Here is a 69,658-nt window from a genome sequence, read left to right on the forward strand (position 1 = left end):
ACATCTTGCTAATGAACAAGTTATTTTCCAGTTCTGCTTTGCTGAAATGCAATTTAGTTCTGAACAAATAGTCATGATTGTCTTAAACTGGCAGAGTAGGAGGACCAACAGTGTGTACCAGATGATGGATAGAGACAGTTTTCCATCTCTATCTGGTTCCCTTCAGATGTTCTTGGACTACCATTACATCATCTCCAGCACAATATAACCTCTTAAAACATCTAAAGCAGGCCTGAGCAAACTTCAGCCGTCCAGGTGTTTTGGACTTCAACACCCACAGTTCCTAATAGCCTAATTGCTGTTAAGAATTGTGGGAGTTGAAGTCCAAAACACCTGGAAGGCCGAAGTTTGCCCATACTTGATTTAGAAAAACAAGTGGAATCAAGCTAGCTTACATACATTCCTTCACATACTTTCCCAAAATACATCAATTCAGTGCCTTGTATCATTTTGCATGACAGTACTTGGAACTTCATGTGTGTGGCCCCAACTGATGTCACATGCAGCCTGTGCAGCTATGAAAGATGGGATCCACATGTACTTGGCTAAAAATGTCTTAATGTATAATGTAAAAAACTGGAAATTTAATCTTCTGCTGGGTCTTGACCTTCAGTCTTCTGTATTTCATTACCATCGCCTACACCACTCAGTTTGCTGCTAAATCGGAAAACTTACGGACAAAGAATTATTGTCATTTCTTTAACAGAACAGGAAATGTTGGTATATTCATTAAGACTACTTGAAAATCAACATGGCAGGGGTTAGCAGCTAAAAACAATGGAGAGAGGATGTTAGGATGATAAATCATACAGGACATTTTAATATATTAAAATGTTACATTAGAATGCAGGAGATCCATCGCTATAGAGTTTTTCTTCTTTTTCTGAAAGCAGTAGTAGGACAAAATTGTCAAATGATTTTTTTTGCCCTAAATTCACTGAAACTACCTGAAAATCCAGCACCCTTCCCCTCAAAAAAAGACAAATACTAGCCAAAACTGAAAGCTGAAGATGGTGCTGGATGCAGGGGAAGTGGATTGGCCTCTGCAGTTCCCTGTCCCTATTCTAATGCAATCAGTAAAAAATATCCAGTCTTTCTTGACATTTTCTCAAAAAATAACAAATAGAAGCAGTGGGCTGTGGATAGTTCACTGAAAACTCTTTGCCTTGCTCTTGGATATTTTTCGTATTAATCCACAAATCTTGCTTTGTGTTTATGCTTTTCGATTCCCCATCTAGAAAACATGAGCACTAGCTTTTCAAGTGTCAGATTGTTTTAGGTGGTGTGCAATCCTTAATCTGAGTTGTTGCTACCACCATCCTTCTCCAAAATGTTGCATTGGGAGCTGCACTCTTAACATGGAAAGTGGTTAGTGGGAAGAGAGATTTCTATACTCCTTCCACCTTCTCCCCGGTGGCACAATGGGTTAAACTCTTGTGCTGGCAGGACCGGTGACTGAAAGGTTGGTGATTCAAATCCAAGGAACAGAGTGAGCTCCTGTCTGTCAGCTCCAGCTTCGCATCTGGAGGCATGAGATGGTAAAACATCTGGGCGTCCCCTGGGCAACGTCCTTACAGATGGCTAATTCTCTCATACCAGAACCGTCTTGCAGTTTCTCAAGTTGCTCCTGACACACACACAAACATTGAAAACTGTATACACGTGGAATACCAGCATCTTTTTTTTAAATAGAAAATTATTACAAGGAGCCAATTGTTCACAGAAACAACAGCAGCAAATGAATGTGTTTGCTAAATTTCCCATCTACTACACAAATGTTCAATTCAAATTGGAGCCTTCAGGGAGGAACATACAAACATTGAAGGTAACTGATTACATCAACCTCATTACCATTTAGACTTTTCCTCTGAGAATAAAACATGCAATTGAAGAGCACTCGTGATATGTGAGAATTATATGGATGTACTGTATATATTTTTGCCTTTTTCAGGTGCTTTAAAAATGGAGAATGAGAAAAGCACCCCTTTGAAAGCAAAGGGTCTCTCAACATGTGCTCCTGCAGAAGCTGACCCCCTTGACTCCAGGACTGTTTCTGGGTTTCTGTGTTAGCAGGAGGTGGTGGTTTTCCCAGAAACAGTCCCTTTTCTGTCCATTGCAGCTGACTCATATCAGTCCTGCTTCTGCTTTCCATATTTCTAGGCACCCATGAAACAGTCTGTGTCTCTAAAGAACCAAGGCTATGTTGAGTTCTCCTTTCTACAGTTCCCTCTGAACTCTAAACTAACCACCATTCAGACTTCAAACCAAACGTAACACAATTCCCAGGATCTCAGCTCAGGCGATTTAGCTACACCTCCCATGATAGACTACTGCTCATTTCAAATAGTGTCAGAGTGGAAATCACGCAGTCTCCAAATAATGTTGGACTAAAAACCCCAGCATTCTTAGCCAACCTAGCAATAGTCAGGGTTGCCGTCCATCAATTTCTGAATGGCTTGATTATTTGTATCTCTGACTTAAAGTAACAGTACTTCCACACATCTATCTTTTAGGCTGGCAGGTTGACATTTTCTGTTTATCAGTCAGTTGTTGTTTTTTTTTTTGGGGGGGGGGGGGGGTTGCAACTAATAAGCATTCTTTGTCATTTTGGGCTATTATAAGACTTTAGAAACAGCTCCAGGTTCACAAAATAAAATATTCAATCATTTATTATTTATCACAACAGAAATAAAAGTCACACATTGCACATGCTAAATGCACTGCAGTGGATACAATTCACAGACCTATCTTTACTGGATGTTTTGCTGATGGGATCTCCTGCATCCCCCATTTACTTTCTCGTACTCCAGTTCGATCTCTTGTTAATATATTTTATAATGTGCTACAATTTGCATTCTTTCGTTGCACTAAGGAAAGAGCAGAATTGTTTATTTTTTTAATTGACTCCTGATATTGTGTCCTTGATGCCCTATGTAACCAAATGATCGCATCTAGTTGGTCATTCTGCTATTCAAGCTACCCATTCTCTGCCTGGCTCCCCTTTAAGGAAAGAGTACCACAACTGGAATGATTCTATAACTTAAGACAAACCATAAAGAATGTCATGCTTTTGAAGAAGTCCTCCAATTCACAGCTTTTACAGGAGATCAAGGAAAGCTGGAGAGATCTAAGTGACAAACGTAGGAACAGCTGATACATTAGGAACAAACAGCACAGTTTTCTTCTTGACAGGAGCACCAACTATGATTTTTTTCCTTTTCTACAAAAAATAGAGCACATTTTGAACAAAAAGAAATAAATAACCGCTGCAAACCCATCATTCTCCCAAACCACTGAACATAATCCTAAGCAACTTTGAAAGTGCAACGGGTGATTTCTGCAAGAAGTGAGCTGAAGAAATATTTATTCCACCATGGATGAAGAGCTTGGGAAGCCAGAAGAATGGAAGTTTGTCCAGCTCTCTTCCTCATTGAATTTCTTCCCTTTTTCTTTTCCAGCTATGCCTATGAGGAGAAGAAGACTGGGGCTTCCATGGGCAAATGAACTTCATCTTTCTGGTAACAGCACAAAGAAGATGGCCTTCAGGAAGTGGCCAAAGCTACAAATGGCAGCCACAAGCCAATGGGAGCGGAGGTTGGGATCAGTATTCACCACACATTTTGTTATGTCAGTCTAAAGAAGAAAAGAGAGAGAGAGAGTTAGAAATGTGCTGTTCTTGGAATTTCACCTTCCATGTAGTGTTCAGTATCACAACTTGAGATCTAATAGGGTTTGCCAAGGATCCCTGGTAGATGACAAGAAAGATTCTCAACTCTGTGCTTACAACTTTCCCCATCTAATCACCATGGTTGAATACAGTGAAATCTAGATACTGCCTATCTGTTAGCCATAACTCTTAGGGAAAACTACCCTAAATATAGCAAAGCATCCAAAAACAAGCAGGATACCAAAGCTGAGCATTAGCTCATTAGCAAGCAGGGCGTAAAGGTGCCATGTGATGTGGCTGTAAAGAATGAAGAGCTTAGGAGGCAAACATGTAGAGTCCAATCTTAAAGAATCACAAAAGGTTTATTTACAATAATAAGAAACTGCATTGCTTAATAATAGAGAACTGAGTCTGAGCTACTCTAACAATATCTCTTCTAAGGCTTCAAAGAGAGGGAAGAAACACCAGTCACTACATCTCACCTGACACACAAGCAGAGAGAGATCTCAAAGCACACAGCACACTCTCTCTGTACTAAAATGTAAGAAGGCAGAAGTCAGACTCAAAAAGGCTTGCAGTAGAAACGTGTCCATTAAAAAACCCAATCAGAATGAGAGCAGAAAGAGAGAAAAGAAAAAGATACATTCCCAACTATCTTACAGGAGACATGAGGGAAGGGAAACCCTCAGGCTATTCTAATGCTAACTAACTTCTCCTCACTGAGGACTTGGGCAGTGTGGGGTTGAATTCCAACAATAACCGCTAATACCTATATAGAAGAAAGCAAAATGCGGCCTGAATCTCATCTGAGCATTTCTACTTTAGAGCCAAGATCCACAAGGGCACAGGATGGTCACACATTCAACTATTGGAGGTGAGAGGCATAGCCCAACATCCAGAAGCATTTCAGTGTTGGCACACAACTCTTGAGTTCCTTTACAATGAAAACAGGGTTGGCCAATCCAACTCTCTGTATTTTAGGCAGATTATAAGTCCCATATTCCTTCAACACTGACTAGAACAGATAAGAGTTATAATAAAAATCCTCAGCATAGTTCTTGAACACAGATCCATGCATTGAGCATTCATTGAAAGATGCACAAGGGAGAGACAAACATAATTATAAGACCATCATTCTGAAACATTCAAATTTTGGTCCTCCGGGTGTTTGTGCCGAGTTGCACCATTCCTGAATATTGTCAATGCTGCCAAGAGGCATCCCAATCATAGTATAAGTGGAAGCTCTGAGCAAGCTTTTTAAAGCATGAGGACGAGACTCATTAAAAAGGTGGTATAGGTCAAGAGCAAATTAGGTGAATGGAATTGGGTCGTAAACTTGATGGCAAATATAGCCTCAGGGTTGTCATAGGTCAGCTGCAAAGCTGCTAGAGAGAGACACAGAGCCAGTATAATCAGTATCATTGTGGGGCAGGGCTGGATAGAAGTAGAGTTAGTTGACTGGCAAAGCTCCAACATAGGGAACTTTGCCCACAGTTCGCATTATGATTGCTGGTGGTTCATAAAACCACTGTGTTTTTATTTAGGTCAATTCAATTTCCACGGTGTTTAACTCCACATTTAGAGGCTGTAACTTTTGATGGTTGGAGAATATATGGCTTCCGGTTCTTGTTGGATTGCAGCTCTCATCATTCCTGCTTGACATAGCTAACAGATATCAAGGGAATACCTATCTAATCACGTTAAGGAAAAGCATATATTCTCTGCACCTGAAAAGTAGTGTTACTACTTACCCAGCCTCCTCTCCTCTTCATCCAGGTCACCAAGGTCTTGCGTACAAACTCTCCCAAGCAATCCACAATGGTATGGACCATGGCTGGCTGAGCGTGTCTCACACAGTCCACAGCAAGGCCAGCTGCCACAGCATACAGAGACACAATCTTGCCCCATGTTATGCCTGCAAGAAGGAAAACATGGTCTTAGCACATATTTTGTATGAAACTGATAGGACTCAAGTCCTGATATATGCAGCAGTATCATTGGAACATGTGTTTTGTCCCTCTAATAGTTTCACAAATGGCAATTGTACGATCTCTTTCCACATCCCATCCCAAACAAAGCTAGAGAAAACACCCAACTGTGTTGTTGCTTATACACAGTCTGGCTTACATCTACAAACAATACAAACATTTTTGCTCAACCAGTAATTTCTGATATATCTGCCATTTCCTACCCTGCAGTCACTGCCCATATAGTGACTGGGTGCAGAAGACTGATTCACATGGTCAGCCAACCTTAAAGGTGATCCTTGTAAAGGCTAAAGCTGAAGAGATACTTATTTATTATTTATTTATTTAAAGTATTTATATTCCACCCTTTTCACCCCACAGAGGACTCAGGGCAGATTGCAATGTACATATACATGGCAAACATTCAATGCCATTTAGACATACAAGATATATAGACAGACACAAAGGCATTTAATATTTCAGCTTTTCCAGCTTCACGAGGCTTGATTCCAGCCACTGGGGGAGCTACCGCTTCACCATCCACTTGTGACACCGAGTCCTTCGATGGAGTACTTCCTCATTCTTCTGCTGGAAGGTTTTTATGGCGTTCTAAAATAGTTAAATTAGCCTCCTCGCATAAAGCGGTACCAAAATTTCCAACTTGACAGATGTAACTGTCTTTCAGGCTTCATAGGTTGACAGCAAGCTAGATTATTAATGGTCGGGAGCTTACTCCAACCTGGGCTGGCACTCATGACCTCTCGGTCAGTAGTGATTTAATGCAGCTGGCTACTAACTAGCTGCATCACAGTCTGGTCCATGTAAACAATTAACCATTGTGAGAATGGCTTTTACAACATGCAGATAAACCTCCATTTCAGCTAGTAATCCAGAATGGGGACAGTGGAACCTTTGCTGTGGTCCAAATCCAAAGGCTTCCTCATAGATGATATGTGCATTGGGTGAGAAATTAACTATAATATGAATGTTCCCAACGCAGCTTCAAATCAGGCTAAGGCCTGCTATAAAAGCTCCAAGGCAAAATCCTTGCACCATGCCAAACAGATCCAATTGTGGGTCATTCCCACAATTTACTTTCAAAATTGCCAATTTTGAAAGTAAATTGTTCCTGCAATTTACTTTCCAAAAGTCAGTCATGCAATTGTTCATTCCATAAATGGCATGACATCAAACATGGCCCTCACTATCTCTTGTAATGTCATATCACACCTGAAAGCAATAATGTTCATACTGCTCAATTTCGTGAGGGATTTAGAATAGTCTGCCAGAGAATCCCAGGATTCCACAGGATGCAGCCATGAGAGGGAGTGCTATTCCAATGCCATAATTGTGCTATATGAAGGAGACTCAGGACACAGTGCTCATGAAGAAGCAGATTCAAACTGTTGTTGAAGGTTTTCATGGCCAATGTTGCTGGGTTGCTGTAAGTTTTCCGGGCTGCATGGTCATGTGATCTCACAACCTCTGAGGATGCCTGCTATAGATGCAGGCAAAACATCAAGAGACAATGCTTCTAGAACATGGCCATACAGCCCGGAAAACTTACAGCAACCCAGATTCAAATTGCTTTTTTTCTTCAAAATATTTTCTGCCCATTCACCTCAAACAAAAATATCATCATGAGGTGACATAAAGGGTCAAACCCTTGTGCTGCTGAACTGCTGACCTGAAGGTTGGCAGTTCGAACCCATGAGATGGGGTAACCTCCTGTCTGTCAGCTCCAGTTCGTGCCAGACTAGCAGTTTGAAAACATGCAAATGTTAGTTGATAAATAGGTACCGCTTTGGTGGGAAAAGGCAAAGAGATGCTCTAAGCAATCTTGCTGGCCACACAACCAGGTGACAACCAGGAGATGAGTCCCCCTTCGGGGGTAGAGAAGGGCGGGGTACAAATATTTGAAATAAATAAATAAGCTCAAAAATGGGGAAAAAAGCACCTCCACAGAGCCAGAGATGAACACTGCCTCCAGAAGCTGGAAATGAAAGGAGAAGCCTCTACCTTTGTTTGTGTTTGTCTGTGCCATTGTTTATGATTGTAAAGGCATTGAATGTTTGCCTATGTATGGAAATGCTGTAATCCACTCTCAGTTACCTAGGAGAAAAGGATGCAATATAAATAGTGTGTTGTTGTTGTTGTTGTTGTTTCAGATTACAATTGTGTCAATACAAGTCGCTGTTTTTACAAAGACACTCTGAAACGCCAGCACCACATTTAACTTTATGTGTGCATGGCACTTTAAAAGCCACCAAGAAGAAAACAAGCCTTGAGAGGAGTGCAAGATGAGTCTCTACATATCATCCCATAAAGCTGAAGTTAAAAATAAATCCCCATTTCGAAGTTGATACACAATGCATAAAAAGTGAGCTGTCTCTGAGATGGGCTTTTGTTTGAACAGCCGGATGGAAGCCAGCTGTGGAACAGAGGTATGTAAATACTGAACGGCACAGAAGGGAGCGAACAAACGAGGACCGGCCGCTCAGTCAACCACCCCCAGTCCCTGCATCGGCTTCCTAGCAGCTGGAAGGCTTCCAGGGAGCCATGTGGCGCAAAGCGTCTGGTCAGCCTCTGAGCTCACAAAACCACACATCCTTTAGCTAGATAAATAAATCTACCCACTCTTGATTATCAAAGAGCACAGGATTCCATCCAGACCACAAAACAAACCTCTCATTAGCCACACAACATTAAGAGGGGGTGGCGGAAATGGAAACAGGGTAATAACACGAACAAGCCAGCCATTGAGGGTCTAGCTGAAGACTCTCTTAAGCCCTGCATGCCATGTCAAGATTAAGATACAGCACTATCCCCAAAATGTAAATTTCTTGAGAATCCTAAAACTCTTTATGCTAGTCCTGCAAAATCAGACACAAGCCACAAACAAATCCAGAGTTTAAATACTACTCAGTATTGTATTGTTGAAGGATTTCACTGGGTTGCTGTGACTTTTCTGGGCTGTTTGGCCATGTTTCAGAAGCATTCTCACCTAACGTTTCACCTACATCTATGGCAGGCATCCTTAAAGATTGTGAGGTCTGTTGGAAACTAGGCAAGTGAGATTTATATATCTGTGGAATAATGTCCAGGGTGGGACAGCAAATAAAGATAAACACTCAAAAAGCAAAGGAATTCCAGACACGAATCAGTCATGGTCAGCTAACACCTCCCAACAAAGGATTCCCCCAGGCAGCAACCAGCCAGACTTTGAAGCTGCAAGGCAATTAAATTCTAATAACATTCACACCTTCCTCAAACAGACAAGAATTCTTTCTTCCACCCTGGACATTATTCCACAGATATGTAAACCTCACTTGCCTAGTTTCCAGCAGACCTCACAACCTCTGAGGATGCCTGCCATTGATATGGGCAAAAACATCAGGAGATAATGCTTCTGGGACATGGCCATAAAGCCCTGAAAACTCACAGTGACCGACTACTTGGTATTGCTTGATAATGTGTTTTCCTGAAAATGGTCTCAGTCAAAAAAGAAGGAAGTTTAAGGCACTGTTTATTTTGCCCTTGACTCAAAACAGACTATTCACTCTCTTTCTTATCCCAGGACACGTGAAACTGCTATTCTTGAAAAATGTCTATTTCAAAGCATTGTACACTACTTAAACAAAGGCTTTGACAGTTATTCATTTGTAACAGGAAGGAACTGGCAGAACCACCTCTGGGTATTCTTTGCCTAAGAAAACCTGATGAAAAATTCATAAAGCCTCCATAAATTGGCAGGTGGCTTGAAGGCACATACACACAGAGTGTTGTGCTGCCCATTACTTACAAGGGACCAAAAGGACACATCACTCCCCAATTTGCCACTCAACTAGGGTTGGGTTACAGTCTGTATTGCCTCAACCAATGTGGCCATGCTGGGTTTTTGTAGTTCAACATATCTGAAAAGCACCATGTTTTGGAAAGGTTGGACAATAGTAGCTGCTGTTCCACCACAGAGAAGGAACAGAGATCCAACCATTGCCAAATGGGAACTGGAAAGCTCTTTTTGTATTTTCCTCTTGTTCTTTTGCATGGCGTTCTTTAGAGCGGTTCAGCTTATTGAAATCTATCCAGCCTAAACAAACACCTGAGTCAGAGTTTATTAGATTCTAAAGCCAGCAGCTCAAACAGAGTTTTAAAGTAAGTCCAATAGTTGAAATGTGCCGTACAAACACAGGAAGAAAAATGCCGCCACCCCTAACTTTCCAGTCAAAATCATCAGCATGGTTTCTGAATCACAATTCTATTCATTTAACATACACCAAAAGACAGAGAGAAAAAACACTCAGCTCATCAGTTGTAGCACATTGAGAAGATTGTTATTGTGGAGCTGGTACTGGGCAGCCATCCATACTTTGGCCTTTGCTCTCAAGTTTCTAGGTTCTTGCTCAGAGATTGCACCCTTGCTACTAAAACAGTGGCTGGACCTATTGTTGGGCTAAGTGAGACAGCTGATAGCGGCAGTTATTGCCTTCCTTTAAAGCTGGGAGAGCTCATTCCAACCGGTGTTGCTTGTCATGCAAACAGGTAGCAAATAAAATCTGCTGGAAAATTCTCTCTACTAAGCAATCATTTAAATGACAGGAAATTCTTATTTCACCACAACCCTCCTATGTACTCAAGCAAGGAACAATCAAGAAAAATAATTTGCTTCGTGCTCACTCGCATCTATTTTCTCTTTCCTGTACACACACATACAGTGTTCCCTCACTTATCATGGGAGTTCCGTTCCAGGCCCACCCACAATAAGTGAAAATCCATGAAGTAGGGACGCCATATTAATTTTAATATTTATGTTGTTGTTGTTTATTCACTCAGTCATTCTGACTCTTCGTGATCTCATGGACCAGCCCACGCCAGAGCTCCCTGTCAGCCATCACCACCTCCATCTCCTTCAAGGTCAATCCAATCACTTCGAGGATACCATCCATCCATCTTGCCGTTGGTCGGCCCCTCTTCCTTTTTCCTTCCATTTTCCCCAGCATCATTGTCTTCTCTAAGCTTTCCTGTCTCCTCATTATGTGGCCAAAGTACTTCAACTTTGTCTCTACTATCCTTCCCTCCAGTGAGCAGCCAGGCTTTATTTCCTGAAGTATGGACTGGTTGGATCTTCTGGCAGTTCAAGGCACTCTCAGAACTTTCCTCCAACACCACAGTTCAAAAACATCTATCTTCCTTCGCTCAGTCTTCCCTATGGTCCAGCTCTCACATTTGTAGGTGACTAGAGGGAATACCATTGCTTTAACTATGCAGATCGTCGCTGCCAGTGTGATGTCTCTACTCTTCACCATTTTATCAAGATTGGTCATTGCTCTCCTCCCAAGAAGTAAACATCTTCTGATTTCCTAGCTGCAGTCTGCATCTGCAGTAATCTTTGTACCTAGAAATACAAAGTCTGTCACTGCCTCCACGTTTTCTCCCTCTATTTGCCAGTTATCAATCAGTCTGGTTGCCATAATCTTGGTTTTTTAAAATGTTTAACTGCAACCCAGCTTTTGCACTTTCTTCTTTCACCTTGGTTAGAAGGCTCCGCAGGTCCTCCTCGCTTTCGGCCATCAAAGTGGTCTCATCGGCATATCTAAGGTTGTTAATGTTTCTTCCAGCAATTTTAACCCCAGCCTTGCATTTGTCAAGCCCCGCACATCGCATGATGTGTTCTGCATACAAGTTAAATAGGTTCGGTGAGAGTATACAACCCTGCCATATGCCATTCCCAATTTTGAACCAGTCTTTAATATTAATACATTATTTTATATATTTTATATATTATTTTTCTTATCCGCGCTTCCTTATTCACCTCCAGGCCCATCCCAAGGATGCCTGCCTGCCTCCCTGGCCTCCGCAGAGCCTCCGGAGCCACGCAGGAAGCAGCAGGCCAGGGAGGCAGGCCTTTCCCACCGTGCCTTAGGCTGCCACACTTCCGGGGCCCCTGGCCTCCCTGGCTTCCACTAGACATAAATATTTTATATTTTTATTAATATTTTCAAAAACCCGCAAAACAGCGAGTCCGCTAAAGCGAACCGCGAAGTAGTGAGGGAACACTGTATATGGCAAGTACCAAGAAATATAATACATGTACAAGCACATTTTATCTAACATGGCATGCATGGCTTTTGAAGCCAGCTTCAAATGCCATCCCCTTTAGCTAAGTAATTTATAATAAATAATAATAATCAAACTTTATTTATATACCACCCTATCTCCCCAAGAGGACTCAGGGTGGTTTCTAACATAAAGCAAAACATTCAATTGCCAGAAAGGAAAGCCATACAACAAAATTAAACATCATAAAACATAAACATAAAATCCTACTAAAACAATCACAAACATTTTAATTTAAAATTTACTCCATCAGACGGGTTCAAAATACCAATGGCCAGAATTACAGAATGGACATGACCAACTATGAAAGGGCTAGGCAAGGGCTGGTACCACAAAGTATCACAGGGTCAAGGAAATGGATAAAGTGCAGAACAGGGTCCTGGCTGATAGTCAAGGGAAGGGCCAAGGGACTAGTCATTCTCGAAAACCTGCTGTAATAACCAAGTATTCAGTTCCCTATGGAAGGAAGACAGTGTACAGGCTTGCCTAATCTCTCTGGAGAAGGCGTTCCAAAGTCGGGGGCTACCACTGAGAAGGCCCTCTCCCTCGTCCCCACCAGCCGTGCTTGTGATGGTAGAAGTGAGAGAAGGCCTCCCCAGCACATCTCAGAGCCTGTGCCAGTTCATAGGGGGAGATGCGGTCATGAAGATAGGCAGGGCCCGAACCGTTTAGGGTCACAACCTGCACCTTGAATTTGGACCAGAAACTTATCGGCAGCCAGTGGAGCTGCTTTATTGCAATGCATTGTACGCTCCCTATAATTAGCTCCAGTTAGAAGCCTAGCTGCCGACCTTTGTACCAGTTGGGAGTTTCTGGGCCGTTTTCAAAGGCAGCCCCAGGTAGAGTGCATTGCAATAATCCAATCTGGATGTAACCAAGGAATGGACCACTGTGGCCATGTCCAACTTCTCAAGGTTATATGCCTCTTCATACATTTAACACTACAATCCTGTGCTTATACACATAGGAGTAAGTGCATTGAGTACAGTGAGATTTATGTGCAAAGGATTGTAATGCAAGTTGACAATACTATTTTGGGGGGAGAGGTAGCTGTGGTTGAAGGTTGTATTTCTAAATCTGAAGTTGAAAAAGGCTTCATCTACACTGACATATAATTGCATTATGAAACTGCATTATATGGCAGCGTGGCCAGGACATAATTTACAATATGTAAAATGTGTGTCCACCAAATGTTGATCAGCATATCTCTTTAGTCCTTTTCAGCACAGCTGGTTGTGATGAGTGATGGGAATTGTAATTAATTTACCTACTGCCTGATACACTGTGTAATCTTGGAAGCTCAGCAGGATCACTCCTGGTTAGTATTTGAATGGGAAACCCATAATACCAGGAGCTATGGGCTATACTTCAAAAGAAAGATCTGGCAAAACAACCTTTGAGTATTCCATGCCTAAGAAAATCCTATGAAACTCATGAGGATGCCATAAAATGACAAATGCTTGAAGGCACACGTTCGTGCACACAAGCTATACTTAGAGGAAGGAAATGGTAAACCACTTTGGAGAATCCTTGCCTAAGAAATCATATGAAATGACAATGCATATACACATATACCTACAGGTCTAATGCAGAATTTTAACATTCAAGTCAGTTTGAAAAAACACTCCAGGCAGCTACTTTCCGTCTTCTGTCACTGAGTCTGACCTTAATTTTTTCCCCAAAGGGTGGAATGTCTGGCTCAGGAACAGCTGGCCTTTATTTTGCTGGCCTTAACTTTAAGCCTCCAAACGGTTACTTGGATCTTGATAATAGAAACTAACATCTTCTTAGAAGAATTACATTCCCTCTCTGTTCCTGGAGTGAGGACAGGACTTGTGGACCTTTACAGAGGAGGGAATTTCAGCAGATTCAACCTCAATAGGATGCTTGTACACTGCCAAAGTCTTGTCCTCTTTGGCAACTCTCCACCCTACATCCAGTGAATCTTAAAAATCCTACATGGGTCATTTGACTCATAAGTGAGATGGCAAGTACTCATCATTTCTAAAATTGCACTAGAAGTTGGAAAATAAACCTGAGTCACAATGTTAGTTTAGAATGACTGCAGAAGTGTATTTTTAATTTTCTGGAAATTTCCAAGCAGATGGAACATTTCTGCCCAAAACTGGTTAGGTCAATTAATGGGTTGTAAATTGATCCTCAGAAATTAATTTGATGGAATTTATTCCAGGTTCCTTTATAGACACAGAGGTATGCACATAATCTAATGAATGCATATACGCTTCATGTTTAGGCCATCTCGGGCATGGGCAAACTTGGACCCTTCAAGTGTTTTGGATTTCAACTCCCACAATTCCTAACAGCCTCAGGCCCTGGGAATGGACATCATGACACTGTTACAAGACAGGTGCATATCATATAAGAGGCAGAGGCACATGTGTTTGCTCAAAATATGACTATTTTTTTGGAGCAATATGCAAAAAACTAAGATTTGTGCATCTTCTTTCATTGATTTTTTCCTTTCAAGCAGCATGCATAGTGCCACATCGTTGTAATTCCTTCAAATGCAGGCTTATGTCCCACAGAAAGTAGGCCAGCCCACAGAAATTCAGGATTCCAGAAAATCCAAATTCCCTCTTGCTGGAAAGGAAACGGAAGGCATCTTCAAGGACAGGGGAGCAGATGTCATATGAAGCTGAGCATTTTTGTTTAGAAAACATCAGGTGTTTTCCTTTTTTTTTGGTCAAGAATTCCTGAAGTTGTTATTTCCTGAAGGAGCTTCTCAATACCATTCGTTTCAACATTTTAAGGGATTTTACTCAGGAGTAAGCCCCAATGTGTTCAAATGATCTTATTTCCAGAGGTATGTCTCCATCCTTTTTGAGAAGAAACAGTTTCTCTGCTCATCCAACCACCCATCCAAAGGAATTTTCTCTCATTTTGCAGATACACACACACACCCTATGTGCTGTCAATCCCTCTTTTTGATTGGCAAAGAGGAGCCCCCGGTGATGTAACGGGTTAAACCCTTGTGCTGGCAGGACTGCTGACCGAAAGGTCGGCGGTTCGAATCTGAGGAGCAGAGTGAGCTTCTGTCTGTCAGCTCCAGCTTCTCATGCGGGGACATGAGAGAAACCTCCCACAGGATGGTAAAACATCTGGCCAATTCTCTCACATCAGAAGCGTCTTGCAGTTTCTCAAGTCGCTCCTGACATGAAAAAAATGGCAAAAAATAAACAATAAAATAAAAGAAATCCTTTGCTACTTAATAACATAAAGTGCTGACAAAAAATTTAAAACTTTTCTTTAAAATTATGTACTAAACTTCAGTTTCTTTATTAAGTGAAAGGTGGACCTAGAGAGGTTGTAGATATCTTGTTTAATTATTAAGAATTAAAGCTTATGAAGCAGAGGATATTTTTTAAAGATTTAAATATTTCTGCAAGTCTTTATGAGGAAAGGGCTCTGTAATGGCAAATCAATATATCCATAAAATCCCCCCATCTATATTATTTACAGTATTGAAAATATTTAAACAAACCAGATGCTTGGACATTATCCTTAGTTCATGAATACCCAAGAAGCAAACATGGTGCTATTATAGTCTCAAAATGTGCTTTAGGAAGTAGAAAACCTAAAATCCATGAACTAGGAAAATAATTCTGGAGTGGAAACCCATGAAGTAACTGTTCCAAAAACTCTGACATAATAACACTTCTTGATCCACGGACCCCAAAAGAGGAGCATGGGAATGTCTAATCCCATGACCAAATTAGGCAAATTGGGCCACATCAGTCAGATGTGTACTAAATGATCATGCACTATATATACTCCTGGGAGGGTCCAATTACAATAGATGTCCTGGAGAGAAAAACAAAGATCTACTGCAACTGAGCCTTTCCAGAAATACATTTAGTAACTGAGCCCTTTAGTGTTAATAAAACATCAATTGCCTTAATAGGGAGCCCTCCCAGGAAGAGAAAAGCTACATGACATCTATCTTATGCGTACTTAGTGGTGAAGACAAGTACATATTGTACTCATTAAAAGGGTTGATGCAGGGAGGAATTTCTTGGCATCTTAATAGATTTTTTCTTTTTTAATTAAGATATAGGGTTGTTGCTGTTTTAATGCAGTACATTTTGTGTTCTTGTCATTTTGGAAAAATGTACCTGTAATTATAGAAAATGAATAACAACCTGCTGGTCAATGTGGAGTCCCCATACTTAAAAATAGTTTTGTGGTCCCAGCCTTGATCACAAGCTAATTCCAGTTATCAGGGTTTTTGCTTGAAGACCAGAAGAAACTGGGGAGAAACTTGACAGCTAAGAATGCCTTCAGTCTCTTTAGGAACCAAAGAGACAAAGGAAAAATACATGAAAACTAAATAAAAGAGATTGATCTGTAGCTACAGGCAGACAACTTTTGAACTATCAAAAATGTTGGAATAATTCCTAGAAGGCCAACTGTACAGGAATGTAGGAGTTGCCCTCCAAAATATCTGGAGAGCCAAAGGTTCCCAATTCCTCTTGTATGATACAGTCATTAATTAGGAGAAGTGCTTGAAATCAAATGGATTTCCCTAGTGGGAGAAAGAGAAACTGAGAGAGGTTGAAAAATCTCCTCATCTGGCGACATGTAAATCATAAATGGATTTGTGTTAAATCATTATGACACCATGGACTGCCAAACTGCTTACAATCCAGATCATTTGCCAAATGGGCCCCGCCTTGCAAGCTAGCCTAAAACATGCCTCTGCTTACGCCTCTTGCTTTGTCTCATTTAATTTCCCTCGCCCAGACTGCCGACCAGGTAGTTTCCACACCTGAAGAAAAGATCTGCGTTGCCACGGCCAGGAATGCATCTGTCACCACTGTTTCAGAGTGCAGAGAAATGTTCAGCTGTCGCGCTACGTTCCGGTAAAGGTTGGGCCGAATGTACTCCAGCTCATCACCTAAGAAAATGAAACACAAGGGGTGTTTAATAGTTTGCGTCTTACCTTTCAATCTGTATTTCAGGTAGGTATACAACAAAACACAATTTTCTAAAAGAATTGAAATTATTAAAACAGTGAACAAGCAGCATGGTACTATTTTGAAAAAAGTCAAGTGAAAACATACCAATTATAAAAAGAATAAGGAGCCTGAGCAAAGTTTTAAACATTCTTAAGATATGCTTAAACTTCAATGAAGGCTGGACCACTCACCTGGCATCAGAGACAATGCTGAAAAGATAATGGTCCACTATTGCAAATCATCGCCTCTATCAGTTCAATGACAATAAAGCTTTTCAAGATTGAACTAAAAGCTGTGTGAAATGAATCTAATGCAAAATAAAGGGGATGCATGTTTGATGGCCATTTCACACTACCTCTTCAGAGCGATGGCACAACTTCATATTGACAGATACGGCTCCAAGGTGTTGTCAGTGATGTCACTAGGGACTTCATCCCATGAGTGCCAGGAAAGAAGGGGAAAGGGGGGGAAGAGGAGGGGATTGCCTGATCCCATTCCCTCCTGTCTTTCTCTGTCTTCTTGGATGGCCAGCTTTACCATGACTTTCTCCTGATTTTTGTCACTTGGAGTACCATCTTCTAAGCCATAAGACAGTAATTTCCAATCTGTGGTCCATGGACCACCAGTGGTCCCCAAGAATGAAAATATGGTCCACGGTCTCACCGTTATTACATAGTTGCTTCGAAACCACGCAGCAACAAGAGTGACTGGTCTCGCAAAATCCTCTTATAGTGCTGAGAGATGTTGGGAGGGGAGAGGCTGACTACCCACAAAAGATGACTACTACCACATCAGCTCTAGGTTATTAAATATAGTTTTCTGTGGGCGAGCAGATGGTGACTACTGAATGACATATGTTCAATATCAGAAGCTAGAGATGATGTGATCTATCTAATGCAGTTTTCTAAATCAGCACCCCAAATAACCAAACCAAATCTAAGTTGACCAAAAACTGATTCGTAACCCTTTCAGTACAAATGTTGGAGAGTGGTCCCTAGTCAAAAAAAAGTTTTGGAACCACTGCCATAAGACGGTTTCTAGGCTTAATTTCCATGCACTGCAGAAACGGAGCCTCATGGAGTCCCATCATGTGATCCTTTACATCATGTGATCGCCTCTGTGGGATTCCTATGTGGCTTCATTTCCACAGTGCATGGAAACGGAGCCCAAAGTCCACCTGATGAGGTCTTAAGGTTACTGCAGTAATTCACGGTGACATCCCTTTTGGCTTCCTGCCTTAGCAAACCATACAATGATGTTGTACCAGCAAATATAACAAAATCAGCAATTACAAAAAAAAGCGGCAACAAAAGTACCAGTGTGTGCTTGTAGCATATGCAGGTGAAACCAAATAATTCAGAGCATCATTGTAATTGGTTAATGACAGCTCTGAATGGAGCACATGTACATCAGAAAGTTCAAACAGTTAATCACGATAGGAGCTTTAGCTCTCTTGTAGGAATATTGGTATAGTACATATAAAATGTTTTATAGTTATATCTAACTGGCCGGGTATTTTTTTAATTGAAAAACTCAATACATTTCTATTGAAACATGCCACAAAATTCTATAAGCAGTTATTTTGATGTGACCCTTTTTGATGATGTCACCCAGAGAGGTTCACACCTTCCGAGTGACGCCACTGGCTGTTGTGTTTAATTGCTCTTATTAAGTCCCACACTGGCAACCATGTCTAGATTGAAGAGTAGGATAAAGGCTGTTCAAAATAATCAATCATCACATCCTTTTCTCATACATGGCCCCAGGACTGCCAAAATGTTCTCAGAACAATGCTTTTCCGAGACCTTAGAGAACATTAAGAGCAATAGGATGGGTGGGTGCTTCCCATCCCTGAAAAGGTGTGGAAAACTTGGCTGTCTCAGTATTCACTTTTGTGGGATACACCCTTCTTCAACTCCCCTTTCAGCTGATATCAAAAAAGAAAACATACTTTGTGCCTAAAGCCATTTATTTTGTATTAATATGGACAGGAGAAGTTAAGATCTTGAACAGTCCTTGTTTTGCTGGTTCTTCAGATCTGCTTTGCTAATTTATGAGCAGTTGCATCCTTCTCCTGCTGTTCTGGTCTCAGGCATCTTCAAAATTGCTCTTGATCCTCTGACCTTCCTACATAAATGTACGTCAGAGGAAGGAAACTGTATTGCTGGCTCATTTTTACTACCACAGTGGACCACACCACTGAATTTTTGCCCCAAGAGTCTACCTCTGACTTGCACTTCTTTACATTTCAACTCATTTTTGGCCCATTTTTTAGGCTGGGTGAGATGTTAGCATATAAAAAGTATACTGCCACCCAGTAGTGACTATTTATTATTTCTGGAATGACTTGCATCCCTTTTTAAAAAAAAGAGTTTTGAGGAGTTTGGAGATTGTGGTGAGCTTGGAGGCCACAACATGAGGTTGTAGTTGTATGCAGCCTGTGAGTCACACTTTTTTCAACCGTTATATACAGCACTGCCTTTTAACTGTGGGTCCCAATCCCAATTGGTGTCTACTTAACTCAACATTGGGGTCACAAAAAAATGGCAAGAGCAAAAGTTTTCTGAATGCCACCCATTTGCACAAATGTGTTAGCAGCAACCTGCAATGTTTGCATTGGACTTTATAGAAAATACTTCAGATGTACTTCATTAAAAATTGGCCTCTTTTTAAAAAGCCTTGCAAATGCAGATTTATTATCAAGACATGTCTGATTTTATTCCTATTTTATCTACCTATATACTCAGGTGGAATGGGGTCACAAGTGGGAAAAGTTTTAAGAAGCCCTGGAATAGAGCAAGGGTAGAAATCATGCTGCTTTCCAGATGTTGTCAAGCTATAATTCTCAACACCAGTCATCCTATTCTCTAGGATTGGTGGCGCATCATTCCCACGCATGGTATAGAATAGTGGTTCCCAACCACTTGACCAAGGACTACTTTGGCCAGGGACCACTTTCCAACATTACTAGCAAAAGGGTTACAAATCAGTTTTTTGTCATCTTTAGATTTGGTTTGGTTATTTGGGGTGGTGATTCAGAACATTACATTGGATAGATCAGATCAGCTCTAGTTTCTGATACAGAATATATGCCATCCAGTAGTCACCATCTGCTCACCCACAAAAAGCTTCAGCACTATAACAGGGTTTCGCAATACCAGTTGCTCTCGTTGCAAGGGTGTAGCAAAGGTGAGGCCGTGGACCATATTTTAGTTCTTCCGGACCACTGATGGTTTACGGACCACAGGTTGGGAACCACTGGCATACAGGAAAGCTATCACACATCAAGAGCCATGCCCAGCTTTCTATTTACATTTGGGAGTGTGGGATCAGTGTGAGCATTGGCCAAAATTTTAAGCCTTCTTTGCTATGAGGAAATACTCAAAGGGAAGCCTCGAGAGACATGAAGCTCACAGAAATCTCCAGTAGCTTTACAAGGGTCATGGGAAGGACTGTAGTTAAGCTGCAGAACACATGCCTGAATACAAACACTGTCAGCCCCAATCTCTAGCATGTCCAGGCAGCGCATTAGGAGACTACGTGAAACCAAAGAGAGGCACTGTCAGTCTGTGAAATCCAGCCATCGACCAGAACTGTGGGAGGGCAAGTTCCTAAGTCCCCCAACCAGTATATTTATCATTTTAGAGATTTTTGGGTGTGAGACCATGTGCTCCATATGTATTTCCGTGTACTGAACTGTGCATCTTTTCTATTGATTGATTTGCTTTACTTACTTCTTAGATACAGTTTTTGGGGGAGTTATTTTATTGTTATATGTATATTTTTCTTAACATTATGAAAAATATACACATCCTAGCGTTCCTGGTGGATACACACACACGAACACTGTGACAATAAGATATGGGAACCTACATTTATTAATCCTATCTAGTCTCATTAAGCTAATTAATCTCATCCACCTTCAAGCAGTCTGAATTTTGTCAATGTTATTTAATTGGTTCAAATACCAGTCTGGTGTTTTGTTTTCTGTTCTGTTTTGTTTTGTTTTTTAGGATCCTGCAAAGAAAACATTTGACCCTCCAAAAGGCTGAATTGTTCCATGTGATGGAACAATTTTTAAAAAAGCAGAAAGGAAATATGGTGTATATATGCAGAGGCCTGATAAGAAAGAATATTACCCATTTACAAGGGCGGCAGGCTCTCTAACTACAGAGCATGTGGCATTTCTTATGAGAAAATGCAGGGAAGAGACGAAGCCAAGGATAATTGCTTCCAAGGCGAAAAACACATTCGGAGTAAAGACAAAATAGTGTATAGCATAAGCTGTATATTATTTAGAGAGTCAGTGTGATTGGAATGTAGTACTGGGACCCCATCTACATTGCCACATAATACAGTTTAACTACATTCAGCTGCATTATTTGGCAGTGTAGACCGATATAATACTGTTCAATGCAGTTATAACTGCTGGAAATAGCAACCTTCTACAAGCCGTCTATACTAGTTATTTGTTGTGCATATAATTCAGATTGCTTACTATATTGTATGTGTGTGTATGGGTATGCAGTTTTCCCATAACACTACATTGTTTGAGGTTGTGGGAGGGACTATAGACCATGTGATCAGATCTGGGACTATTCAGACTGAGACTCCATTTTTAGAAGTCAGTGTGTGCATTTAGCATAGTGATTGATTGCATTAGACAGAGAAGAGACTGCAACCGATTGCCTTAGAGAGCTTAATGTTTAAACTTTCAACTGGTAAGCAATGTACCTATATGCTGATACATGAAGTTTGTAAGCAAATCAACTATGTTACTTTCAATGAAGACTACTTTATTTCTGTTTCTTGAGAGCACGATTTACAACCAAATATATTTTATGAGAGAGTAGATTTTTTGGGGGGCAATGGAAACAACAGTACTCAAGATCTGCTATATATTTTGTTCATTGGCATAAATCTTTGTTCCTAACAGTCCAAAGAGATAACCAGGTATACCAGTCTAACAACTGAGAAACCTAATTTGTCTTGCATGAATACTAATGGATATATATCATTAAAGAGAAGATTCACTCAAACGAGTTTTTAGCTCTTCTTAGGAAGATCATGCTTTACAAAAAGGTTATGTTTATTCCAAATGGTCTTCATGCTAATTAATCTCCAAAAGGTCATACCTTCCAAAAGGTTATGTGTCCAAAAGGTTATGGAGATTCTAGTTTTCCAAAAATAATATCATATAATGCATTATAAAATGCATTATATGGCAGTGTAGATGGGGCCTGTGATTTGGAAGATTTAGGCTATAGAATATACTTAACCATTAAACTCATTGAGTTATCTTGAGCCAGTGACAGCGTTTCAGCCTGATCAATCTCAGTAGATTTTTGTAAGATTAGACTAGGAAAGTGATGTACACAACCTTTAATTAACTTGAGGAAAGGAAATTATATATGTAACAAACAATCTGGAAATGCATTACTGTTTGTTCTACATCCACACTGTCAATGCCTAACTATGCTTGAAGGAGAGTTACACAGTCCATACTCCTAACCACAAAGATGATCGGTTCAAATTATGGCACACTGCTCAGGGAACTGTCCTGGTTTTTAAAATATTTTTTTATCTTTACTGTAGATTTTTCAAGCATTAAATCCACACTCCTTTTTTGTATCTATTCATCTAAAGATTAATATGATAAGCTTGCTTAAGGGCGCTCTTCTGCATCAGTTCACACCACGAGACAAGACTGAAAAAAATTGAATGTATAGAAGACTCATGAGATCATTCTCAACAAAAATGCCATTCAGATGAAATGGTTTTGCCCCATATAAACCATGTATACATGCATGGGTCTGAGCTATTGGCTAATGACTAGAAAGCACTCTTGGGGTTGCTGTGGATTGATCCCTGAAAACGCAACCCAGTGTACTATTGTTGTGAAAAGAAAGAATGGAATACAAGGGACCATCAAAAAGAATCTAAACATATAACCCTTTCATGCAAGTCTGGAGCAAATTGTGTGACCACACTTTGAACAATATATTACATTCAGCTACTCTGAACTGTTGGAAATAGCAACCTTCTACAAGCCTCCAATACTAGTCATTTGTTATTTTATTTATTATCAAGATTGCTATCTAATAGGTACTGACAGGTTCAGAGACAAGATAACATGAAAACAACCATAACAAGAGAGCTTACTTCTGGACTTTCCAAGCAACATTTAGTTGACTACTATGGGACAAACACTATGCTGGAACATGATTAGGTCTGCTCTGGAAGGGCTTTTCCAATACCTAATGTGTTGGATATGTTAGGATACTCTTCCCAATACAGATTTAGTGTTTTTCCCTTCCAGAGCTGCTGATGCTATGGGATGTTTTTCTTTGACAGGCTCACAATGTTAGGGTTAGTCTCTCACCTATTTAATTCTGCACCTCTGCCTTGGAATGCATCCACATAATTGCCCTTCTACTAACTAAGAATAAAAACATTCAAAAATGTGAATTCAATACCAAGCCTACTGAAGTAACTTTGGTGGATTTAAGTGCTTACAGATCATACTTGACTCCGGGCACTTCAAGTGTTTCCCAACCACTCTCACTGAGGTTAAACAGGCCTGACTTGTTGCACCAGTTGAAAGGGGCTACAAAAACATTGTTCGTGACTCGTGTTGAGAAACAGGAGACATACCAAAAAGCAACCCCAAACAAACCCAAACCAAAGTTATAAGAGAACCAGCATTCCCAGTTCAGTCATTCCTTTATTTCAGGGGACACACTGAATGCATCCTCCTACATTGCTTTGACAGTCTTAATAATCCTCCCACATTTCCTTCCATTTTGTTGCCATACCATGAAATTGGAGAGTATAGAAGCCACACTATCCATAATTGAACAAGGCATTCCTGCTTTAAAACAATGAAGTCAGGAAATATCCACTTTATTATGATGCCAATCACCACTTAATTATTAGATTTAAAAACTAGGGTCCACATACAACTTGTTTGAAAGCAAAATTGTCTTGATTGAAGGGTTTTATGCTACCACCAAGTTTCAGCAACACAGCATGATGTGTGGCCCCTGACAATCCATGGATTAGCAGTGCACTCCACCACACTTCAGAAGGAACTTTTTTTCCGTGTCAGAAAAGACTTGAGAAACTGCAAGTCACTTCTGGTGTGAGAGAACTGGCCGTCTGCAAGGACATCGCCCAGGGGACGCCCAGATGTTTGATTTTTGCCATCCTTGGGGGAGGCTTCTCTCATGTTGCATGGGGAGCTGGAGCTGACAGAGAGAGCTCATCCACGCTCTCCCCAGATTTGAATCTCCTAAAATACTACAAAGTGTGAAAGTGTCTTTCAGAAATGGTAATCATTCTAAAGTGAGGGATCAGGGAAGAAGCAGAATATTCCAATGGTTAAATGGGGTACTGAGATGCCGTTGACTTCAGTCTCTAGACCAGTGGTTCTTAACCTGTGGTTCCCCAGATGTTTTGGCCTTCAACTCCCAGAAATCGTAACAGTTGGTAAACTGGCTGGGATTTCTGAGAGTTATAAGCCAAATCACCTGGGGACCCACAGGCTGAGAACTACTGCTCTAGACAGAGAATGCAGACAAATCTGTTGATAGTATACACTGTGATAGGTTAACCCTACATTTGTGTATGTTTATTTCGATTGATGTGAAGGTTATACCATATTTACTCAAATCTAATGCTCACCTTTTTTGGCTAAATGTCCCTGCCAAAATTGGGGTGCACATTAGATTCGTATCATACAGTAACCTTAGTGCTGAGCCAAAACAAAAGGGGAGCTGCACCTGGAGCTTCTCTTTGAGGGACGTCATCTCTAATTAAATGGCCACAACTCAAAGCTATGCAACCCTGGGATCTGTAGTTTGGTGAGGCATGCAGAACTACAAATATTGTAGTTACCATTACACTGCTCCATTGCAGCCATCCCTTTTTTTTGTCATGTCAAGAGTGACTTGAGAAACTGCAAGTCGCTTCTGGTGTGAAAGAATTGGCATCTGCAAGGATGTTGCCCAGGGGACGCCCAGATGTTTTTGATGTCTTACCATCCTTGTGGGAGGCTTTGCTCATGTCCCCGCATGAGGAGCTGGAGCTGATAGAGGGAGCTCATCTGCGCTCTCCCCGGATTTGAACCTGCAACCTGTCAGTCTTCAGTCCTGCCGGCACAGGGGTTTAACCCACTGCACCACCGGGAGTTCCAGCCATCCACTAGCACAGTGGCTTTCATCCTGTAGGTCCCCAGATGTTTGATCTTCAACTCCCAGAAATTTCAACAGCTGGTAAACTGGCTGGGCTTTTGGGAGTTGTAGGCCAAAACACCTGGGGACCCACAGACTGAGAACCACTGCACTAGCAGGAGATTTGATTACATATAGTAATCCATGTTGCTCTTGGTGTTGTGTGTCTTTGTTTCCAACTTAAGGAGACCTTACTATGGGGTGTTTTTGGCAAGATTTATCCAGGGTAATGGTGGCAGTTATTGCCTTCCTTTAAGGCTGGGAGAATGTGACTTGCCTAAGGTCACCCACAGTGGAGTAGGGAACTCTCCAACACTCAAACCATTACACCACACTGACTCTCAAAAATCCATACTAGAACAAAGAAACAATGATCTAAGTACAGTAGAGTCTCACTTATCCAACCTTTGCTCATCCAGCGTTTTGTATTATCCAACACAGTCTGCCTTCCACCTGGATCCACAACTATTTCAATACATTGCAATGTTTTGGTGCTAAAATCATAAATAAAGTAATTACTACATAATGTTACCATGTATTGAACTGCTTTTTCTGTCGCTTTGAATAAAACATGATGTTTTGGTGCTTAATTTGTAAAATCATAACATAATTCTTAATCCCTCCTTATTATCCAACATTTTCCCTTATCCAACGTTCTGCCAGCCCATTTATGTTGGATAAGCAAGACTCTACTGCAGTGGTTCTCAACCGGGGTCCCCAAATGTTTTTAGCCTACATCTCCCAGAAATCCCAGCCAGTATACGAGCCGTTAGGATTTCTGGGAGTTGAATGCAAAAACATCTGGGGACCTCAGGTTGAGAACCACTGCTCTACTGTAATATAATATAATGTAATGTAATGTAATGTAATGTAATGTAATGTAATGTAATGCATTTATTACCCGCCTCTCCCTGCGGCTCAATATAAAGTTGTTTACGATTAGATGCAGAAGGAAGAAAATGTGGGAGAGGGTTAGCAAGACTTGGTCTGTCTCTCGGAAGATTTCTGTGGTGGTTTTATCATTAAACAGCATTACTTAGATAGGTGCAATAATATGGAATTGTATTAGCCAAATTCTGATTAATAAAGTAACAGTTGTCAAGGAGACACCTTCAAGACTCACAGTAACACTTGCTAGCCCTTTCAAACAATTGCCACCCACTATCATAGCAAAATCTTGACCAAAGGAGGGGCGGGGGGGGGGATAATAAAATAGCTAAAAGGAATAAAAGCAAACTGAGAACGGAGATGGTGGAGAAAACAGTAACCCTATAGGGCAAGAGCAGTAGAAGAGTAATAAAATCGCCCAAACAAGAAAGAATTCAAACCTCAAGAGATTGAAAGCAATGGAAAATCTAATTACAATGAACATAACTCAGATTCTGAGAGCCCTTGAGGAATTGGAAGGCCTTTGGATCTACTGGCTCCAAAGTGATCTGTACCCTATCTTTGCAATAAAGGCCTGTTGTAGGGATTGATACCAGGTAGTACTGACAGGACACAAACTAATGAATCAGTGCTCAGAAAAATTAATTGTTTTTGGCTAAGACTTCCAGAATAACTAATGAAGTACAGCCAATGGAAAATCACAGAATTAGAAGAGACCTCATGGGCCATCCAGTCCAACCACCTGCCAAGAAGCAAGAAAATCATATTCTAAGCACCCCTGACATATGGCCATCTAGCCTCTACTTAAAAGCCTCCAAAGTAGGACCCTCCACCACACTCTGGGGCAGAGAGTTCCACAGGTGAACAGTTCTCACAGTCAGGAAGTTCTTCCTAATGTTCAGGTAGAATCTCATTTCCTGTAGTTTGAAGCCGTTGTTCCACATCCTAGTCTCCAAGGCAACGGAAAATAAAGGTTGCTTACCTGTAACCGTATTTCTTCGAGTGTCCATCCGTGAAATTCACACTTATGGGTTATCCCTCCGCGCATGCGCAGCAATCCGGAACTTTCTAGAGATTTTAATGATTTAAAAATGATTATTTGAGTACAACACAAGCCCCGCCCATCCCCCGCCCCCCCGGTATATAGGCCATGGTGTGCGTCTGAGAGGTAGTTCCCAAGCGCCAAATAGTGACATAATACATATAGGCATGACAGAGGGGAGGACGGGCGGGTCGTGTGAATTTCACGGATGGACACTCGAAGAAATACGGTTACAGGTAAGCAACCTTTATTTATTCTTCGTGTCCTCCGTGAAATGCACACTTATGGGTGAATAGCAAGCTACTGACCTGGAGGTGGGTCATGCCACGCAGGAAAACAGTACAGCTCTGCCGAATGCGGCATCCTTCTTGGCCAGTATATCCAACTTGTAGTGGGATGCAAACGTGGATGGCGTGGACCACGTAGCAGCTCTACAGATTTGATCCAGCGGAACTCCACGCAAAAAGGCTTGAGAGGTGGAGACCGACCTGGTTGAATGGGCCACCAAGTGAGATGGTGGTTGTTTCCCTGCCAATTGGTAGGCTAGGCGGATCGTAGAGACGATCCATGAGGCTAATCCCTGAGAAGATACAGGGTGCCCCATCGTGTCTTTCCTGTATTTTAAAAAGAGTCTGGGGGACTTTCTGTGAGTAGATGTTCTATGCAGGTAGAATGATAGGGCTCTTTTGACATCCAATGAGTGAAGTGCCACCTCGAGGGGAGAGGATGGGTTTGGGAAGAAGGCCGGTAGTATGATGTCCTGAGACATGTGGAAATGGGAGACTACCTTCGGTAGGAAAGTGACGTCAGTTCGTAGTATAACCTTGTCATCATGGAATCGTATATATGGAGGGTCTGATCGGAGGGCCGCGAGTTCACTGGTCCTCCTGGCCGAGGTGATGGCCACTAGGAATGCCACCTTCCATGAGAGATGGGAGATATCATTAGAGGACATGGGCTCAAAAGGAGGTTTTGACAGTTGAGACAGTACTAGTTCTAGGCTCCATTGTGGTGGAGGGAGGGAGACAGGAGGGTGAACATTCTTATATCCCTTTAGAAACAATTGGACCAGATTGTCTTGAAAAAGGGACGGCAAGCCACGTTTCTTTCTAAAGGAAGAGATAGCTGCCAGGTAACATTTTACAGAGGAGAGAGAAAAACCTTTTTTGGAAAGGTGAACTAAAAAATCCAGTACCACCCTTGTGGGTGCAGAGATGGGCTCGTAGCCCACTGATTTTGTGAATTTTGAAAATGATGACCACTTGTAAGTATATGATTTTGTAGTGGATGGTTTATGAGCAGCTAGGAGTATACGGGATACTTCGTCTGAGAAGTTTACTGTGGTTTGATCCTCCATGCCGTCAGGCGGAGGGAGTGGAGGTCTGGGTGGAGAACGAGCCCGTTCTCCACTGTGAGGAGGTCCGGAATGGGGGCAAGGTGGAAGTAGTCCCCGTTGGAGATTTGGAGGAGGGTGGCAAACCAATGTTGGCGTGGCCACCAAGGGGAGATCAGGATGCAGTTGGCGTTGTCCTGGATTATCTTGGCTATGACATGTGACAGGAGGGGGAGGGGGGGAAAAAGGTAGATGAGGTCTGGTGTCCAGCGGAAGAGAAAAGCGTCTCCTAGACAGCCTGGGGATACGTGAGGGCGGAGTCTTGCGCAGTACATTGGGCAGTGAGTGTTCACTGGGGATGCGAACAGGTCTATTGTCGGTGTTCCCCATTTTTGTGTAATGGCTTGGAACTGAGACTTGTGGAGATGCCACTCGTGATTGTTTTTCCCTGTTCTGCTCAGTGAGTCTGCCAGAGTGTTGTCTTGGCCCGGTAGATGAATGGCCGTGAGGAGGATGTTTCTCTGAATGCACCATTCCCAGATGCGTGTTGATATTGACGTCAGTGTCTGAGACCGTGTTCCCCCTTGTTTGTTGATATAGAATTTTACTGCAGTGTTGTCTGTCACTACCTGGATTATGCGGTTGGAGACGATGCGGGTGAAGGCCCGAAGAGCTTTCTCTACCGCCATCATCTCCAGGGCGTTTATATGGAAATGTTTTTCCTGAGGGAGCCAGTGGCCACTGATTCTGAACCCTTTGAGATGTGCTCCCCAGCCTGAGTTGGAGGCATCTGTTGTCAGGGACATGGATGGGTGTGGCTGTATGAAGGGCATGCCTAGGCGAACATTGTGTGCTTTTGTCCACCATTTGAGGGACTGGAGTACCCTTTGTGGTGGGTGGAGGAGTCGGGACTGTGGATCGTGGAGGGGGTCGAACACCCTGATGAACCAGTTTTGCAGAGGCCTCATCCGAAGCCGAGCAAAGGGGGTTACGGCTGTAGTGGAAGACATGTGGCCAAGTATAGACTGGATGGCCCAAGCCGAAGCTTGTCGGGAGTGGAGGAGGGAGAAAATAGCCTGTTGAAGTCTTAAGAAACGATCCTCTGGGAGGAAGGCTCTTTGAATTGTGGAGTCTATGATGGCTCCTATGAATTGAATACGCTGAGTTGGTTGGAGTTGCGATTTTTCGTGGTTCACCACTAGGCCGAGATCCTGCAAAAGAGATAAGGTGTAATGAATATCTGTGCATAATTGAGCTTTAGAGGATGAGGCCAACATCCAGTCATCCAGGTAAGGAAAAACCGTTATGCCTTGTTGGCGGAGGTGTGCGGCTATGACCGCCATGCACTTTGTGAACACCCTGGGGGCGGCGGACAAACCAAACGGGAGAGAATTGAACGAGAAGTGGTAGTGATGAACTGCGAAGGTGAGAAACCTCCGGTGTGAATGCCTAATTGAAATGTGGAAGTATGCTTCTCGTAGGTCTATAGTTGCTAGCCAAGAGTCTTTAGGAATAAAGGGGAGGATGTTGGAGAGAGTGACCATACGAAATTTGCGTGGGGTAATGAAAGTGTTGAGTTTGCGAAGGTCAAGGATAGGCCTTAATCCTCCATCCTTTTTGTCTATGAGAAAGTAGCGGGAGTAGAAACATGTGTTGGATGTATGTGGAGGTATGGGAGATATGGCTCCTTTGAGGAGTAATGATTGGACCTCTTCCCATATAGTCTGGGAGGGTTGTGTAAGGATGACTTTTCCCACTGGTGGATATTCGTTAAATTCAATCGCATATCCTCTGTCAACTATATCCAGGACCCAAGTGTCAGATGTGATGGACTGCCACTGTGGGAGAAAAGAGTGTAATCTGTCAAGGTAGGTGATTGGTTGTGTGGGGGAAGGGGGGGAAAGGGGAGAGGTTATGCTAAAAGCGACATTTGTTGTTGTTAGAGGGCCTGGTACCACGGTACTGACCTCTAGACGGAAGTGAGGGGCGTCTTGTGGATGCTGCCGGCATATACGGCCTCTGTCGTCCTCTGTAGAAAGAGTTGTTGTATGGTCTGTTGTAAAATTGGGGACGATAGTAATAGGAGCCCCAACGTTGTCTTTGATAAGTGTACGGTTGTTGGTCATATTTGTACACTGTTTGTTTCATCTTATGAGAGTGCTCCAATTGTGAGTCAGTCTCAGGATTAAACAGGCCTGCTTCATCCATTGGGAGGTTCTCAATGAGAGAGCGTTGAGCCTGGGTAAGAATTGCTGCCCTAAGCCATGCATGGCGGCGAAGGGCTACTGATCCTGCAATAAGTTTTCCAGAAGTATCAGCTGTATTTTTTGCTAGGTCTTTTTGTAATTTTGCCAATAGAAGGGCTTCCCCATGGAAGGCTTTAGCCAATGGTTGTTCTGCTGGTGGTAGCAGGTCTAGGTATGGGGATATCTTGTTCCAGAGGTAAGTTTGGTATACACTCATATAAACCCCATAATGAGCCATGCGTGCGAAAAGGCATGCTGAGGAATAGAATTTTTTGGCCATAGAGTCTAGTTTTCTCCCTTCCTTATCAGAAGGGGATGCTTGGTTTATTTGTACTGGCTTTGGTTGAGCATCAGTTACCACAGAGTTTGCCTTGGGCATCTTAGAGAGCCATGAGGCTGTGGATAAATCAATACGGTATAAGTTTTCTGCTCTTTTAGGAGTTGCTGGAACCAGGGCTGGTGCAACTCCTGTATTCTTTAGGATTTTCAACAAATATGGAAGAGTGGGCAACACAGTGGATGCAGGTGTTTGTTGTTCAGTGGAGGTGAAGCATGGATCTGTCACAGTGTCTGTGGGCTCAGGTGTGGTGAGGTTTAAGGATCTAGCAAGCCTTATCAGTAGTGCTGAGAATTTTTTAAAATCCTCTAAATGTTGAGGGGAAGGATCAGGATCTGGTTGAGGGTCTTGGATGACTGGTGTGTCATCTGTAGCATCCAGTTCAATGGTTTCTGGGTCTAGTTGGGGGGGCATGATTGGATCCAGAGGGAAGGTTTGGGATTCCAAGTCTGTTTGGGGATCCGGAGGGCGAGAGAGTGTAGCTGAGGGAGGGTCACGTGGGGGTTGGGGAAAATTTGGATCCAAGGGAAGAGGAGAGTGGGGTCCTCTGAAGGTATCAGGAGGATGGGGGTAGTAATAGGGATAAAAGGGGAAAGGAGGAGGAGGAGGAGGGTAAAGGTGGTAAGGGTAGCCATGAGGAGGATAAGGCTGTTGGTGCTCTAAAGGCACAGAGCGTGCCTTCTTGGGAGGGGGAAGAGAGGAAGCTTCGGAACGGCGCGGAGCCGGGGAAGGAGAGCGGCGGCGGCGTCCGGCCGCGTGCGCCGAGGTGTTGGGCTGTGCGGGCGAAGGGGATTCGCCCGGATCCGGGGATTGAGGAGGGCTGGGGGAGGGGGGAGGAGAGGCTTGAGAAGGAGGAAGGGGAGGAGGTGAGGTGGAGAGATCCTCCGGAGGCTGCGTCTCAAGCTCCAAGTGTGGAGCTAAAAGCTCCAAAGGAGGGAGGTGGGAGGGGTTTTCCATTTGTAGCATGCTGGGGAGCGGTTCCTGCAGATGCAGAGCGGAACCGGGAAGGAAAGGCACAGTTTGCAACATAGGAGGACTCAAGGGCTGTGTGCCAGTGAGTTGCCGTCCCTTTTTTTGTTTGTTAGCTTTTTCCTTTGTTTTGGAAGACCTCGTGGTCTGTTTTGTTGTTTTAGATTTTTTTCTCGGCGGCTCCTCAATGGGAGCGTCTGCCTGATCTTTGCTCCGCCTATCCCCAGCGTGTGGGGAGGAAGGCTGGGAGGTCTCCTGTATCGGGGAAGATTGGGAAGGAGTGGGAGCCGTTTGCGGGGCCAGGGCCCGCTCATAAAGGAGCGCTTTGAGCCTCGCATCCCTGCTCTTGCGCGCTCTGGAGGTGAAGGTTTGGCAAATCTCGCATGTTTGGAGATTGTGGGTTTCTCCTAGGCAAAGGAGACATTTAGAGTGCCTGTCTGCCTCGGGGAGATTAGCCCCGCAGGCAGAGCAATTTTTAAAAGACAGGGAAGACATGCTAGCCTGAGAGAGTCGTCAGCCGGTCCGAGTCAGGTAAGGAGAGTTTGGAAGGTCGATAAACAGTCCTGGTAGGAAGCCAAAGAAGTCCGATCGCAGAGAGAAAGTCCTAAGATGCTGCCTGTTTGGCGCGGAAAAAGGAACTACCTCTCAGACGCACACCATGGCCTATATACCGGGGGGGCGGGGGATGGGCGGGGCTTGTGTTGTACTCAAATAATCATTTTTAAATCATTAAAATCTCTAGAAAGTTCCGGATTGCTGCGCATGCGCGGAGGGATAACCCATAAGTGTGCATTTCACGGAGGACACGAAGAATAAACAAGTTTGCTCCATCCTCCTTATGACTTTCCCTCACATATTTATACATGGCCCTCATCATGTCTCCTCTCAGCCTTCTCTTCTTCAGGCTAAAGGTGCTCAGCTCTTTCAGCCGCTTCTCATAGGGCTTGTTCTCCAGACCCTTGATCATTCTGGTAACATTTTTAAGATACAGTTGCAAAGGACCTCCACCATAAGCACATGCACATATATCCCATGACCCAATGTGAAGATTGTTCTGTCTCTGGCAGTTTTGCACTTACCTAATCTGAGAAGTATGTTTGATACCTCCGCTAACTTGCCCCCGGGAACAGGCACACTGTGTTCAGGCTTGTTCCAGCCAATGCCAGCCCGCATAAGCCGGGAGTGGATGAAGTCTCTGCAGAGCACCTTGGCCTGAGACACAAGCTCCTTGTCGGTGGGCGTCCGGTCGAAAACTTCCATCACCTCCGCAGCAAAGACAGAGGAGCGGCGCAGTACATCCATCTTCATCACCTGGTTCCCAACATGGAGGGTGGGGCTGGCATGAGGAATTCCTTGGTGGGGAAGCGTTCAGAGGAACCCACAGCTGGAAAGTGAATCACTGTGATTTCTGTTCAGTGCCTCCCTGGCTGCAGATGCTGTTTTTGGCTACCTAGTTGACAAAGAAGACCAAAAAAATCAATAAATTAAGAGTAGGGAGATTTCTATCTAACCTTCATTACTTATTAACCACAGTTGATGCCAGTTTTAGAAGTTAGTGTTTTCTTTTATTGCAGAAAGTGACTTACAGCAAGTTCCTAGCTTACTTTACTCAAAATCAGTCTTCTCTTGTGTCTTGTCGAAGGCTTTCATTGCCAGAATCACTGGGTTGCTGGGAGTTTTCCAGGCTGTATGGCCATGTTCCAGAAGCATTCTCTCCTGACATTTCACCCATATCTATGGCAGGCATCCTCAGAAGTTGTGAGGTCTCTTGGAAACTAGACAAGTGAGGTTTATATATCTGTGGAATGTCCAGGGTGGGAGAAAAAAAACTCTTGTCTGTTTGAGGCAAGTGTGAATGTTGCAATTGGTCACCTTAATTAGCATTTAATGACCTTGCAGCTTCAAAGCCTGGCTAGGTGCTTTTTTTTTGTCGTGTCAAGAGCGACTTGAGAAACTGCAAGTCGCTTCTGGTGTGAGAGAAATTTGACCGTCTGCAAGGACGTTGCCCAGGGGATGTTTTACCATCCTTGTGGGAGGCTTCTCTCATGTCCCCGCATGAGGAGCTGGAGCTGATAGAGGGAGCTCATTCACGCTCTCCCCGGATTCGAACCTGCGACCTGTCGGTCTTCAGTCCTGCCGGCACAGGGGTTTAACCCACTGTGCCACTGGGGGCTCCTAGGTGGCTAGGTGCTGACTGGGGGCTTTGTTGGGAGGTGTTAGCTGGCCCTGATTGATTATTGTCTGGAATTCCTGTTTTTTGAATGTTGATTTTTATTTACTGTCCCACCCTGGACATTCCACAGATATATAAACCTCACTTGCCTGGTTTCCAACAGACTTCGCAACCTCTGAGGATGCCTGGCACAGATGTGGGTAAAACGTCAGGAGAAAATGCTTTTGGAATATGGCCATTCAGCCTGGAAAACACATAGCAACCCAAGGACCTTCCATGCAGCCCTATATTCCAGAAAATCAAGGCAGAAAATCCCACAATATCTGCTTTGAACTGGGCTATCAGAGTCCACACTCAGATAACGTGGGATTTTCTGCCTTAATATTCTGGGATATAGGGCTGTGTGGAAGGGCCCCCAGTCTCTTTTCTGTTCCCGGGGGCTTAATCTGCTATAAGCATAATGAGAATTACAGCTTTACTGTCTCTTGTGAAAACAAAAGAAAAATCAGAAACAGAAGTAAATGCCCCAGAATTCAAATAACATCTATTCGGAACGTCCTGCAAAAACAATCAGGGATGTCAACAGAAGTTCCCTGACTCTAAACTCTCTTTTTTTCCAGGCCCTTTTAAAAATAAGCAAGGAGGTGAATACATTTTCATGAGACCAAGCAATAAGAATGGGGAAGTTGCACTGAGAGCCAGCCACTCCGATCAAGTTTTCTGCAACGCAAGCACAAAGGAACATCAAATCCAGGCAGCAGCAATGCCAGCGAGAAATGCACAAATCAAATCACATTGCCCATTCAGCCCCAAGGAATGCAGTTTGACATCGCTGTCACTGCCATGACTCGATGGTAGAGAATGGCGAGAGTTGTGGTTATACAAGGTCTTTAACTTTCTCTCCCAATGAGTGCTGGTGCCTCCCAAAACTACAACTCCCACAATTCCATAACATCGAGCCATGGTAATTCAAGTGATGTCAAACTGCATTGATTATGTAATGTAGATTCTTTTTTTTCTTTTTTTTTGAATGTAGATTCAACCTAAGAAGCAGGGATCTTGCCTTACTTTATATATGCAGCGTCTTCACACAACCTGCTTTATTGACAAACAAAATCACACCAGACTTCACTGTGCAGTGCTGGGGAGAGGGTCGATCTCCTTAGTGGTAAATAATATCCACTAGTATTCATGCAAGGCAATTAGGGTTTTCAGCTGTTAGACTGATATACCTAGATATCTCTTTGAACTGTTAGGAACTAAGATATGCTAATGCACAAAAACCGTATATAGCAGATGTGTTGTCAAAGGCTTTCATGGCCGCAATCACTGGGTTGCTGTGAGTTTTCCGGGCTGTGTGGCCATGTTCCAGAAGCATTTTCTCCTGACGTTTCACCCACATCTATGGCAGCCATCCGCAGAGGTTGTGAGGTCACAATAATCTCACAACCTCTGCAGATGCCTGCCATAGATGTGGGCGAAACATCAGGGGAGAATGCTTCTGGAACATGGCCTCACAACAACCTTTTCTGCTTTATGCAAAGAGACAGCGAGTTCCTGACCTTCCCTAAAAGTAGCAAGTTATTATTCTCCGTGCTGTTTCTCAAATATTATTCCTTGCAAAATCACAACACAGCCTCTCTCTTCACTCCCAGCACTGAAATGTAATTCACTTTGCAGACTCCAAGTATTCCAAACAAAACAACCTGTGGGTCACTGAGACAGAGGAGGAAAGCAATGGGGAAGAGGATGAAGTCTTCGATCCAGTCCCTGACAGCCCCAGTTTAAATATGCAGACCAGACAGACCCATGCCTGAACCTCCAGAGAGCCAGTTAAGACAGGACTGGGCAGGAGGGGGAGAGGAATCTGACCAAGAACAAGATAATATCAGTTGCAGTATGCCACATCATAGACCCCTTCTACAGTGCCGTATAATCCAGATTTTCAAAGCAGGATATCTACATTATCTGCTTTGAACTGGATTATATGAGTCTACACTGTCAGAGAATCCAGTTCAAAGCAAATAATTTGTATTTTATATTAGAGCATAGAAGGGGCCATAGGTTGCAAGGAAGACTGTCACATTTTGTTGTCGAAGGCTTTCACCCCTGGAATCACTGGGTTGCAGTGAGTTTTCTGGAATGTATGGTCATGTTCCAGGAGCATTCTCTCCTGATGTTTTGCCCACATCTATGGCAGGCATCTTCAGAGACTGTGAGGTCTGCTGGAAATTTATATATCTGTGGAATATCCAGGGTGGGAGAAAGAACTCTTGAGGCAAGTGTGAATGTTGCAATTGGCCACCTTGATTAATGGTCTTGCAGTTTCAAAGCCTGGCTGCTTCCCGCCTGGGGGAATCCTTTGTTGGGATATGTTAGCTGGCCCTGATTATTTCCTGTCTGGAATTCATATGTTTCTTTGAGAGTTTCTCTTTATTTACTGTCCTGATTTTAGAGTTTTTAAAATACTGGTAGCCAGATTTTGTTCATTTTCATGGTTTCCTCCTTCCTGCTGAAATTGTCCACAGGCGTGTGGATTTCAATGGCTTCTCTGTGTAGCCTGACATGGTGGTTGTCAGAGTGGTCCAGCATTTCTGTGTTCTCAGCTAATATCCTGTGTCCAGGCTGATTCATCAGGTGCTCTGCTTTAGCTGATTTCTCTGGTTAAATTAGTCTGCAGTGCCTGAGCAATGCTGTTTATGGTGGTCCCTACATAGACTTTTCCACAGTTGCATGGTATGCAGTAGACTCCTGCACAAGTGAGGGGATCTCTTTTGTCCTTTGCCGAACAGATAAACCTCACTTGCCTAGTTTCCAACAGACCTCACAACCTCTGAAGATGCCTGCCACAGATGTGGGTGAAACATCAGGAGAGAATGCTTCTGGAACATCGCCATTCAGCTTGGAAAACTAACTCACAGCACAACCCAAGATGGTCACATATTTCCAAGAACCTTTTTTCCCCTCCACCAAAGCCGATATTGGAAAAAAATGCCTTGGTCTTATTTATTTATTTATTTCAAATATTTGTACCCCACCCTTCTCTACCCCCGAAGGGGGACTCAGGGCGGCTTACAGCCGGCAACAATTCAATGCCCCCCAAATACAAACAATTCAATGCCCAAACAGATAAAGCAACAGTTACATAATAAGTAAAACATTAAAATTAGATTAAAACCCATTTAAAATAGTGCAAATTGAATTAATTGTCCACGTCTAAGTCTGAGTTCTACAATCAACAACTTAATCCAAAGCCTGTCCATAGTCCATTTTCCATAGCATTATCATCATTGTTATTGTCAACCTACTATCCGAATTCCTGGTCCCATAGCTACGTCTTCAATGTTTTCCTGAAGGAAAACGTTGACCTAATTTCATTGGGGAGTGAGTTCCATAGGCAGGGGGCCACCACCGAGAAGGCTGTCTCTCGTTCCCACCAAGCGCGTTTGCGACAAAGGTGGGAACGAGAGCAGGGCCTCCCCAAAAGATCGTAAGTTTCGAGGTGGGATGTAGGGGGTCTCAGAACAATTAGTGCAACCTCAAGCCACCACCAAGAAGGCTCTGTCTCTCGTCCCCACCAAGTGTGTTTGCGACGAAGGTGGGATCGAGAGCAGGGCCTCCCCAGAACATCTTAAGTTTCGAGGTGGGACGCAGGGGGTCTCTGGACAATTAGTGCAACCTGAAGCACGTAAACATTACCTACACACCTTTCTTCAATGAGGTCGCAAGGCAACCATTTTAATGGGATTTCCAACAAGATAACGTTCACCTTTGGGCATTTATTGAAAGAGGCTCCAAAGGATTTCTCTCAGGATGCATCTGCACCAGGTATGGGCAAACTTGGGCCCTCCAGGTGTTTGGACTTCAACTCCCACCATTCCTATCAGCCTCAGGCCCCTTCCTTTTCCCCCTCAGCCGCTTAAGTTGTTATGAATGGTGGGTGTTGACGCCCAAAACACCTGGAAAGCCCAAGTTTGCCCATACCTGGTGTAGATGCAACCCCAATGCATATAGACATAGAATGGATGCAGTCTGACACCACTTGAATATGGCTCAATGTTATGGAATGCTGGGAGTTGCAGTCTAGTGAAGCATTGCCACTCTTGCACAGAGAAGGCTACAAAGACCTTGTGAAACTGTAACTCCCCAAATGGCATTGAGCAATGCCAGTTAAAGTGGAGTCAAGCTGCCTTCATTCTATCTTAGATGCACCCTCAACGAGAGAAGAGGGCAAACTGGGGAATGTGCACCGTGGAGTGCTGCCCATCTCTTTACCTGCTTGGGGCATTTCCACGCTCTGGCTGCGTGGGGAAAAAAGCCAGCCTCTTCTCTTCCTTTCCCTTCCCTGCGACGGAGAGGATTGATTTGCTTGACCGCCTCCAGCCTCCTCTGCTCTTCTCTTCGCCTCGCCTCCTCCTCCTACTCCTCCTCCTGCTGCTGCTGCTTCTAGATCTGGCTCCACTTCTCCTCCGGAGGGAAGGAAGGAGGGAGGGACCCGCCTGGCTGTGGCCTTGTAAGGCAAGGGATCCCACGCGAGGGAGGAGGAGCCGGGCCTCCCACTCACTCACTCGCCCGTCCCTCTGCCTGCCCTTAAGGAGACACCGCTGGCCTCCTAGGCAGAGGAGAATGCCCAAGAAGAGCATGCAGAGAGAGCAGGATGCCCACGGTGACTTACATCACTTCCCACTGCTAGACCATGCATCTCTACACTGTGGAATCTTTGCAGTTTGTCACCACTTGAACTGCCAAGGCTCAGTGCTATGGAATATTAGGAGGGTCGAATGAAAAGAAATGCCTCCACCTTCATTACTTGGGCTTGCGTGGGAATCTTCTAGATAAATAAAAATGTAATGTTCGTTTGTGGGATTCACAGAACTCAAAAATCACTGGACGAATTGACACCAAATTTGGACAGCATACACCTAACAACCCAATGTATGTCCTTCACTCAATTTTTCTTTATTTTGTCATTTGGGAGTTGTAGTTGCTGGGATTTATAGTTCACCTACAATCAAAGAGCATTCTGAACTCCACCAATTATGGAATTGAACCAAACATGGCATAACAGGACTCCCATGACCAACAGAAAAAAACTAGAAGGGTTTGGTGGGCATGGACCTTGAGTTTGAGAGTTGTAGATCACCTACATCCATAGAGCGCTGTGAAGAGTCTGTTCCACCCACCCATCCATAGAAGAGTCTGTTCCACCCACTATGCTCTGCTCCATGGGAAGGAGAGAGATAGTGTACCATGGAGTGGCAGATTTGCAAGGGAGCAGTCTGGTCACTTTGGGGCTTCTTTCTCAAGGGAAGAGGAAGAAGTGCTTCTGGAATCTTAGATTTTGTGCAGGGAGTCAGGTTCTGCTGTATGGAAAACAAAGATCTGGTCCTTGGCATTGTTCTTAGAGAAAGAAGTTTTGGTGTTATGGAACTATGACTTGACAGGCTGCAGGAAAGCAGGGTCTGGCCTAACAGGTACTTCTCCAAGGAGGGAGACTATTTGGGTGCATGAGGATGAATGCTGAATGTTGAGTGAAAATGTAATTCCCCTTTGTTTGTTTGTTAGCCATGTAATTGTAAATCCAATGTAGTTGCAGAGAAGCTGTATGTCTAAATGTTTTTCTGTAATCTGATATACCCTCTCACATTGGAAATTGCAATAACAGGAACATATGCTTCAAAGTAATTGAAAAGTCATTCATGACAGTTCTGTGTGGGAAGTTTGGCCCAATTCTATCATTGTGTCCTGATTTACCCTTCAAGAACAGCCTTAATACAACATTGAAAGTAAAAGTAAAAAGCTTTACTTCAGCAAACACAAAAGATCAGCAAATGCAGTTGAAAAGTGCAAAAGAAAGCAAGGAAGTCTTAATGCAGACACAAAACTCAAGTCTCTGATAAAGTCCAAAAGAAACAGCAGTCTTACATCAGACAGCGGTCAAGGATCACTCAATACTTAGAAACAGACTTGAAGCAGGTACAATTGGAGGGAAGACATCACCATCAGAGTTGTTTGTTACCAGCGAAAGCTAACTGCTCCTGCTTCTGATTTATAGCCCTGAATTCCCCATGCAGGAGTTGCTAGGGTGGCTCATAATTACCTCGCCGTTTCTACTAGCTAGTGTCTGTGCTCTGTTTCCTTTTGCCTTTCCAGAAATGTGGGCACTTGCAAGACCTCATTGTCTGATTTCAATTCTCCTTCTGATTCCTGCCCCTCTTCCTCTTCTGAAGATGAGGAATCCCTAACACATTGGTGGGGTTCAATTCTATCGTTGGTGAGGCCCAATTCTATCACTGATGCCTTTGATCAGGTGTCCACAAACTTTTTAAACAGAGGGCCAGGTCACAGTCCCTCAAGCTGTTGGAGGGCCGGATTATAATTTGAAAAAAACATGAATGAATTCCTATGCACTCTGCACATATCTTATTTGTAATGCAAAAATAAAAACCCACTTAAAACAATACAATAATTAAAATGAATAACAATTTTGACAAATATAAACTTATTGGTATTTCAATAGGAAGTGTGGGCCTGCTTTTGGCTGATGAGATAGGATTGTTGTTGGGTTGTTGTAGGTTTTTTTGGGCTATATGGCCATGTTCTAGAGGCATTCTCTCCTGACGTTTCGCCTGCATCTATGGCAAGCATCCTCAGAGGTAGTGAGGTCTGTTGGAACGACGAAAATGGGTTTATATATCTGTGGAAAGACCAGGTTGGGACAAAGGACTCTTGTCTGCTGGAGCTAGGTGTGAATGTTTCAACTGACCACCTTGATTAGCATTGCCTGGAGCAATCTTTTGTTGAGAGGTGATTAGATGTCCCTGATTGCTTTCCCTCTGCTGTTTTGCTGTTTTAATTTTAGAGTTTTTTTAATACTGGTAGCCAAATTTTGTTCATTTTCATGGTTTCCTCCTTTCTGTTGAAATTGTCCACATGCTTGTGGATTTCAATGGCTTATACCCATTTTCCTAGTTCCAATAGACCTCACTACCTCTGAGGATGCTTGCCACAGATGCAGGCGAAACGTCAGGAGAGAATGCCTCCAGAACATGGTTATATAGCCCGAAAAAACCTACAACAACCCAGTGATTCCGGCCATGAAAGCCTTTGACAATACATTGTTGTTGTTGTGTGCTTTCAAATAAATTAAGACTTAGGTTGACCCTGAGTGAGTGCCAGGTAAATGAGCTTGGAGGGCCGCATCTGGACCCCGGGCCTTAGTTTGAGGACCCCTGCCTTTGATGGTAGGTGAACTATAAATTCCCACAACTACAACTCCCAAATGTCAAGGTCTGTTTTCCCCAAACTCCACCAGTGTTCACATTTGGATATATTGAGTACCTGTGCCAAGTTTGGTCCAAATCCATAGTTGTTTGAACTACAGCTCCAAAACTCCAGGTCAATGCCCACCAAATCTTTCCAATGTTTTCTGTTGGTCATGGGAGTTCTGTGTGTCATGTTTGGTTGAATTCCATCATTGGTGGAGCTCAGAATGCTCTTTGATTGTAGGTGAACTATAAATCCCAGAAACTACAACTCCCAAACGACAAAATCTATCCTTACCTAATCCTTACTCAGGCTGAGAGATTGTGGCTTACTAAAGACCCTGGACTTCATCACACGAGAGAATGAATCCACTTTAAATAAACTCTGGGGTTTGTAGTTGAAGGAGGAGGCTCTAACAGCCTCACTAAACTACAAACCCAAGAATTCTGCAGGAGGCAGAAACTGGATTTAAAATGGATTCATTATCTAATCCAATGAAGTTGCCAGTGTGTTTCCATGGCTGAATAGTGATTTGATGCCTGGCTGCTTGGGGCACAGTATTCAAACTACTATACCACAGTGAACAAGAATGATTGACAACTGGAAAATAGAGGGAGAAACCGTGGAGGCCGTGACAGACTTTGTATTTCTAGGTGCAAAGATTACTGCAGATGCAGACTGTAGCCAGGAAATCAGAAGACGCTTACTTCTTGGGAGGAGAGCAATGTCCAGTCTCGATAAAACAATGAAGAGTAGAGACATCAGACTGGCAACAAAGATCCGCCTAGTCAAAGCCATGGTATTCCCTGTAGTAACCTACGGATGTGAGAGCTGGACCTTAGGGAAGGCTGAGCGAAGGAAGATAGATGCTTTTGAGCTGTGGTGTTGGAGGAAAGTGCTGAGAGTGCCTTGGACTGCGAGAAGATCCAACCAGTCCATCCTCCAGGAAATAAAGCCTGACTGCTCACTGGAGGGAAAGATACTAGAGACAAAGTTGAAGTACTTTGGCCACATCATGAGGAGACAGGAAAGCCTAGAGAAGACAATTATGCTGGGGAAAGTGGAAGGCAAAAGGAAGAGGGGCCGACCAAGGGCAAGATGGATGGATGGCATCCTTGAAGTGACTGGACTGACCTTGAGGGAGCTGGGGGTGGTAACGGCCGACAGGGAGCTCTGGCGTAGGCTGGTCCATGAGGTCACGAAGAGTCGGAGACGACTGAACGAATGAACAACAACATACCACAGTGACTGCACCATATAAACAAAGTACATAATACAAGCGCATTTTGATAGTGCATTTTGCTGCCAAAATGGAATATAGATCACACACACACACACCCCAAAAATACATTTTCTTTTTTTTTCTCTCTCCCAATTTTAATTCTTAAGCTGACATTGTTTATGCTTAGCTGTGAAGGAGAACATCACAAACTGAACAGAAAGTCCCTGTTATTCAGCTCCCCCACTTCCAAATGGTCTGCCATGGACTTTCAGCATCCCAGGTAACATTCTGAAATGGTTCTCGGCTCTTTCGTTTTTTTATTTTATTAGAAATGGGTACTAAAACAAACCTTTATTGTTTGTCTTTCTCCCAGGGAGTTCAAAGCAATCTTCAAATTTTTGTTTTCACTTCACTTGGTACTTAACAACCTCCGTGTTGTGATATAGACCAGGCTGAGAGAGTGATGGATGTATTGTATAAGGTCACCAAGAAGGTTTCATAACTCTAAAAGCCAGGAAGCTTGAGCACTCTAAACTATGCACCAAACTAACTGTCTGTTCACATAAATTATCCAGGGCTATTGGTTATCTCATTGTGCCTTGTGGTGTGGTCAGGTAGTTAATCCACATATCCACACTCGCACACTATCCAGCAACAGTTACAATTGCTGGAAATCAGTCACCTTCTGCTGGATACGATTTCCCAGGCCCTTCTACAATGCCAAATAATCCAGATTATCAAAGCAGATAACCCACATTATCTGCTTTGAACTGGATTATATGAGTCTACACTGCCATATAATCCAGTTCAAAGTAGATAATCTGGATTTTATATGGCAGTGTAGAATCCCACATATACCCTTCTTGTGTTGTCCTGAAGATCTGGGCAAACTTTTGCTGGGCTCCTTCATCTGCTGCCCAGGAAGATGCAATCTCTCAAGTTAAGTCCAGTCACGGTCAAAAGGCCACACTTCCCCATTTATGACTGCAAACACCTACATAAAGTTGCACAACAGTTCCAGAAACTGACAAGTAGGAGGTAGGTCAGTGAGATTGCTTTGCATCCGGCAATAGCCACCCACCAAAGGTGGAACTTCCTCATTCACGTTCCTTCATGCTATAGCTCTGCAGAACTGGGCATCAAAACATTTTTTTAAAGAACAGCAAAACAAAGCTATCTTTATCCTTCTCACAATTACACTTTTATTTGTAATTCTAGAAGGAGATGAGAATGTCAAACCAGTGATTCCAGCCATGAAAGCCTTCGACAACACATTAGATCAGGGGTCCTCAAACTAAGGCCCGGGGGCCGGATATGGCCCTCCAAGCTCATTTATCCGGCCCTCGCTCAGGGTCAACCTAAGTCTGAAACTATTTGAAAGTGCACAACAACAACAATCCTATCTCATCAGCCAAAAGTAGGCCCACACTTTCCATTGAAATACTAATAATTTTATATCTGTTAAATCTGTTCTTCATTTTAATTACTGTGTTGTTTTAAAGTGTTTTTTGCACTACAAATAAGATATGTCCAGTGTGCATAGGAATTCATTCATGTTTTTTTCAAATAATAATCCGGCCCTCCAATAGTTTGAGGGACTGTGACTTGGCCCTCTGTTTAAAAAGTTCGAGGAACCCTGCATTAGATAATAATAGTATATATTTATTATATAAGGATTCAATGTTCTGAGTTGTGTTGGCCTACAAGTGGAATCAAAAAGCCTAGTCAGACCACTGTCATGGGCAGTCAGGATGTATTCCTCTATCAAGCAGGCCAATAATAAACCATAAAATGGGAATAGCAATGTGCCATTGTTGGCTTTTACCACCGTGTGAATCAACAAGATAGGCCCAAGAAGCTCTTTATCATTAAACAACACACAGGATTTGATGGACACAATCTCTTTTCCGTCAAGGTTGGAAAGGGTGATTGGTTTAGGTTTGGTATTTTAAGCGACCACTTATTTAAAGTGGCATGCTGCAGAACAGCAGGAAACCAGACAGGGACAGTTAGAAGAGAATGTGTAACTGCATGTAGGCAATTAAAAGGAGGTGATTTCCCTTGCTATTTCATACGGACATGAAAAACATCTCAATTATAGAGTAGCAACCAGCCATTAAGACGAGGTCTAGAGGCTGCACACACTCTGGACCCTGCTGCACTGCCTCCTTTTTCCAACTTCATTCTTTTTTTAAAAAAAAAAAACCTGTTATTTAAAAAACTATATTTTTAAAAAGACACAAGTTTGCAGCTTGGGAGTTCTCCTGGACTCATTTGCTAAGCCTGAAACCTCAGGTTTCGGCAGTGGCCAGGGGTGCATTCACACAATTAAAACTTGTGCACTCATATCTTGGGAAGTCAGACTTAGCCACGGTAGTCCACACTGCAACACGGTCTATGTGGGGTTGCCTTTGAAGACTGTTCAGAAGCTTCAAGTAGTCCAACAAGCAGCAGCCAGATTCTTAACTGGAGCGACACCAACCATCTACTCTAGAGAATGAATCCACTTTAAATCCGGTTTCTGACTCCTGCAGAATTCTGAGGTTTGTAGTTTAGTGAGGCTGTTAAAGGCTCCTCCCTAAACTACAAACCCCTGAATTCTGCAGGAGGCAACAACCGGATATAAAGCAGGTTCATTCTTTAGTGTAATGAAGTAGCCAGGAAGCATACAACCCCCCTGCTGAGCCAGCTCCACTGGCTGCTGGTTTGCTACCAAGCACAATTCAAAGTGCTGGCTTTAGCCTATAAATCCCCAAACAGTTCCGATCCAGATTACCTATTCCTTTATGAACCAGGTAAAGTAATAAGATCGGTGGAAGAGGTCCTGTTCTTGCTCCTGCCACCTTCGCAGGTACGACTGGTGGGAATGAGAGACAGGGCCTTCACGATGGTGGCCCCTCGGTTGCGAAACTCCCTCCCTAGTGAGATCAGATTGGCCCCCTCCCTCCTGACATTTAGTAAATTACTAAAAATGCGGATTCCAAGCAAGCATTTGGGGAGTGAGATGAAGCAGTCAAGAGAACTTCGGGATTGGTGCGATGTTGAATGTTCTGTGTTTTATGTTTGTCTATGTCTGATGTTTATAGTTCACTGGTTTTAATTCATTGTTATATTCTGTTTTAGTGATGTGATGTATTTTATATTTTGTGAAGCATTGAACTTCGCCAGTTATTTGTTGTGAACAGCTTTGAGTCCCCCTAGGGGTTGAGAAAATCGGTATGTAAATGAAATAAAAATAATAATAAATAAAAATTCAGACTTACCATACAACTTTTAGGAAACAGAGTGGAAATGTTACCATTGTCATACTTCCCAACAGATTAAAATCAGATCATATATAACTAAAGAGCACCAAAGATGGTGAAAGTTCTTATTGAGGAAGAACACACAAGATAGGGGTGCATCCTCACTGTAGAATTAATGTAGTTTGGCTCCACTTTAAATTATATGGCTCCATTCTATGGAATCATGAGAGTTATAGTTTTAAAATGTCTTGGGTCCCTCCACATTGCTCCTATATCCCAGGATCTGATCCCAGATCCTTTTTTTATCTCAGATTATGTGTCAGTGGAGACTCATATAATCCAGTTTAAAGCAGATAACCTGGGATCAGATCCTGGGATATAGAGCAATGTAGAAGGGACTCTGCCAAAGAGTACTGGTTCCTTGCCAAACTAGGTACCCAAGTAAGTCACAACTACATCCTAGTTATTGGACTAAATTATCCAAATTATTCTGGCTGTGATTCTAGGGTTGTAAAGCAGACAATACCTTCACCACCCACTTTCTGCTACTTTAGCAACAGTAGAATCTGGTTCTTTGTCTGTAATCTATAAGTCTATGACATAAACTGGAATGCTTTTGTGGAAACACTCAAATTCATATTCATGGCTATTGCATGAATCATGTCCACTGTGATCCTACATCTTACAAATGTAACTTTGACCTCACTGACTTCTGGCTTTGTCAACAGATGTGTCATGACTGACCAACAAATAATGTGCCACTAAAATGTTATCTTTTAGATTTAACAATAGCTTGGATAAAAGCCAGTTTTCTTGAGGACCGGAGCAGATATGCCAGGCTTCTGATAAATGTACGACTATTTAGTGCACGCCTGTAATATATTAGTAAATTAAACTTGCAGGAAAAACACTTATGATAGCATAAATGCCACAGAACTCAAATGGGATTATGGCTAAATATACTTTCTTTTTTTTTCTTTTTTTAATTTTTTTTATTGATTTGTGGTGCATACAGAAAACAAAACCGATACCAAAGGAAAACCGAAATAAGTAAAAAGTAAAAAAAAAAACAGAAAAAAAAAGAAATACAAAAGAGTATGCCAGTTAGCAGAATGGTATACAGTCAGCGCTCATTAAACATATAAAAATCAGCTTTGACTGTACAGTTATAATACATTAACATTTATTGTCCCTCTAACCCCACACCCGTGAACCCAACCCCTGTGACCTCCGACACCACTCCGTATGGATCACATAACTAACCCGCAACTACCCACGTATCTTCTTTCACTGAATCCCCTTTATGGCAATCTTCAAATCTACTTTTGTCTTCTTTTCAAGATATCCAATTGCCAACTGCCATTTTTCAACAAATTCTTCATTATTTCCACCTCTGCTACTATTTGTCAGTTTGGCCATTTGGATATAGTCTACTAATTTATCCCTCCAATCCTTAATATTTAACTCTTTTTCCCCCTTCCACGATTTAGCTATTATTAGTCTCGCAGCAACAAAACAATACTGACAAATTTCTTCATCTCCTGTGCTAATGCGCCTCCTAAATATTCCTAATAAGCACATTTCTGGGTTTTTCTTGATTTTTTTGCTGATCATTTTGTTTGTTTCTTTCATCACTTTTTCCAGAATTCTTTAACTATGTTACAGGTCCACCATACGTTGAAAAAAGATCCCTTCACCTTCTTGCATCTCCAGCAAGCCCCTTGTCCTGTTTTCTCTATTTTAGCTAGTACCTCTGGGGTTATATAGGTTCTGTAAAACATTTTAAACATATTTTCTCTAATTGAGCTGGCCACTGAGAATCTAAAGCCTTTATTCCAAAGACATTCCCACTCTTCCAGATCGATATTTCTGCTAAATATACTTTCAAGCTCGGTGTAAGCTTGCATTCTCCAAACATTAATGCCAGTTTTTATCTGCAACCAGAAGTACTACTCCCTCAGATCCAAGTCTGAATTCAAAAGTTCCACAATGGAAAACCCACAACCCAACATTCCTTCCATGTTGCCAGTTCATGATCATCTCAGGCTTTGAGGTTTTCGGGTCAGAACCTAAGACCGAGAGATAGCGCTGGTTATGTTGATAAGCATGATGCATAACGTACCAACCACAGTTGCACACAGCTTGTCATTCAAAGAGTGAGATCATGTTTTCCTATTTGGAAATTGAGAGAACTCTTATCTCAAGGGGCTGGTGTCAGTCAGACTGAAGTGAATTGAAGGGATTATTCGTGTTCACCTGTGATAGCATAGTATAGTGATTTGAGGATTGGACTGTGGGCCTTATCATCATTCGCTTGGCTTTGTGGAGAAAAGAGAGGTGCAGCAGGGCGAATCTGTTGCGCAGTTCCTTTCAGTGACACTTTTCCCATTACACAGGGGAAGCATTGCCCTTCCACGGAGGACCTGTGTGGGGGCGCCTCTGGCAATGCTTTCACCCCAGTTGGGGGTGACGTCGTATGATGGCCAGTCACTGGGGCTCCTAGGACACTTTTTAGGTTAGTGTTATGAAGTCGTGTGACTCTGGAGACCAGGGTTCAAATTCTTGCATGGCCATGGAAACCCATTGGGTGACCATAGGCAAGTTACAATCTCTTAGCCATACAATAGGATTTCTCAACCTGGGGGTCGGGACCCCTGGGGGAGGTTGCCAAAGACCACCTGAAAACACTATTTTCTGTTAGTCATGGGGCTCTGTGTGGGAAGTTTGACCCAGTTCTATCGTTGGTGGGGTTCAGAATGCTCTTTGATTGTAGGTGAACTATAAATCCCAGCAACTACAACTCCCAAATGTCAAGCTCTATTTTCCCCAAACTCCATCAGTGTTCATTTTTGGACATATTGAGGATTCGCACCAAGTTTGGTCCAGATCCATCATTGTTTGAGTTCATAGTGCTCTCTGGATGTAGGTGAACTACAACTCCAAAGCTCAAGGTCAATGCCCACCAAACCCAGTATTTTCTGTTGGTCATGGGAGTTCTGTGTGCCAAGTTTGGTTTGATTCCATCATTGGTGGAGTTCAGAATGCTCTTTTATTGTAGGTGAACTATAAATCCCAGCAACTACAACTCCCAACTGACAAAATCAATCCCCGCCCAATCCCACGAGTATTCAAATTTAGGCGTATCAGGTATTTGTGCCAAATTTGGACCAGTGAATGAAAATACATCCTGCATATCAGATATTTACATTATGATTCATAACAATAACAAAAATTACCGTTATGAAGTAGCAATTAAAATAATGTTGTGGTTGGGGATCACCACAATATGAGGAACTGTATTAAGGGGTCACAGCATTAGGAAGGTTGAGAAACACTGCCTAAGAGCAAGATAACAATGTAGCCTCAAACCAATTTTACCAAGAAAACCACATGACAGTTTAATTTTAGGGCCAGTGTAAGTCAGAAATAACTGGAAGGCGCACACACAACAAATTCTTTTCTACATATGTAGGTAAACGGCATAATGAAAATTGCTTGCTTTTAGCCAAGAGGATAAATACAGAACAAAGTGGAGGATGAGCCTTGGGTTGCATATACTCTAGAATTCATGCAGTTTGACTCCATTTAATTACCTGTTAAGTGATTTAAGCTGGGACTGCTGATAAGAAGGTCTGTGCTCATTGAGCTTCCACTAAACAAAATTAGCCAGGACAGAGAACAAGCTTTCCATATTGAAGTCAAACTATGGAGATTTATTACCGTTTTGCCAAAAAGTATGCAAGTACCAAGAAACCATTCAAAATGTACATGCATGACTCCATAAACATATGCTAATGTTCACATCCAAGTATCAGTTAAACCCAATATTTCCTAATTTCCTAATTTCTTCTTCCTCTTTCTCGTTTTCTGCATCTGGGTTATTTTCCCCTTATGATAAGCATACACTTTTGCGTTTGTAACAATTATGTCTATGAAAATATATGCAAAAGGAAGAAGAAAACAAGTGCCACTTCGTGATAAGGTGGATAATTTGTTGTTCCCACCGTGAAGACTTTAGAATAAACAAAGGTTGCTTTGGCTTCCCGCCCCTTTGAACACCAAAGAACCAACCTGCAAGATTATCTATCTTGCACAAGAAACTCATCTGAAAGCACCTGGACTTGTAGGACTGCACAATAAACAGAATTATTTTACTCAGTTCTTGTGGGTTTTTTCAGGCTATATGGGCATGTTCTAGAGGCATTTCTCCTGACGTTTCGCCTGCATCTATGGCAAGCTTCCTCAGAGGTGAGGTCTGCTGGAAATGGGAAAAAAGGGGTCTATATATCTGTGGAATGACCAGGGTGAGACAAAGGGCTTTTGTAAGTTGGGCTGGGTGTGAGTCTTTCCACTGACCACCTTAATTAGCATACAATGGGCTGACAGTGCCTGGAGCAAACTCTTCTTGAAAGGTGATTAGATGTCCCTGACTGTTTTTCTCCCTGCTGTTTTGCTGTTGCAATTTTAGAATTTTTTAATACTGGTAGCCAGATTTTGTTCATTTTCATGGTTTCTTCCTTTCTGTTGAAATTGTCCACATGTTTGTGGATTTCAATGGCTTCTCTGTGTAGTCTGACATGGTGGTTGTGAGAGTGGTCCAGCATTTTTGTGTTCTCAAATAAAATGCTGTGTCCAGGTTGGTTCATCAGGTGCTCTGCTATGGCTGATTTCTCTGGTTGGAGTAGTCTGCAGTGCCTTTCATGTTCCTGGATTTTTGTTTGGGCGCTGCGTTTGGTGGTCCCTATATAGACTTGTCCACAGCTGCATGGTATACGGTAGACTCCTGCAGAGGTGAGAGGATCCCTCTTGTCCTTTGCTGAACGTAGCATTTGTTGGATTTTCTTGGTGGGTTTGTAGATTGTTTGTATGTTGTGTTTCCTCATCAGCTTCCCTATGCGGTCAGTGGTTCCCTTGATGTATGGCAAGAACACTTTTCCTCTGGGTGGATCTTCATCTTTACTCTCGTGGCTTGTTCGTGGTCTTGCAGCTCTTCTGATGTCTGAGGTGGAGTATCCATTGGCCTGGAGAGCCCAGTTGAGGTGGTTCAGTTCATCTTGGAGGAGGTGGGGTTCGCAGATTCTTTTTGCACGGTCTGCCAAGGCTTTAATGGTGCTTCTTTTTTGACTTGGGTGATGGTTGGAGTTTTTATGTAGATATCTATCTGTGTGTGTGGGTTTTCTGTAAACGGTGTGACCCAATTGTTGATATGGTTTACGGATGACTAGGACATATAGAAAAGGCAGTCTTCCTTCCTTTTCTTTTTCCATAGTGAACTGGATGTTTGGGTGGATGCTGTTAAGATGTTCCAGGAACCTGTTGAGTTCTTATTCTCCATGGCTCCAAATGGTGAAAGTGTCATCCACATATCTGAACCATATAGTGGGCTTTTTGGTTGCTGTTTCAAGAGCTTGTTTTTCAAAGTGTTCCATGTAGAAGTTAGCTATGCTATACATGCTAAAATAATACAGGTGATATTCCTAATAGTGTAGTAAGAAAACAAGAAAGTAAGCCTTCCATTATTTATACTTTTAGCAGCATAACAAATTCCACTCCCCTATTAAAACTGGCACTCCATCCTGTTTTAGCATTTTTAGAAATGTTATATCCCTTGCCATGCCTTTTGAGTGATTTTTAAAAAGATACAGATCTAATAAACAGATCTGGGAAGCATCTCTGTGCTAGAATACTTCAAAGCAAGCTGCCATCAAAAGAATGGGGGGAACAGGAGAAAGAAGAGAAGGAAGAGAACAACAAGAAGAAGCCACTTGAGGACAGGGAGAAACTGTTCAGAAGGGAAATCAGGCCACCTTGGCTGCAGGCGTGTTTCAAACACAGAATTTAAGAGCTGTGACAAGACTAACAAAGGACAGGGAATCAAATAAACAGACTGCAGTAAATACAGTTCTGACCAACGCATCCTGCATTTGTCACTGCCTCTGCTTTACAAGCCCTTTCCCTAGAAAATCTAATTAAATTTGGAAGACTGGGTAGTTCTCTTTGATAATTAAATTAAGCGGTGCTTCTTCTTTTCACAAAGATGAACACCAGATTGTTAATGTGCGCATGGCTGCACATAGAGCTGCCAGATATCAGAAGCTGGCATTGAGCCTTTGGTTTTTCTGAGTCATTTCCAGAGGACAAGGGTATAAATTTTGTAGTGTTGGTAGGATAATCTCCAGGGGAAAAGAAAGTACTATGTGGACATCACCAACTCAGCTAATATAGGAACCAACTCAGCTAATATAGGAACAGCTTACAAGGTTTAATTTATTAGTTCCTGCAACTTGCAAACCTTTTTCTGGTGTTCTAATGTATTGAACAAGAACTTCCTCCTGCCTTCCTAGTCATTTTGGCACAAAGTGTGCATCTATAATGGAGTTTGGACTCCACCTTAACTGACATGATTCAATGCTATGACATTATGGGAGTTGTAGTTTTTTGGGGCACTGGCGCTCTTTGGCAGAGAAAGCTAAAGATCTTGTGAAACTACAACACCCAGGATTCTATAGAATTGAGCTATGGTGTTGTCAAGCCATGGCACTCCCACCCCCCAAATTGATCTGTACCTTCAGAGAGATTCCAGCCCCCGGTGGCGCAATGGATTAAACCTTTGTGCTGGCAGGACTGCTGACCGACAGGTCAGAGGTTCGAATCAGGGGAGAGTAAATAAGTGTTAAAATTATTCATATTACAAATATGACAAAAATCCCCATATGTGTCTAATCAATAGCTTCTCCAGCTATTACTTTTAATTTTACTAAGTACACTTTGGTGTTTTTGTAAAGCACTATGCTGCTTCTCATGGGTAACAACTGGAGCCTCTGGTGGCACAATGGGTTAAACCCTTGTGCCGGCAGGACTTGCTGACCGACATGTCAGAGGTTTGAATCCGGGGAGAGTGGGTTGAGCTCCCTCTGTCAGCTCCAGCTCCCCGTGCAGGGACATGAGAGAAGCCTCCCACAAGGATGGTAAAACATCAAACATCTGGGCATCCCCTGGGCAATGTCCATGCAGATGGCCAATTCTCTCACACCAGAAGTGACTTGCAGTTTCTCAAGTTGCTCCTGACACGAAAAAAAGAGATTCAAAGCAAGAGATATTATTTTCTTTTTCTTTTTCAAACATCTTCCGCTCTCTAAAAGTTCTGCGATATTGAAGCCGCTGGAGGCCCAGGAAGGACCCAGCAGCAACTGTACCCCAAAATATATTGTATATAAATGGATATTTCTTGTGTAACTTGCATTGATTGTCTACTGTATCACTTCCTGAATGTATAAAACTGTATCAAATATATTATGCAGGCATCCAGCTTTCAACTACATTTTTGTAAATAAATTAATTGATTCCATTAAAAAAAATGTTAGGAAGAGCAATGAATACAGCTCTTCCTTCTTCCCTTTTGCCCTGCGAGTAGGAGCCTGGCAATGCACTAGATGCACTGGACTCTCTGATGTGGGAGTGTTTTAGTGCCTTCCTTGGGGATGACCAGCTCATATGTTGATGAAATGTGCATGGAACAAAGTCCCTCTGTCTTAAATGGCTCTCACATCCTAGTGTGAATGACGGCAGCCTACATTTCTCCATTCCAGTCAAACAAAAGAAAGCTGCCGCACTCAAATGTGCCTAAGTACATAATAACGTGTGCCAGCTGGGAAACAGGAATTCATGTTGAAAATGGAAATCATTAACGCAGTAGTAAACAAAAGGAAGGATTTATTTGAGGGGTGTAGAACCTGAATGTAGGTCTCGTTATCATTAAATGAGGAAGCAACGGAGTCAGAGGTTGGCCGAACACCGTCCTGTGGTGAATAGGAGCAATGTGCTTGGCAGTTTTCCAGGCTGGACTAAATGGCAGGCATTTCCTGAATTTAGCAGGATCTGGAAATATTTTTCTGTCACTGAATGTGATACAAGTTACTGGTCATGGATTTTAAATCATACCTGAAAACAGTTCCATGAATGTATGTAAATTTTCTGAAATAAGTAACAGATTTTCCTAGAAATTGTCGAAGGCTTTCATGGCCGGAATCACTCAGTTCTTGTGGGTTTTTTTCGGGCTATATGGCCATGTTCTAGAGGCATTTCCTAGAAATTGCTTGCACTATTTTAGGTTTTGCAAAGAAATAAATCTGATTCATAATGATCCCTACTCTCTGATCTCTTCATCCTCCTACAGCTCTAGGGTCTCCTCCTTATCCCAAAGCATGACCAGGAAGAAGACCAAATTAAATTATGTAATAAATTGATATGCTGATAATAATGGATGTTTGAAGGCAAAGACTGCTTCCACATTAACTCTGTTCTCTGGAACTGTCATCTCTTGTTAATTTTTTTTTTTACAACAAACGCTGATGATAAATCATTCTAACGATTTCTGTGTTGTTCTCTTCAATGTTTTGTATCTGATTTACGTAGCTGTTGTAATCTATTACCCTTTAGTTAAAAGCTTCCTATTTTCAGATGCTGTATATTTTGTTCTCTCTATTTAAATTGGCTTGTGAATTAGTAGTTTCCCAAACAAGGAAAGGTTTTCATTAGCTATTTCCTTTTAATATTTTGCTGTTTTACAGCAAGGCATGTGCTTATTTATGTAAAATTCTGTTAATAATAAATCTGTTTGTGCAATTTAGACATATGTCATCCTAACAGTTTGTAGAAACAGATCTTCCGACAGGGTTATGGATGTTCCTAATGTTTTTTTTTTAAATAACTAATTGGTTTTCTATTAACTATTTTAAAACTGGCTTGGAAAAGGGACACATGTCATTTAGTAAGGAAAACCAATTATAGATTTGGTGGACTTCAGAAGTCTTTGGGTGGAAAGCTATTGGTTTAGCTGGAATTCATTACTAAAACCTGACTTAAATAAGGAATTAGCTTGCTCTAACAATATCAAATTAGACATTAATAGGAATATGTAGTCTCTACAATGAACTCCTTAGCATCAGACTTGCAAATTAATGCCATGTTTGTCTTTCAATACTTTATCCAAGACATGTGGGGAGAGAAATCGCATCATATGACACAGATATGTCTTTCATCACTCGGGGAAGCATCTCTACAAACTGTGTGCTAAATATATTGTTAAGTTTGGTCTGCAAAGAATTTTTGAATCAGGTACCCAGCCTACCACTGAGGTCACAAATGTCACAAATCTGCTAGACTTCAAAAGTGGGAGTTGTTTGGCATAGGAATAATAGAGCATACAGTGAGAATTCTGGATTAGTGGGCTCTGGATTTGCAATTTCCACTAACTGTGGATTGTCATACCCAGATTATTAAATTATGGCAATGGGAACATGGATACAGCATTTCATAATATGGGCTGTGATGATCTTATGTTTCTGGAACTGAACACCCATTGATATGGCAGGAATACTGTATTTTGATTATATTCTGCTTCTAATTGCCACTGAAAGAGCAAGGTGATGAGCAGGCCCCTTCTTCATCTGATGATATATAAGAAGAACTGGAGCAGAAAGAGCAACTTTACATCATCATTTGATGACACCAATGTCCTGGTGGAACCTGGCTCTACTTCCTCTTTCTACCAAACTCCAAGGAAGTTGTTTCAATTCTAAATTCAGGCTGTCATCAGTAATGGATTGGCTGAGGGCAATAATGCTTGGTAAAATGCAGGGCGGTAGGAAAAGAGGAAGACCACACTGTAGATCAGTGGTTCTCAACCTGTGGGTCCCCAGATGTTTTGGCCTTCAACTCCCAGAAATCCTAACAGCTGGAAAATTGGCTGGGATTCCTGGGAGTTTTAGACCAAAATACCTGGGGACCCACAGGTTGAGAACCACTGCTGGAGATGGATAGGCTCAATCAAGGAAACCACAGCCTGAATCTGCAAGACCATATCAGAGCTGTTGATGACAACGTGACTTGGAGGTCTATCATTCATGGGATTGCTATAAGTCAAAGTCCTCTTGAAGGCAGACAACAACACCAGATGTTTGTATGTGGAATATTCTTTGCCAAAAGGCAATAAATGTCTTGATCAAGCCTTGCTAAATTGACATAAGGATTCCTCCTTTCTTGTTTATGCTGTGCAATTAAGACCCCATCTTAGAAAGAGGCAAAGCATAATAGAGACTATTTGTAAGATACTCAATAGAGGAGGGGTTCTCTCTGGCTGGTTACAGCTGTTCCCATTGTATAACATGATCAAACTGTTCCCTATGTCCTGTGTAGGAATGTAGTGCTGGAGGGGGAAAGGCTTGCTGTCCACATTCCCACAACCAATTAAGCGTAAAGTCTCCAGGATTCCTAAGAATGTGACCAGATAAATCAGATAAATCAGCTCCAGCTCTGGGCAGTTTCCTCTGCTATCTCTTAAAGACACAAATACACCCAAATGCGTTTAAGACTGGGGAAGAATACATACTGTAATAGCCAGGCGGGGAAGAAAAAGCAAACTGTGTTGTTGAAAGTTTTTATGGCTGGAATCACTGGGTTGCTGTGGGTTTATCCAGGCTGTATGGCCATGTTCCAGAAGCATTCTCTCCTGATGGTTTGCCCACATCTATGGCATGCATCCTCAGAAGTTGTGAGGTCTGTTGGAAACTAGGCAAGTGAGGTTTATATATCTGTGGAATGTTCAGGGTGCCTGATTGAGGCAAGTGTGAATGTTGTAATTGCCCACCTTGCTTAGTATTTAATGGCCTTGCAGCTTCAAAGCCTTTAAATCTAGGTGGCCAGTTGCAACATTCACACCTGCCTCAAATAGACAAGAGTTCTTTCTCCCACCCTGGACATTCCACAGATATATTAACCTCACTTGCCTAGTTTCCAACAGACCTCACAACCTCTGAGGATGCCTGCTATAGATGTCAGCGAAATGTCAGGAAAGAATGCTTCTGGAACATGGGCATACAGCCTGGAAAACTCACAGCAACCCCCACTTATGGTTATTTGTGTGTGGAGCAAATAAATTTTCATTATTATCATCATTATTATTATTATCATTATTATCATTATTATCATCATCATCATCATCATCATTATTATTTTAATACTCCGCTTTATCACCCCTGAAGGGGACTCAATACATGCTGATACCTTAGAAGTGGGTTTGGAACTTATGTCTTTTTCTATTAGTTGGTATCTTCTTCATTTTTACACCTGCATATATACATACTAGTGATAATTTTGAATGGGTCTTTAAAAACATGTTTCTTGATAACCTTTATACAAGTTCAAAGGTTGTATTGTATTTAAGTACACAACATCAAAATAAATATGTATAGTGATTTAAATTTGAGTTAGTCTGTGAAAGTGCTTTACTAAAAATTGGCGTGACAGGAAAGCTTCTTGAAATAATTTCCTCCCACTTCTTCACTGGTGCATACATTTGCAAAGAGAAATAAGAGGAATGTTGACAGTGCGAAACCATTGGGGAAGCAGAGAATGAGGAACCGGCTTGGGACTCACCCCTCTCCTGTCTGCATGAGCCACAGCCTCAGGGAAAGGAGTGGCAGTGAAAGCAGCCTCCCTGGTGTTCTTGGCAATCCGGAGTTAGGTAATTACAGCATTATTTTTTTTTTAGCTGAATAGGTTTTTCAAGCAGGTGCCTTCAGGGTATTTTCAAAAGGTCACTGAACAGTTGTGCAATCAGCGGGGCTTCAATACAAGACAGGCAGACAAGTCCTGTTAAATTACTAGTTAAATGTGATAGTTTATTGCATAACCAATCTAATTAAAGGGGAACTGTAAGAAAAATAAGCTACCTAGGAACCACTGTGTAAGGTCCAGCTCTGAGAAACTGAGAAACTGCAAGTCACTTCTGGTGTGAGAGAATTGGCCGTCTGCAAGGATGTTGCCCAGGGGACGGCCAGATGAATTGATGTTTTATCATCCTTGTGGGAGGCTTCTCTCATGTTCCCGCATGAGGAGCTGGAGCTGATAGAGGGAGCTCATCCACCTCTCCCCGGATTCGAACCTGCAACCTGTCAGTCTTCAGTCCTGCCGGCACAGGGGTTTAACCCACTGTGCCACCGGGGGCTGCCTAGGAAGGCTAGAAGGCTAGAATAGCTCCTCCTTGTTGTCCTTCAATGGGCAGATGGAGCCCCTGGTGGTGCAATGGGTTAAACCCTTGTGCCGGCAGGACTGAAGTCCGAGAGGTTGGAGGTTCGAATCCAGGGAGAATGTGGGGTGAACTCCCTCTGTCAGCTTCAGCTCCCCATGCGGGGACAAAAAAGAAGCCTCCCACAAGGAAGGTAAAATATCAAAACATCCAGGCATCCCCTGGACAATGTCCTTGCAGACAGCCAATTCTCTCACACCAGAAGCAACTTGCAGTTTCTCAGGTCGCTCCTGACACGAAAAACGAACAATGAGCAGATGAAGACTTTGGAGGCAGACATTTAGAATTTATAATCTTTAAGAGAAGGGGTGTAAGAGTATGTTGTCTTGTTTTAAACTGTATTGTTTAAACCGTTTTAACAAACTTTTAAAAGCATATTTTATATTGTTTTAATCCAGTTAATTAATTCCATTTTAACGTTGACTTTTTGTTTGTTTTTAATTATATTGTAATAATTGTAAGAACCATGGAACAACAGACTGGTTCAAGATTGGGAAAAGCGTATGGCAGGGTTGAATACTCTCACCCAACCTATTCAATTTGTATGCAGAACACATAATGCGATGTGCGGGGCTTGATGAATGCAAGGCTGGGGTGAAAATTGCTGGAAGAAACATTAACAGCCTTAGATATGCAGATGATACCACTTTGATGGCCGAAAGTGAGGAGGATCTGAGGAGCCTTCTAATCAAGGTGAAATAAGAAAGCGCAAAAGCTGGGTTGCAGCTAAACATAAAAAAAACCCCCAAGATTATGGCAACAAGAATGATTGACAACTGGGAAATAGAGGGAGAAAATGTGGAGGCAGTGACAGACTTTGTATCTCTAGGTGCAAAGATTACGGCAGACGCAGACTGCAGCCAGGAAATCAGAAGACGCTTACTTCTTGGGAGGAGAGCAATGACCAATCTTGATAAAATAGTGGAGAGTAGAGACATCACACTGGCAACGAAGATCCGCAAAGTTAAAGCAATGGTATTCCCCATAGTCACCTACGGATGTGAGAGCTGGACCTCAGGGAAGGCTGAGGGAAGGAAGATAGATGCTTTTGAACTGTAGTGTTGGAGGAAAGTTCTGAGAGTGCCTTGGACTGCAAGAAGATCCAACCAGTCCATCCTCCAGGAAATAAAACCCGACTGGTCATTGGAGGGAAGGATGGTAGAGGCAAAGATGAAGTACTTTGGCCACATCATAAGACAGGAAAGCTTAGAGAAGACAATGATGCCAGGGAAAAAGGAAGGAAAAAGGAAGAGGGGCCAACCAACGGCAAGATGGATGGATGGTATCCTTGAAGTGACTGGATTGACCTCGAAGGAGCTGGGGGTGGTGACGGCCGACAGGGAGCTCTGGCGTGGGCTGGTCCATGAGGTCACGAAGAGTCGGAACAACTGAACGAATGAACAACAACAACAAATTTGAATTGGTAAGCCAACTTGAGTTCCAGCTTTGGCATAAAGCTGGAATATGAAGAAGGAGGAAGTGGACGAAGAGGACAAATAAGAAGATGGCAACCACAACCATTCTGATAGATTATGCCCCATTTTTTTTCATTTTCCATTTTACCTTAATTTTCATTTATGCTCTGAAGGTCAAAATTGGTTTTGAATCCATTTATTTCTTATAATTAATTAATTTTTCTTGTATCTTTTATTTTCAAAAAGAGAAACATTAAATTTTATTTTGAATATTTTGATTTGTAGATGACACAAACCAATGATCCTACAAGCGTCAAAGATCTGACATGGTGGAGATAACTGTTGAGCAATGACTGCCACCTACGGACTGGATGAAACAAAGCAGCTGAATGCAATTGATTCATTATGGCCCTTGTTCTTTCTTCATCCTAACCTAGCAGGGAACCAACTATACATTATATGGAACCAAATTGCTTTTTCTCCCACCCTCTTGTTTGAAGACCTAGGAGAGGAATCAAAAGTATATGGTACACCAGACATCACTGAATTTCATTTCTTATCACCTCTAGTCAACTTGGTCCCTGATGAGAGATATTAGTCATTGTGGATTATCTATATCTGGAAGGCTCTCCATCTTGGCCATGAGGAGTTATATAGTAAGTGAAATACAAGACGAAAAGAAGAAACATGCCAAGATGAAGGAGTATTAAGCAAACCCTTGTTGTGACTGCCTTCCATCTGGAAAACTATGTCTTCATTGTAATGTTAATGAAAATTGGATCCCAAAAATATGAACCCCAGAGTCCATGGCTCCATTGGGTCAGATAGTGAGCATGTGTTGACCTCTCACTTTATTCTTAACTAACCTTCAATTAACTTCTCCCTAGAATGTTCCCTAATCATTCCCCACAACCTGGATCTCAGGGGATAGTCACATATTTAGCAAAGTCTCTTTACAATACCCTGGACACATCACAGGGAACACATTATGGGTCTCTTGCAAGGGTCCTCACAATATTATCTGATTTTATCCTGGTAACATTTCCTAATCTATAATATTGTGCCAAACCCCTTTCTGTGAGATCTCCATTGTATTTGCCAATACCCTGAATCCATTTTTGTGTACCTGGCTGGCACTCATTGTATTGGTGAAACAGATACATCAAAACCCACTTCATCCCATTATCACCTGCCATACCACATTCCTTTCTGCTCACAAGCTTCCCCTGGGCAAATCAATAAATGGACACAAATTTTCAAAGTAGTCCAACATTGTGCCAGACCACCTTCCGTGAGGTCTCCACTGTATATGTCAACACACTGAACCCACATATACTAAAACTGGAATGATACAGAGAAGATTAGCATGGCCCCTGTGCAAGGATGACACAAAATTCATGAAGCATTCCTTATTTTAAAGGGGCTGGGCTTAGCACTGCAAGCTAAACCACTGTGCTGCAGAAAATCCTGCCAATCTAAAGGTCAGCAGTTCGATCCCAGGTCGGGGTGAGCACCCACCATTAGCCCCAGCTCACCTGCCCATTTAGCAGGTCGAAAGCAGAAATGCAAGTAGATAAAATAGGTACCACTTTTAGTGGGGGGGGGGGGGGGGTTGTAATAAAGGTGCCCTTAAGGACATTGATTGGAGGAAAGTGCCTTGCCATTGAAAATGGAATAACATCTTCAATTGTGGCCGGATTCAAGCACAGCCTCCGAGATGCCGGAAATAAGATTGGAAAAATTACATTTACCTCTGTTGTCTGTCCTTTTCAATTGCATAATCGACATTTAATGTTTGTCATATGTTTGTTCTGTAAGCTGCTCTAAGTCCCCTTCAGGATGAGACGGGCAGGGTATAAATACTGTGAATAAATAAATAAACAATGACTGTTTATTAAATTTCCTGCCATGACTGGAACCAACCAGTGGCAATGACGACGGATTAAGCTCCAAAGCAACTAGGGAGCAGATATTAGCCGGCCAATTTTTGGACCAATCCAGAGCAAGTGCAGCAACATGCTTTTGTTTTGAAGTGCCATACATATTTCTGCATGTTTGCATTGAGATATGTCAGTCTTTGGAGCTCAGACCCCACTGGCGTCCACCTTGGTCAAGGTTAATTTCTTTCTTAACCCTCACAGCCAGAGACGGCAGTGCCCCAGAAACCCTGCCAAAATGGCAACCAGAACGGATACCCCATAATTTTGAGTGCACTAAAACTTGTTGGTGTGACCAGCCAGCTGAGTGCTGAGGGTCGTGAATAGCCCCTGCCCTCTATATAGTTTCTCATTCATAATCTAGGGCCAGTTTCATACCTCTCAATAATATATAGCGGGCTGTATAGTATATAATAGCTTGCCTATGTTATAAAACATTTCCCATTAATGCACAAACCGCATGTACCTCTGCTATTCTGTCTTTTAGAAATGTCTCCTTTAAGACTGGTAAGTTTCTGAAAGACTCATTCCAATACAACCAAGGGGCAAAATGTTTGCACGGAGAGTGGGAAGGTAGTATGTTTCCACAGCAACTACACAAGCAATTTTTAGCACCACTAGAATTCATAAGTTTGGGTTTTATAAGTGGTATCTGGAAAACAAAGCATTAATTAGTTCATTTCATTCCTATTTTTTCGGAGACAAGCCAAGGGAGCAGACTTGAGAGGCTTAGAAACCAGGAGGATCAAAACATGGCCAAGGAGCTAGAAGAATCCAAGAGAAAATCCAGAAACCAGGATTGCGTGCAAAAATAACCATATAAAGACTTTGCTGATCCATGTTAAGTGGAAAAAGAAGGGCTTTGCACTTTTTTGTCCCTAGAAATAACTATCATCATCTTGGACAGCCAAGGAAGGTTTTTTCCTCAGAAAAAGATGTACTTCGTTCATCTCAAATGATAGTGGTTTGCAGTTGTTCGCACTGGCATAGACACCAACATTTCTCAGGTGAAAATGGACACATGAAGCCAAATGATAAGAATATTAATGAAAACTGGTTCATTTATAATACTTAAGTTAAAATTAACTAATATCCTTTTGAGACCGAAAATGAAAATCCCTGTGTCTGATTTCCACTCTCCTTGGTCCTCATGAAGAATTTTGGGAAATATAACTTTTTACTCAACTACTGAAATCAAATATGGAAAGTTAACATTACTACACATATACACACATAGCCCCCACTGGCGCAGTGGGTTAAACTGCTAAGCTGCTGAACTTGCTGGCCAAAAGGTCACTGGTTCAAATCCAGGGAGCGGGGTGAGCTCCCGTTGTTAGCCCCAGTCTTTGACAACCTAGCAGTTTGAAAACATGCAAATGTGAGTAGATCAATAGGTACCACTCCAGCAGGAAGGTAACGGCGCTCCATGCAGTCATGCTGGCCACATGACCTTGGAGGTGCCTACGGACAATGCTGGCTTTTTGGCTTAGAAATGGAGATGAGCACCAACCCCCAGAGTCGGGCTCGACTGTCAGGGGAAAACCTTTACCTTACCTATACAAATATGGGAGATACCTATGGCTATGACACTTAATCTTTTTTGCAAGACCCAGAATTATTCCACTCACTGAAAAAAATCACAGTCCAATCAATTAATACATTTAAAATTAATTAACTGATATGAGCCATACTTCCCTACTTCTTTCCAAGGAGTCAGCCCCTCTTTCTTTCTCAATCCTATCAGTCCAAATTTTTGCATCATCTCTACCAAGGGTATATCTACATTGTAGAATTAATGCAGTTTGACACCATGCCTAAATGTCAGGCCTCAGTGCCATGAAATCCTGGGATTTGTAGTTTGGTGAAACACCAGCATTCTTTGGCAGAGAAGACTAAAGACTTCTAAAACTATCACGGCCATGATTTCGTAGCATTGAGTCATGGCAGTTCAAGTGCTGTCAAACTATTATTTCTAGACTGCAGATGCACTCTAATTCTTGCAGTATGCCTGCTTTCTTGTTTCCGCCCATTTCTTGTGATTTGTACCTTCTGCTATATCTCTTTTCCTAGTAATCCACTCTACATTTCACTCCCTTTGTTGTTCCCTGTCCACTCTTTTGATTTGTTCCTCACTCTAACCTTTTCTCCATCCAAATCTTTCTCCCTCTTCTCTTTCTCCAAGTGTCTTTCTTTACACTTCTCTTTACCTTGCTATTACTGCTGTCCCCATCCTCCAGCCAATTAAAAACTCTGGAGAAGGTGGCAGGCCTGGATGGCAAAGGGGCCAGTGAACAACATCACAACGACATTGCTATTTTTCGAGGAAAGATCCATGAAATTGCATTGGAATTATGTTTGGGGGAAAAGTAATGTGCATTCTGACATTTAAACAAAACCTAACCTCAATACAAGAAAAAGCAATTGCAAGGGCTTGAGGACCATTTCCACTTCATAGGCCACATCATCACTCCTGATAAGATTAGAACTGAATTCATGTCATTTTTGGTTCCGTGATACAGAATTTTTGATGCCTTCCTTCTGAGGTTTGAGGATTAGTAACAGGGGGAAAAAACCCACTGGGATGTGTTTGTGAAAGTTTGGGTGAAAAGATATTTCAAATAAATTAAAGAAAGGTGTCCTGGAGTTTGAATTTCCTGGGTGGAGGGTGGTAATGTTAACTAACAGTAAAATGGGGTACCAGGCCTTATGTGGCTCGCTTTCTACACATCCTGTCCCAACACAGTTAATACTAAAGCACTGGTTTCAACTGGAGTAGAAAGACTGGACTCAGGTTCTCTCCACTACTGGTACTGGTTTTAAGGACGCAAGAGTGAAATTTGGAGAAAGGACATGTGGTTTTAATAGTTGTTTGGATAAGGGAATTCCAACAGGTGTTGTTTGTTACGTGGTTTTTTTGATCAGCGACACCTCCTGAAATTCTCTCTTCCACACAACCATTAAAAGCACAGGTACTGTCTCCGGTTTTTACTCTGTGGTTGCAGAGACATGAAGTGCATTAAATGAGGGAACTGCAGGTAACACGCCTTCTAATTCCATGGCAACAAACAGGAACCCCGTGTCTTATGTAACATTATATTATGTATTATCAAAAACAAACAAACAATTAAAAAAAAGAGGGTCACTTTTTCTGTATGAGTAGGCGCATCTGTTGGGACCACCACAACCCATAAATTTTCACAACATGGTTCAGAGATGGGGGAATGTCTTGGCTTCATCTTCTTTCCTGAAAGAAAGGGGTGAGGAAGTTGAGCTAATTATATAATTAAGGAGTGGGTGACTGTGACTATGAACAAGTGAAATGCAGGCAAGTGTCAAAGAGATTGTGAGGCCTCAGTTGCTCCTTGGTGTATTTGGCACCTGATGAGAATCATTTTAAGCATCCCTTCTTCATCTCCATTTCTCCATTTCTAAGCCGAAGAGTCGGCGTTGTCCATAGACACCTCCACGGTCATGTGGCTGGCATGACTGCATGGAGCGCCATTACCTTCCCGCCGGAGCAGTACCTATTGATCTACTCACATTTGCATGTTTTCGAACTGCTAGGTATGTTTATAGATCAGTTAAAAACAAAAACAAAACAAAACAAAGCTCTGGTCCTTCCAGAAACCAGGTTTCTTCACCATAGAAATATCTAAATGGAAACTTATGGTAACGTTTGGAATACTGAGATAGCAACAGCAAGCTCTTTCCTCTGGGATTTCACACTCATGTTCAATGAGGGCTGCATCAGCCTCATGGTTTCCTTCAAGGGCCACTGACTGTATAGATAGAGAATCCATGGAGACAGAGGGCCAACTATAATTTTTATATAGTGAACAGTGCTCTTTAGGTTTTACCAAATGTTATTGAACAACAACTTCTATCATTTTTAATTATTTGTCATGGAGACTGGGAATAATGGGAACTGTAAACCAACATCACTTGTGGCTCTTTGGTTGGGGAAAGGGTAAAGGGCATTTTAAAATCAGGCATCATATCCATTAGCATTGCATCTAATTTCACACTTCACCATCCTGCCTAAACAGAACAAATGGCAACCTTCCAGATATTACTGTATTACACTTACTTAATTACTTACTTAAGCGATCTCTCATTGTCCAAGTAAGATTGTCCTTCAAGGTCGGTGTACTGACAGTGGGTACGTAGGTGACTGTGGAGCCCTATTCTTGACCTGCATATTCTCCCGCAATGAGGGCATTGGTCTCCAGATGGAAGACGCTCCTGGTTGGGATTGGCTTGACGCGCCTTCCTCTTGGCACGTTTCTCTCTTTTGCCCTCCATTCATGCCTCTTCAAATTCTACAGCACTGCTGGTCACAGCTGACCTCCAGCTGGAGCACTCAAGGGCCAGGGCTTCCCAGTTCTCGGTGTCTATGCCAGAAATTTTAAGGTTGGTTTTGAGCCCATCTTTAAATCTCTTTTCCTGTCCTCCAACATTCCATTTGCCATTCTTGAGTTTGGAGTAGAGCAACTGTTTTGGTAGGGCATTTGGACAACGTGGCTGGTCCAGCAGAGTTGATGGCGGAGGACTATCGCTTCAATGCTGGTGGTCATTGTTTCTTTCAGCATGCTGACATTGGTCCACCTGTCTTCCCAAGAGATTTGCAGGATTTTCCGAAGGCAGCACTGATGGAATCGTTCCAGGAGTTGCATATGATGTCTGTAGATAGTCCACGTTTTGCAGGCATATAGCAGGGTTGAGAGGACAATAGCTTTATAAACAAGCACCTTGGTATCCCTACGGATGTCCTGGTCCTCAAACACTCTGCTTCATTCGGAAAAATGCTGCACTTGCAGAGCTCAGGTGGTGTTGTATTTCAGTGTCAGTGTTGGCTTTTGTGGAGAGATGCCTGCCAAGGTAGTGGAAATGGTCAACATTTTCTAATGTTACACCATTAAGCTGTATTTCTGGCATTGGAGAGGGCCGGACTCATGAACTAGAGGGTCCTTTCCTGCAATCTATGGGTTTCCGGATGGGTCAGAGACTTACTTTTTAAGTATTTTTCCCCTTTTGGTCTGCCACTAATTGCTCCAGAAATTGCACAATCTGTTTGCATAATTGTAAAATGAAGTGTTTTTAACTCTAACAAAGTCCCTCAGGATGATTTGTCCAGCCTGTTTCTGAATTTATTTCAAAAAACATTACAAATATAGATAATGGCTGGAGATACCTGATCCTTCCATGCAATTTATATATATAAATCAATACAGGTGCTCAATGTCGTAAAGAAACTTGCTCTCACTAGATTTTCCTCTTTATCTGTTGTGTTGGCTGTGCTTCTGTACTTTTTGCTAAGTAACTTTCATACCTTTAAGATTAAAGTCTTTCCCTTTTCTGACCATTTCCCCCTTTATCTAAAAATCTTTAATCTCTAAATCCTTTGCTAGGGTTTCCTAGTCAGTGACCCGGATCCCACCTACTTTCTTATATGATCCTATTCTCATTTCCTAGCCCACATCTTCCTTTCTCTATTATGTAGCCTTGGCATATTTCTTTCCTTGTTTAGAAATCAGCATAACTTCTCACAGGAGTGTGTGCTTTTTCTATTACATGGTAAAATCTCTTGTGTATTTTATGAACAGTTCTCCGAACTCACTATTTAGTACAGAGCATATAATTCAGCAGTTAAATCATTCCACTATTTAGAAAATATAGTCTGTGTGCCCCCTTATGGTAGCAATGAATATTTACACCATTTTAAATGTGGGTGTTTTGTACTTTCAGGCCAGCTCTGACATACTAGGATTCTAATTTAGGGCTTTCTTGCCAGGATATTTTCCAGTTTTGCCATTGTCTTCTCTTTAAGCTGGGAGAGTGTGACTTGTCCAAGTCCTGCAGTCTAGCACATAGATCACGTTAACACAATATCTTGCTTCAAACACAGGCTGGGATTTGTATTGCAGTCTACAATGTGTAACTTTGCACATATTAGCTATGTCACAGAGGCACTAAGGAATCTTGTAGATGGGTTGTGAATATGCATAATTGATACTCATGGAATGTGGGTTGCTGTGAGTTTTCTGGGCTGTATGGCCATGTTCCAGAAGTATTCTCTTCTGACATTTCACCCACATCTATGTTAGGCATCCTCAGAGGTGAGGCCTGTTGGAAACAAAGCAAATGAGGTTTATATATCTGTAGAATGTCCATGGTGGTAGAAACAACTTTTGTCTGCTTGAGGCAAGTGTGAATGTTGCAATTGACCACCTTGATTAGCATGTAATGGCCTTGCAGCTTCAAAGCCTGGCTGATTGCTGCCTGGGGGAATCCTTTTTTGGGAGGTGTTAGCTAGCCCTGATTGATTCTTGTCTGGAATTCCCCTGCTTTTTGAGTGCTTCTTTTTATTTACTGTCCTGATTTTAGAGGTTTTTTAAAATACTGTTAGCCAGATTTTGTTCATTTTCATGGCTTCCTCCTTTCTGTTGAAATTGTCCACATGCTTCTGAATTTCAATGGCCTTTCTGTGTAGTCTGACATGGTGGTTGTGAGAGTGGTCCAGCATTTCTGTGTTCTCAAATAATATCCTATATCTAATAAAATTCTTGCCATATTCTAGATGTGTAACTGGACTAACATTAAATTTGAGGTTTATTGAAGGGATCATACCTTTTAGGTCAATGCAGGAAGGACTCCTTACCAAAGTAATGTCTTTGGTAAGGTTATATCTAACCTTTGGTAAAGGTTAGATATAACAAAGTTACAAGTAATGCAATTAACCTGCAGCTCTTTCCTTTTTTGTAATGATGATGATTAAATAAAGTAACATTTCAAAATTAACATAATAAATATGAATTATAGCAAATGTAGCAATGGTTAGAAAAAAAACATTTTCTAATAACTTAATAAATTATATTTACAGACAGTTGAGAAGGATTTCCTTATATAAGAAAGCATGTGTCCTGTTTAAATCCTAAACTGTGCATTTCTTAAAACAATAACAAGAAGTTACTCATTTTGCAACACTGATAACAATGAATTGTTTTATTGAGTTTTGTAAGGAATTACATAGCAACTTACATGTTAATACCAGTATTTTCCAGACTCAATTTTTCAGCAGGTCACTGCCACAAATGATGCACATATGAGCAAAGACAATGCTATCTGTAGAATATTACTTATTTCTTCCAAATGTTTATATTCCACCTTCTAAAGATTTCATATTAACATACAGTACAACCAACTTGATGAAGTTAAAACAATTAAAATAAATCTAAAGAGCTAAAATATATATTAAGCAATTTAATGAGTTGGGAAAAAACAGGTTAAAAATCATTGTGCATATGCATATATATGCCTTCAAGTCACCCGTGAACTTATGGTGACCACATGAATTTCATAGTTTTCTTAGGCAAGGAATAATCAGAGGTGGTTTTGCTAGTTCCTTCCTCTGAAGTCTAGCCTACAGAACCTAGTATTCCACTGGTGGCCTCTCACCCAAGAATTAACCAGGGCAGGACTTGCTTGGCTGGCAAGATCTGATGAGATCTGATGCCTTGAGGGTATTAAAGATGGTATAAAATTATGTAAAACCACACACATCTTGATTTGTCTAAGTCCCCAGATACTTTAGTAGGCAACCATAGTTTCACTTGAGATTAGGGTTGCCACTTCAGGATCACTGAAGGCCCTGAGGTTTCTGGGTCACGACCTGGGACCTAGGATAGACTCCTGGTAATGTCTTCAAGTGTAATAGATTAAGGACAATCCCAGTTGCTCACGGCTTATTCATCATATACAGAGAAAACTCGAACATCAAGACAGAAACCCAGATCAAGATGAAACATGTGGATTACTCTTTCTCATTTATTTAGACATAAATAATATTAATTCTAGACTCCTTGTTTCTAACTGAAAGGCAAATGCAGCAGAGCAAAGCTTGAGTGAATCCTAGCATCACAATAATTATTATATTATTATAGTCATTTATATACTGTTTTTTTTTTCTCTAAAAGGGAGGGGAGAAGGAAACTAACTCAAATAGCTACATAGATCCCCTGGAAAGTGTTCACAAGTTGCAGGAACCAGTCCATTCAGCCTTGCAAAATAGCCGCAAGAGTCTGGTCTTCTAGCTGAGGTTGCAGGCTGCATGCAATCCTTTCTGCTTCCCTGGAGCTGAGCTCACCAAAACTGGAGAAATTGCACCATTGTCTTCTGTCTGGAAGATGACGCATGGAAACCAGAGAGCCAGGGTTAGGATTTGAAATCTGGTTCTAACCATTACAGGCATAAATCAGGCCTGTAATGGTATTCCATAACTATGCTTCCATAGCAGAGGAGGTGCTCTCCCACATTAATGCTTTGTAGACTTGGCGCCATCAGGATGGGGACCCTTGGAATACAAAAGTGGGATCAGAAAGGTTGAATCAAGTTGACACCACAAAGAGTCAGTGACATCAAGACCAACTGTTGGTGATTAAGAAATGACATGTTTTTGTGCTATAAATCCTGTCCCAGATGGCAAAACAAATGTTGTTATACAATACATTCATATCACAGTGTCCAACACACATTTTCATAC

General features: G+C 42.2%; 1 protein-coding gene and 1 non-coding gene across 2 annotated transcripts; one reads left to right on the forward strand and one right to left on the reverse strand.

Moving 5' to 3' along the window:
• Window positions 1-2,642: 2,642 nt before the first annotated feature.
• BOK (BCL2 family apoptosis regulator BOK) lies at window positions 2,643-38,494 on the reverse strand. The gene is made up of 5 exons (XM_060767960.2): window positions 38,222-38,494; window positions 32,853-33,223; window positions 16,538-16,666; window positions 5,419-5,582; window positions 2,643-3,633 (listed from the first exon to the last, which is right to left on the reverse strand). Exons 2-5 carry the CDS (start codon window positions 33,079-33,081, stop codon window positions 3,508-3,510), a joined length of 648 nt encoding a protein of 215 aa, XP_060623943.1. The 5' UTR covers window positions 33,082-33,223; window positions 38,222-38,494; the 3' UTR covers window positions 2,643-3,507.
• A 21,999-nt stretch (window positions 38,495-60,493) lies between these two features.
• Window positions 60,494-60,599, forward strand: LOC132772423 (U6 spliceosomal RNA). Its single transcript, XR_009631163.2, has one exon. It is a non-coding gene; the product is annotated as a U6 spliceosomal RNA (small nuclear RNA).
• The last annotated feature ends 9,059 nt before the right edge of the window (window positions 60,600-69,658 follow it).

Source organism: Anolis sagrei, chromosome 3 (assembly GCF_037176765.1).
Source record: "Anolis sagrei isolate rAnoSag1 chromosome 3, rAnoSag1.mat, whole genome shotgun sequence".
Classification (NCBI taxonomy): Eukaryota; Metazoa; Chordata; class Lepidosauria; order Squamata; family Dactyloidae; genus Anolis; species Anolis sagrei.

What these genes read in the sequence shown, in the direction of transcription:
- BOK (XM_060767960.2), bottom strand. Translation starts at nt 33,081, where the DNA reads ATGAAGATGGATGTACTGCGCCGCTCCTCTGTCTTTGCTGCGGAGGTG. An exon ending in AAACATACTTCTCAGATTAG is followed by an intron (nt 16,667 to 32,852) that starts GTAAGTGCAAAA and finishes TCATTTTCTTAG; the next exon opens with GTGATGAGCTGGAGTACATT. An exon ending in AACGCAGATCTTTTCTTCAG is followed by an intron (nt 5,583 to 16,537) that starts GTGTGGAAACTA and finishes TCCTTCTTGCAG; the next exon opens with GCATAACATGGGGCAAGATT.